General features: G+C 36.7%; 2 protein-coding genes and 2 long non-coding RNA genes across 4 annotated transcripts; all 4 read left to right on the plus strand.

The window, feature by feature from the left end:
* The first annotated feature begins 24052 nt into the window (after positions 1 to 24052).
* Positions 24053 to 25573, plus strand: LOC145090349 (uncharacterized). The gene is made up of 4 exons (XR_013701507.1): positions 24053 to 24518; positions 25119 to 25216; positions 25334 to 25369; positions 25514 to 25573. It is a non-coding gene; the product is annotated as an uncharacterized LOC145090349 (long non-coding RNA).
* Positions 25574 to 25672: 99 nt separating this feature from the next.
* LOC145090351 (uncharacterized) lies at positions 25673 to 28334 on the plus strand. Its single transcript, XR_013701508.1, has 3 exons — positions 25673 to 25768; positions 26569 to 26664; positions 27619 to 28334. It is a non-coding gene; the product is annotated as an uncharacterized LOC145090351 (long non-coding RNA).
* A 25246-nt stretch (positions 28335 to 53580) lies between these two features.
* On the plus strand, positions 53581 to 58383 carry LOC145086454 (F-box family protein). The gene is made up of 5 exons (XM_079024212.1): positions 53581 to 55283; positions 55399 to 55478; positions 55580 to 55758; positions 56724 to 56798; positions 58026 to 58383. Exons 1-5 carry the CDS (start codon positions 54585 to 54587, stop codon positions 58211 to 58213), a joined length of 1221 nt encoding a protein of 406 aa, XP_078880338.1. The 5' UTR covers positions 53581 to 54584; the 3' UTR covers positions 58214 to 58383.
* Positions 58384 to 64369: 5986 nt separating this feature from the next.
* On the plus strand, positions 64370 to 66203 carry LOC145086455 (Ribosomal L18p/L5e family protein). The gene has a single exon (XM_079024213.1). The coding sequence runs from the start codon at positions 64953 to 64955 to the stop codon at positions 66000 to 66002; it is 1050 nt and encodes a 349-aa protein (XP_078880339.1). The 5' UTR covers positions 64370 to 64952; the 3' UTR covers positions 66003 to 66203.
* The last annotated feature ends 5886 nt before the right edge of the window (positions 66204 to 72089 follow it).

Here is a 72089-nt window from a genome sequence, read left to right on the forward strand (position 1 = left end):
GCCTGGGAAAGATTCGTTTATGGTGTATGGGGACAAACGCAGAGTGAATTCTGGAATCAATTCATTGATGAAAGCCAGAAAATGTTTGACCAAGGGGTGTACATCATATCTAGCATTCGTGATTGATGCTAAGAAGGAAAAGAAGGTGATGCAGAATATTCCAGTTGTGTGTGATTATCCGGAAGTATTTCCCGAAGATCTTCCTGGATTACCGCCTGATCGACAAGTGGAATTCCGTATTGACTTGTTGCCAGGAACAACGCCAATTGCGAAAGCACCTTACCGATTAGCACCGACGGAGATGAAGGAGCTAATGATGCAACTTCAGGAGTTATTGGACAAAGGTTTCATTAGACCTAGTTCATCGCCCTGGGGAGCTCCAGTGTTATTTGTGAAGAAGAAAGATGGAAGTATGAGAATGTGCATTGATTACCGAGAGCTGAATAAGGAAACAATAAAGAATAGATATCCGTTGCCAAGGATTGATGACCTGTTTGATCAATTGCAAGGTTCGAGCTATTTCTCGAAGATCGACCTAAGGTCAGGATATCATCAGCTGAAAGTAAGAGAGCAGGATATAGAGAAGACTACATTCAGAACTAGATATGGACACTACGAGTTCTTGGTTATGTCGTTTGGACTAACCAATGCTCCGACAGCATTCATGGATTTAATGAATAGGGTTTGTAATCCTTTCCTTGATAAATCCGTGATAGTGTTCATAGACGACATTCTGATTTACTCGAAAAGCCAAGAGGAGCACGACAGACACTTGCGAGGAGTGTTAGAAGTCTTGAAGAAGGAGAAGTTGTATGCAAAGTTCTCCAAATGTGATTTTTGGATTCGTGAAGTCCAATTCTTGGGTCACGTGGTCAACCAAGAAGGGATAATGGTTGATCCAGCAAAGATTGAAGTTGTGACAAAGTGGGAGCAACCGAATAGTCCCACGGAGATTCGAAGCTTTTTGGGATTAGCTGGATATTACCGAAGGTTTATCCAAGGTTTTTCTTCGATCGCTACTCCATTGACAACTTTGACCCACAAAGGAGCTACTTATGCTTGGAATGATAAGCATAAAGAAGCATTCGAGAAGCTAAAGAAGAAGCTATGCGAGGCACCGATACTTTCTCTACCCAATGGAGTTGAAGACTTTGCTGTTTATAGCGATGCGTCTGGGGTTGGATTGGGTTGTGTTTTGACCCAAAGAGAAAAGGTGATAGCATATGCGTCTCGACAGCTGAAAGAGCATGAAAAGAATTACCCGACTCATGATTTGGAGTTGGCAGCGGTAGTTTTCGCTCTGAAAATATGGAGGCATTACCTCTATGGCACGAAGTTCAAACTTTTCACTGATCATAAGAGTCTCCAATATCTCTTTAATCAGAAGGAATTGAATATGAGGCAACGACGCTGGCTAGAATTACTTAAGGACTACGACTGCGAGATACTTTACCACCCCGGTAAAGCTAATGTTGTTGCTGATGCTCTCAGTCGGAAAGTCAATCTTGAAAGGAAAAGGCCAAGAGCGTTGAGAATTGAAGTTGTCTCGACCATTTTGGAAAGTATAAAGAAAGCTCAAAGCGAAGCTTCTGAGAAGAATGACTGAAAGGAGGAACGTTTGGGCAAAACGTTGGTGTTTGGTGTAAACAGTCACGGACTGAAGGTGTTCCAAGATCGGATTTGGATACCTAAGACAGGAGGAGTTAGAGATCTTCTGATGGAAGAAGCTCACAAAACCATTTACTCGATTCATCCTGGTAGCACTAAAATGTATAGGGACCTGAAACCCTACTACTGGTGGCCGACGATGAAGCTTGATGTTGCAAAGTATGTGGCTGAGTGTGTGACTTGCGCGAGAGTAAAGACACAACATCAGAAACCGTATGAGAGTTTAGAACCTTTGCATGTGCCAATGGGTAAGTGGGAAGACATTGCTATGGATTTTGTCACTAAACTGCCCAGAACAAAGAATGGTCACGACATGATTTGGGTGGTTGTTGATCGATTCACTAAGAGTGCGCATTTCATAGCGGCCAAGGAGAAATGGTCTATGGAGAAGCTTGCGAATTCTTACGTGAAGGAAATTGTGAGGCTTCACGGTGTTCCGTTAACGATTGTGTCGGATCGTAATAGCCGTTTCACCTCATGATTTTGGAAAAGTCTACAAGAGGAATTGGGTACCAAGTTATGTTTAAGTACAGCTTACCATCCGCAGACTAATGGTCAGAGCGAAAGAACGATACAAACACTTGAAGATATGCTGAGAGCTTGTACCTTGGAATTCCTAGGTAATTAGGATGAACATTTACCTTTGGTAGAATTTTCCTACAATAATAGTTTCCACTCGATCATTAAGATGGCACCTTATCAAGCTTTGTACGGGCAGAAGTGTCGTACGCCGTCTTGTTGGCTCGAGGCTGGGGAAAAGCAGTTTATGGGACCGGAGTTGGTTCATCAAACTGCTAAAAAGTTGAAAATAGTTAGGGAAAGAATGTTAACAGCTCAGGATCGTCAAAAGAGCTATGCTGACAAGAAGCGAAGACCGATGACTTTTGAGGGTGGGGATTCGGTTTTGCTTAAAGTCTTGCCATGGAAGGGACTTATAAGATTTGGTAAAAGGGGAAAGTTGAGTCCAAGGTTTATTGGACCGTTTAAAGTTCTTCAGAGAATTGGGAACCAAGCTTACAAGATCAAACTACCAGATGAACTGAATGGAATTCATAACACTTTTCATGTGTGTTATTTGAGGAAGTTCACGGGAGAAGTTCCCGACATGATTCCACTTTCGGAGTTGAGAATCGATGAGAACAAAAGGGTGATTAAGGAACCAGAGGCAATTGTTGACCGAAAGACTAAGAAATTGCGACGCAAGATGGTTGGGTTAGTGCTTGTCCGATGGAAACACACGAATGGGCCGAATCTCACCTGGGAAACGAAGAGTGACATGATGGGTCGCTATCCGCATTTGTTTGTTGATGTGTGATTCCGGGGACGGAATCAATCTAAGGTGGAGAGAATTGTAACGCCTGTGTTTCCGGGCTTGCCATTTTTAGCAATGTAATAGTCTAGGTTAACCTTTGTAACCCGTTGTGAAATAATAGAAGTGTATTATTTGATTATTATGTGTTTTGTGCTTAATTGCTTAATTATGTGGTTTGATTAATTAAGAATAAAAATAAGCGTCAAAGTTTAAGTGTAAAATAAACTTAATATCTTTGGTTAATGTTGTAGTAATTGAAACGAGGTTTCCGAATATATATAGAACGCCCAAATCTGACTTCGTATGAGGAAGTTATGATTTATCGAAGTTTCGACTTAGCTGTATGCAGCCTGAAATACTCGATTTGAGATCGAGAGGTTTTTAGCCGAAGCATTCTAAACGAGGATCGAAGGTCTCGTTGTTGGTATCGAAACGATAAAAAGTTAGGCGAGAACGGACGTCAAACGAAGAAGTTATGAATTTATAACGAAAGTTTTTCTGTCGCGGCCTATTAAAAATAAATAATAAAAATAAAATCAAAATTAGCCGACGGAGTCTAAACGAAAGTTGTAGAGCGTAGTCTCACCTTCGCGTGGATATAAAGAACGTCGAAAACGTAGTTCGTATGAAGAAGATATGAATTTCCGAAGTTTATTAAATATTTTGTATTTATTTTTAATTGAAAAATTCGGCATTATCCGAAGAGTAGTCAACAATCCGATCCGAAGTACGCCCCGCGTACACCGAGGATGTCGACATTCGCACTTGAGTCTTCGGATGACGCATGCAGTGACGATTTCGGAAGCAGTACGCCCCGCGTACTCCGAGGCTCCAGCCTCCTATAAATAGGATGCGAGGGCAGCCGGTTCTTTTGTTCATTTTCTCTCTTCTCTCTCCCGTTTTGCATCGTTTTGCGTGCCAGAAATACCCCGAAGCCCCGGTATTATTCTCGAGCCCCGAAGCAAGTCCCGAGATCCCGAGGATCCCGAGAAGTGCGGTTCCCGAGCCGAAGCTCTGCCCGCGAGAAGTTTGATTTTTGTAGAGATCTTCCAGATCTGTTGAGGATTACTACTTCTGCAAGTCGTAGTGCTGTCCGATCATCTTCTGATCAAGTGACTGTATACTACCTTTCATAAACACGATAATAATACAAGTATGGTTCGAGTGTATTAAGTATATTGTTGTTTATATGTGTGAGTGTGTAGTTACTTTCTTCTAACGCATGATTATGAAGTATTTTATACGAAATACGTGTTATGTGTAGAATTTGTTGTTATGTGTGTGAATGTATGTTCACCCTCTCCCATCTCATAGATCTGAATTGCTTTCTATGAAATACATGTTACGTGGGTATGCCTCATCTGTTATGTGGAATATATATTGAATGAAAATGTTGTACAGGTTTTAAACTATGTATGAAAATATATATTTTATCTACTAATATGTTGGGTAGAACATCGGTAGATAGTTGGTGTGTAATAAATAGATGAGAGGCCTCGATGTTGTTGTTGTTGTTGATCTAGTTATTCAGCAGAGTATGGATAACGACCACGGACTCTTTCTAGACAGTCCAGTGGAAGGCTAGCAGGTTCATAACCTGTAGGTGTTGTGAACGATGTGTTCACCGGTGTACTCTATCCCCTCATGGTTGCCTTTAGGATATCTATTGTTGAGGAAACCCCTTAGCAGTGATGTCCGTCCCGATGAAAATCCTAGATTAGGTCCCTTGAGATAGATGTTGTTTTAGGGACGTAAAGCGAGGATAACGGGAATGGGTAATCGGGATAGTGTTGGTTGGTGAAATTAAATATAACTTATTTATTGTGGGTTGAAAACCCTATATGCTCACCAGGCTCCCAAGCCTGACCCACTCAGTTTTATTTGTATTACAGGTAGTCGCGCGAGGGCATAAGATGGTTGAATCATCAAGTTATTTTGTTTACAAGTCTGTATATGTACATATTTGTTGAATGACTTGTAATGTTATCGTTTATGCTTTATGGTCTGTATCGGAATATGACATCCCGAATTTTGATTATATAATGAAAATGCATCTCTTGATGAAATGCTTTGATAAATATTATTTTATCATGTTTTTTTTGGGAACAAATTCCGCAACTCTTTCAAATCAAAAGGATTTACTCTGAAATCATTTAAAAGCATAAATGAAAATCGGTCTTTTCTGGCCGAGATTTTGGGGATGTCACAATTAATATATTAGAACTTATAATATATTAATAATCCCCAAGTGTTATTTCTCTCATTTAGTCTATCCAATTGCATGGTGCCATGCAACCCAAATGGACCATGCCGGGTCGGGTCAAGTACTGACCATAAATAGTTATGGACTTAGACACCTTATCCAACAGTCTCCCACTTGGATAAGTCTAATAACTATAACTCCAGTACTTCAGAAACCAACCGGAAATCGTAGCTCTTTCAAGGTCTCTAGGAACTGAGAAGATGTTGATACGCCATTTAAGATAAGTGATCATATAATCCTCTGTTCTAGATATCAGTCGGACAAATAAATGGAACAATGTCTTACTTATTGTCCAGCAGTTTGTTTCCCGATTTCCGATTTGTTTGACAAAGAACTTAATTGAACACGTCAACTTAGTTCTGACCGGGCCCGGTACATAGGTCAAAACAAAATCATCGAGGGGCCCAGATGTCAGCTTCTAATCCAAGAAGGAACATATAAACTTCGACTCATATGTTTGTTCTACCACTCATTGAATTATACACAAAATCACGTTTTATAACATCGAGTTACCAATGCGTTTTCGTACAATCAATGCATAACCAACTTGTAAGTAACAAATCATATCTCTAGGTTTGAAGACTTATATGATATTACCGTCTCACGATCACTCGAGATAAATTCCATGAAGTGATTCCAGTGAGCGTGGGTTGAGTCCAATGCTCAGAACTTATGAGCACTCATGATTGTTGTAGCCTTGTCCAACACCGTAGACCTCTGCAACCAATCATGACAGTCTTGATTCATACCTACTTCCGACATATGACCGACTGTGGAGGTTTGAATAATATGTTATACCAAACAAAATTATTCTGGAAGTCAAAACATGCAAAAGAAATATAGTAAACGATCGACAAGAGATAGCAACACTTTACTCATAAGTAAAACACCTTTTATTCATCATCTAATGTCAATTACACTTTACAAATTTCGAGGTTATCTAACTACTAAATCTAATATCATCCTTCAGCCCTATGCTCCAAGCATGCTGGAGATGCTTAACCCGAGTCAGTCCCTTCATGAGAGGATCTGCTGGGTTCTCATCCGATGATACCCTCTTTGCCACGAGGAGTCCTTCTTCTATCTGATGTCTGATAAAATGGTATTTTCTGTCGATGTGTCTGGATCTCACGTGATCCCTTGGTTCCTTGGCTAAGGCAACAGCGCTTTCACTATCACAGAAAATTTCCATTGGCTCTTTAATAGCTAGTACAACTCCAAGGTCTCCAATGAAGTTCTTCAGCCATATCGCCTCCTTTGCCGCCTCGCTAGCTGCAATATACTCTAATTCACAAGTTGAATCAGCCACTGTCTCTTGCTTGGAACTCTTCCAAGAAATTGCTCCTCCGTTTAGGGTAAAGACCCAGCCCGACTGAGAGCGGAAATTATCCCTATCAGTCTGGAAGCTAGCATCACTATACCCTACAACTCTCAAGTCATCACTCCCACTGAGGGTAAGGACCCATTCCTTAGTCCTCCGTAGGTACTTGAGGATATTCTTTACCGCAGTCCAGTGTGCCTTGCCAGGGTTCCCCTGGTACCTGCTAACCATGCTCAGTGCAAAGGCTACATCAAGTCGAGTACACGTCATTGCATACATGATCGATCCTACACCCAAAGCATAAGGTATTCGACTCATTTCTGCTATCTCAGCCTCAGTGCTAGGGCTTTGTGTCTTACTCAATCTGGCGTTACTTTGGATGGGTAACTCTCCTTTCTTGGAGTCCTGCATGCTGAATCTCTTCAGCACCTTATCCAAATAGGTACTCTGACTAAGTCCAATTAGTCTTTTACTCCGATCTCTCAAGATCCTTATCCCTAGAATATAGGCAGCTTCTCCTAGGTCCTTCATAGAGAAACACTTCCCAAGCCAGGACTTAAATTCCTACAGATTTGGGATGTCATTTCCTATGAGTAGTATGTCATCCACATACAATACCAAAAAGCTAACTATACTCCCACTAGCCTTGACATACACGCAAGACTCATCTTTACTCCTAGAAATTCCAAATTCCTTGACCTTTTCATCAAAGCAAAGATTCCATCTGCGAGGTGCTTGCTTTAATCCATAAATGGATTTCTCAAGCTTACACACTCTATTAGGGTACTCGTTGCTGACAAAACCCTCTAGCTGATTCATGTAAACATCTTCAGCCAACTTTCCATTAAGGAAAGCGGTTTTGACATCCATTTTCCATATTTCATAGTCATGAAATGCAGCTATGGCTAACAAAACCCTAATAGACTTAATCTTGGCTACTGGAGAAAAAGTCTCATCATACTCCACTCCAGGAATTCGAGAGAAGCCCTTTGCAACTAGTCGAGCCTTATAAGTGTGTACTTTACCATCTATGTCGGTCTTCTTCTTGAAGATCCATTTGCACCCTACTATCTTACGACCTGGTACATTCTCAACCAAGTTCCAAACTTGATTGTCATATATGGACTGTATTTCGCTGTCCATTGCCTCTTTCCACTTGGCTGACTCTGGGCCTGCCATGGCTTCCGCGTAACTGTTAGGTTCATCCAAACCTATCAGTGTCTCATCACTGATAAGTGTATCACCTTCTGCAATAATATGGAATCCATAGTAATGCTCAAGAGCATTCCTAACCCATGTGGACCGCCTCAGAGGTACAGACTTGTCAATTGGCTCAACAGGAGTTTCCTCCTCAAGTTGAGTGCTAGGGTTTGAAGTTCCTTCATCGCTTGACTCTTGAATTTCTTCAAGATCAACTTGCCTCCCACTGTTTTCCTTGGCTTATGAACTCTCTCTCTCTCTCTAAAGAAAGCCATCCTAGCTACAAAGACCACATTTTCACTAGGTCTGTAGAAGAGGTACCCAAAGGATTGTTGTGGGTAGCCGATGAAAATACATGTAACAGCCCGGATTCCCAGGTATTATTTATTCTTCTAAATTTTGGTGTTTTGTGAGGAGACTCGGCGAGTTGGAGCTCAAACTCGCCGAGTATGATCGCGGTTTGGGAATGGGTTCGCGTCCGGACTCGGCGAGTCCATGCTGTTTAATGAAACCCTAAATTTCAGGGTATGAGACCTATTTAAAAGGGCTTATGGCCGTCATTTGCGGCCACCAACCCCAGAGAGAACCCTAAAAGAGTCCTTGAGCGTTTTGTGAGAGAGAAGATGAAATCCTTGATTATTTGTGGGTGATTTTGCATATAGAAGAGGATCAAGGCAAGAGGAGACCAAAGGAGGTGCTAATCCAGTGATTCCTGAGTCCAGAGACTTCATTTGAGGTAACCATTCGTTCCTTTCTCAGCCCTTGGTGTAAATCTTAGAGTTAGGGCTTCTTTGTGGAATGATTCATGGAGTAATTGGCCTCTTTTTGTGTTGATGCTTTAGATCTAGACCCAAAGAGGTCCATAGACTCTTTTCCCTCAAGCTTTATGAGTGTTAATGGAGGCCATGAGCTTAGAATAGCATTCTAGAGACCATATCATCAAATAAGGCCTTTGGACCTTTGCATGAGCACCAAGGTTGTAACTTTACGTGATGAATGTGCTTGGAAGGACTGGATATATGAGTTACTGGAACGGATCTGACCTCAGGAGTGAGATTGAGTTCATGCATGGCTTAGACTCGCCGAGTCCGAAGAACAGACTCGGCGAGTAGCATGAAGATTGTCCATAACCACTCAGCGAGTGGTCTTGCCAAGTTAAGGGATTGACTCAGTGAGTCAGGGAGAGTCAGAGAGGGTTGACAAGTGGACTGAGTCAAGCTGGAACTCGCCGAGTTGTTCTTGAGACTCGGCGAGTTGAGTCGTGGTGGCCCCGCGATTCATGCTAGGTGGAACTCGTCGAGTCAGGGAAGTACTCGACGTGTCAAGAGAGGATCTTAGGGAGTCAGTGAACACGTATAGACTCGCCGAGTCGCCCTAGTGCACTCGCCGAGTCCGGTCAAAGTTGACCGTTGACCAGAGTTGACCAGTGTTGACTTGATAGGGGTAGTCAACCTTAGTTGTGAAAGTGTTAATTAGAGATACGTTGTGTTATAGGAGGATTATAGCTCGGAGGATCGAGCGCGAGTGATTTCTGGGATTTGCGAGTATCGAGATACGCGAGGTGAGTCTTCTCACTATACTTTACCTTGAGTAGGTAATCAGAGTTATGTGACAGAGTATTTGTATGCTATATGTATGTTATGTGTTGTACTGCATTATTTCTATGTGATTTATGTTGTGCATGTTTATAGAGTTGGAACCGGAAGGTTCCCAGAGTTAGAACCAGAGGGTTCATAGAGTAGGGTCTACGGACCCACAGAGTTATAGCCTCGAGTGGCTAATATGTGTTATGCGTGGTATTTTGGGGAACTCTCTAAGCTTTGTGCTTACAGTGTTGGTGTTATTTGTTTCAGGTACTAGTGATGACCGTGGGAAGGCGCCGGCTTGATCAGTACACACACATGGGATTTTTATGATATGTGATCTTGGGATTCTTTGTATGACATGGATTGGAGTTTCAAACATTGATGTTTTATGAAAATTAAATGAATATGTTTTTATATTATGCGAAAAATTATTTTGAAATTTACGGTGTTACAATACACCTCTCGCTTCGAGGTTCGAGCTTATCATGAGTCTCGCGTCTCACGAAAGCCTCGCAACCCCAAATCTTGATGTGGTCTAGTTTAGGTACTTTACCAGTCCACATCTCGTGAGGAGTTTTGGAAACTTTCTTTGTAGGGACTAGATTAAGGATATGGGCGGTAGTCTCTAAGGCATACCCCCATAATGAAATTGGTAGCGAAGCTCGACTCATCATGGAACGAACCATATCCACCAAGGTTCGATTATGCCTCGCAGCCACACCATTCAACTGTGGTGTCCTAGGAGGTGTCAATTGTGAGACTATCCCACATTCCCTTAGATAGTCAAGGAACTCTGAACTAAGATACTCACCACCACGATCGGATCGAACCATCTTAATGTTCCTGCCCAATTGATTCTCGACTTCCTGTTTAAATTCCTTAAACTTTTCGAAAGTCTCTGACTTATGCTTGATCAAGTAGACATATCCATATCTACTGTAATCATCAGTAAAAGTCAAATAATAACAATTAGCATCCCTTGTGGCATGTTTGAATGGTCCACACACATCCGTGTGTACAAGGTCCAACAAACCTTCACCCCTCTCACACGAGCCTGTGAAGGGTGACTTTGTCATTTTTCCAAGTAAGCATGATTCGCAACTATCATCTGACTTTAGGTCAAATGAATCTAAGACTCCATCCTTCTGGAGTTGGCCTATGCGTTTCTTGCTTATATGTCCAAGACGACAATGCCATAATGATGCTTTATCCAAGTTATTATTAACAGAATCAATACACAATACATTATTTCCTAAGTTATCAACCACAGATACTGTTTCATACATGCCATCACAAGGTAATGCTTTAAAATAAAGAACATTATTAAAGAAAGCATTAATCGAACCAACTTCATTATCAAATGAAAAGGTGAAACCTTGTTTATACAATGCATGAAAGGAAATAATATTTCTTGCCATTTCTGGCGAATAACAACACTTATTCAAATCTAAACTAAACCCACTACGTAGCGATAAAGTATAAACTCCAATCTTGGTGACAGGTAAAGCTTTCCTATTCCCCATGATTAGGTTTATTCTTCCTTGCTCCACATTCTCACTTCTTCTTAGTCCCTGCAAGTCACAACAAATATGAATACCACAACCGGTATCAAGGACCCAAGATTTAGAATGGGGTGAGTTATTAGAAATGATAGTGTAAATACCTGCATGGTTGGGTTTAACTTTCCCATCCTTCACATCTTGCTGGTATTTTGGGCAGTTCCGCTTCCAATGTGATTTTTCATGGCAATAGAAGCATTCAGCCTCTTTTGGGTCAGAAGAAGGAGTGATGAAACCTTTCTTGGTTCCACTTGAAGAAGAGCCATCAAGGGTCCGAGCCTTGGTACCCTTTGAAGAGCTCTTTCTCTTCTTCCCTCGACTTTTCCCGATTGCCAAAACCGGAGTAGAGTTTGGAGTAGGAGTGTTAACAACCGACTTCCCCTTAAGACCTGTTTTTGTGGTCTCCAGAAGTCCCTGAAGTTTGCTGAGTGTGACCTATTCCTTATTCATGTGATATGTCATGCGGAATTGATCATAGCACGATGGTAAAGAGTGCAAAATGATATATATTGCAAGCTCCTCAGGGAAGTTCACATTAAGCTTTAGCAATCGATCCACATACCTTTGCATTTTTTGCATGTGGCTCGTGATGGATTCCCCGTCCTTCATCATGGTTGTTATCATGGAGCAAATGATTTCATACCTCTCCTGTCGTGCACTTTGATGGTATCTTTCCATCAGATCTTGGTGCATTTCATAAGGTTAGAAATCCTCATAGGACTTTTGGAGTTCCGCTATCATTGTGGCCATCATGATACATGCTACTTTGGTAGCATCCCTTTCATGTGCCTGAAAGTCAGCGGTCTCCTGGGGAGTTGCAGTGGTCTCATCAATCTCCTTAAGCTCCTTGTCAAGGACATATTCTTTGTCCTCGTAGCGGGTAATCATCCTGATGTTTCTGATCCACTCATTGAAGTTGGATCCATCAAAAGTGACTTTCCCATACAAGTTCATAAGGGTAAAGGAGCCATTAGGATTAGAGCAAGAAGCAGCATTGTTTGAAGACATCTGAAGGAAGAGGACAAGATTAGTTTAGATATTAAGAGAGTCCTTAATAAAACACCCAAATGTAATATTAAGGCTAGAATCCAATCACAATATATTATAACTTAGAAGAGGTATGCCATAATCCAAGCTATAACATATTTGAAAGGTAGGTGAATGACGATTCACCAATTTCCACCACGAAAAACGAAATATTAAATATTAGGTTTTTGATTGGTTCTTAGAAATTCCTAGATTCTTTGAGATTCAATGTACTTTTCAAAGGCATGTTTCAATCTCGAGTGTGCCCTCCAAGTTTTTTGACTGGGATATCGAGGATCACAAAACGAGGTGTGAAGTAACCATGCAAATCACTTGGTACCCTTAAAGTTTATCACTCAATCGATGTGCCGGTAAACCACACACACTCCACCGATACTAAAATAAACTTTAAGTCACCCTTTACCTACCTTGTTAAGTCCAAGTTAGTGTGCCGGTTAACCACACACGCTCCACCAACGACTTAAACAAAGTGTAAAGTGTAATTTCATGGATTAGCACCTTATTCACATTTTTCCTAAAGTAACTAAGATTGAGAATTTAATAAAACATTTAGTTACTTTATAATATTCATCATACTTTTAATGAGAATTTATAAGTCCTTGTCCTACCCGTTCGGCTAACGACCCTCCACCAGTCAAGCAAGCGGTGGGTGGGTGAGAGTGGACACCCATTAAGTTGCCATTTTATAGGCAACAACCTTATACCCACCTTATAGACCGGCTTCGTGAATGAGGCGTACTAGCGGTAAGACGACTTTAATCTTATACATATATATATTATTAACCTATAATATTATAAGTATTAGGGTAGAATTTTAACTTTTAAAATTCTAAGGGTTGGAACTAAAGTTTTAATCAAGACTTTACTTGTTCCAAAACTTGAGGGCAAGTTTTGTAAACTTTCAAAACTTTTCATTTCTTGTAACTTATGAGTTTATTAGAGTAATAAAAATGAAGACTCTTCATTTTTCTAACTCTTGTGTTCTTTTAATGGTTTTAATTCAAGTGACTTTTGGTTTTTCCATAACTTGAGGACAAGTTATGGACTCCATTAAAACACAATATGATTAAGAATTAAACTACCACATAGGTTACAAATAATTCCTATGATCATCTAAACATCATAAGATCAAGAACATGAACATGAACACTTTCATGAATCAAAATTACACTTAAAACTTTGTAATTTTGATAACTAGTTGTTGTAAATGGATTAGCAAAGACATTACACCATCTAAAACAAGTTTTCAAGTACCAAAACAGTTTAGGGTTATGTTTCTAGTCCATTTCCAGCAACTAAAGTCAAAAATCTGCACTCTGTGGCTCCTACTCGCCGAGTGCATGAACCTACTCGGCGAGTAGGTTGAAGATACAAGTGAACTCGGCGAGTCTCCCCATGGACTCGGCGAGTTCATCAGGCAGACAGCAAGTTTTTCGACTTTTTTCAACTTTTAAGCACAAATAACAAACAAACAAACCTGGCTCTGATACCACTGATGGGTTTTGAGCATTCTAAGACTTCCTAAGTGTACATGCAACCCTAATAACCTTGGATCTATGTTTGTCTAATTATCATGCAAAGTTGAATTCCAAGGTTATATTCCTATCTAGCATACATGGGGAACAATTTTTAACTTGAATGAAAGATAGAATAACTTACCTTGTTGTTGCTCATGTTCCTTGAAACCTTGTGAGCCTAGCATCCCAAGTGTGATGCCTCAAATGCTTCACACAACACCAAATGCTCTTGGAAAGACTTTTGAGAGAATACTCACTTCTTGAAATCGGCCTAGCCCTCTTGTTTCATATGTGTAGCCGATTTTGGTGGAGAATGGAATTCTTATATAGTGTTGACACATCTAGGGTTACACCATGTAAACCCTAATGTGCATGACTCTTCATTTCCATGACCTATGGGTTTGTAACTCCCATGGAGCATCCTATGGGTGAAACTCAACTTGATAATCCATGGAGCCTCTTAGCCCACTATACAAGATATGAATGATTTATATAATCAACCCATATATTTAATTAGTTATCTTTTGATCACTTAATTAATTCTAAATTAATTCTTTGATCAAACTAATCAAATAATATTATTAATATATTAGAACTTATAATATATTAATAATCCCCAAGTGTTATTTCTCTCATTTAGTCTATCCAATTGCATGGTGCCATGCAACCCAAATGGACCATGTCGAGTCGAGTCAAGTACTGACCAGAAATAGTTATGGACTTAGACACCTTATCCAACAGATGTTAGGGCAAGCCTGATGCAGATTATGTTATCATGTTATGTGTTTATGGTTTATCTTATGTTGTGTATGTGTCGGGGTAAGCTCGATGCCAGGGCAAGCCTGATGCCGGAGTGAGCCTGATTCCCAATGCGGTCGGATGTCAGGGTGAGCCCGATGTAGGACAAGAGTCCGATGTCGGGTAAGTCGATGTTAGGATTCGTCCCGATGCAGTTGGTAGTAGTCCCAGAGTTATGATATTTGTGATCTGCTATGTGTATGGTATGTGGTAGTGTGGGGAGACTCACTAAGCTTCGTGCTTACAGTTTCAGTTTTGGTTTCAGGTACTTCTGGTAGCATGGGGAAGAGCTCGAGTTGAATGCATGGCACACGCCACAGTTTATCACCCTGGGAGCTTACTCTGATATTTTTATATAAGACTGTTTTATGTTGACATATTTTATGAGATTTTGAGATGCATGTTTGATAATTTTATCTTATGGTGATAACATTATGTTTGTCAAATGATTTTAAGAACGAAATTTTCTGATTGCATTTTTGGGATGTTTCAGTACACACCTTGGTTTTCTGACTGATTGGATCTTGGGAGACTTTGATTTAAATAATGTTTTGGAAACAATGCTTTTGTAAACACTTCTTTTAGTAAATGGTTCGTTTTGAAAAGTTTAAATTTATTGAAATTTTTAGGACGTTTCAAGTTGGTATCAGAGCCGTGGATTGAGTGAATTTGAGGAACACCCGTGTGAATTCAGTCTCAAACTAAGGAAATGAAAAGGTTTTAAAAAATGATTTTCAAATTTTTTTTCAAAATAATCAAGAGAAGATGTGATGTGTATGATCAACCGGATCCAATAAGTAGACCCGAAATTACCACACTGTTATTTGATATTATGATATGATAGAACTACGTGGTAGTGATAGGCTAGGGATCTTCATGAAATGTTTGATAGAATTGTCTAACGTTTGATGCCTGATAGCCTAGGAGCACTTCTTATATGCTAGATGAAATTGACATCATTACTGTGGCCACTTTGTGTGTGCATCATAGTTATACATAACAAAGATTCTATAGCCTGAGAATATTTGATTTAGCTTTACTTCCTGTTCTTTTCTGATTACGGGCTTAGAGTTGAGTCAAGTATTCGACTATCTATGGGATCCAACATTATGTATGATTAGCATGCATGAGTGGTTGCGGGGTTGGTGGAAGTTTCATGAGCGGGTGTAGTTCATAGCATGTCAGCGTGAGGAATTATTAGCCACTCTTGAGAGAGTGAGGACAGGATGAACATGTATCCAAGATGCTTGGGCCTAGATGAGGGGGATTTTGTATGAGGATCTGCCTGATTTTAGTGTGTCTTTGTGCCAGTCGACTACTTCCTGAATGCTGCTTGCTTTGTGCTTTGTGGGACTCATGTTGATGTGAGTTATCTATCAAATGAATACATTAAATTACATACTTTGAAGGTTAAATAATCTTAAAGCGAAGGATTTGGTTCTATTGCATAACTTTTGTCTGAGTCCAACCGTTGTAGGGTTGAGTCCTTTAGTCGAAAGATTATTTAAGCTTTGTTGCATGTAATTGTATTCATGGAATGGTTAACTGACATTAGTAGGGGTTTTTCATCAGCTGATGGCAGGGGAAGTGGGGGGGGGAATCCTAGGGGATCCTAGGAAGTCTTTTAGTGTGGTTCCTATGCAATTTAGCGGGTGTTGGACGTACCATTATGAGTAGGTAACTTAGAGGACTCGAGATGAATCTTGAGGAAAGTATGGATATGTGTGGAAGGTAGTATTGGGTCTGTACTACTAAAAGCATAGGATCCATACTCAAATCAAGAAAAGTCACAATGATTTTAAGGAGCTGGTTGAGGGTAGATGACATCGTTAATACCATGATTCATTGCAATGTTGTTGTTGTTGTATCTATAAATCATTTGGTTATGGTTATTTAGGATGAGGATGAGTCTGGTGATTATTTGGGCTTTACTGACCATGTCAGTTTGGGTTTGAATGGTGCAGACCTAGGTGAGTTAGTTGATTTTGAGGTACCGAGGGCCTTGCTGAAAGTAATGCCAACTGAGTCGTAGGGCTGAAGAAAGAATAAATTGCTGTGATCGGCTCGAGGATTTCAATACGAGCTGAGTGACTGGAAGGTGGATTGGAATGTCCTATCTATGGCAGTGGCTATGTTCTTTTAGCTTTCTGTGATTCAGAGGAAAGAGAGCGCGAGCATGTGATCTTCAGAGCTGGAATTGAGACACTACAAGGGGCTAGGTGGCTGCGGTTTTTGGTAACAGTACGGTAGTGCCAGAATGCACAAGAGGATCCTTGTCATATGGTTGCTTAAGATGAGATCAAGGGTCCGCTTCCTTTGGAGATAAGCAGGTCAGGTGTTAGCTGATGGTTTCAGGCGAGGACTATAGTAATCCAGTTGTTTCTAGATAGGAAGTTGGTGTTTTTCTTGTGCATTTGTAGGTAATTCTTGATGTTAGAGGAATCCATGATCGGGGAGTTCCTGAGGTCCCCATTTGAGATTCATAATCTTTTTGAGTTTGCTTGGTCTCTATCTAGATGAGTATATTGTGTTAAGATATGTACCAAGGATTAGGGATGCTATGTATTTGGGTGAGTCGATTAGGATTTTTGGTTGTTTGTAAGGGCATTTGCTGGTAGTTAGAACCCAAGTGGGGGAGAGTTGGATGTTCTGTTTAGAGGAGCAGTGACTTGTTCAAGTATAGGTTTCAGAAGAATGACTCATAAGGAATTGTGGTTCAGATATGCGAAACTTTGGTTCAGGATTTAGACAAGACAATAGTGCAGAGAAAGTTGCCATCATATGTATGTAGACAAGAATCTAAGAGTCGTCTTCGTGGAAAGAAGTTATTGGACAAGGGACTCGTTGTAGCCAGTGGCTCCTTGCAGAGGCATTGAGGAATTGATCAAGAGTCATTTGGGTTGCTCGGGTTGAGTATTTTTTATTGAGAGATTTGTTAGCTTGTTGTATAGCTTGACATCTACAGTGTAGGATGGGCAATTTCTGATCGGTCGACTAGTTTCAGAGTTTCATATATTAGTTCCACATGGGTTTATTCAGTAGTATATCGTGTCTTGGGATTCATCTCCTATGCATCTTCAATCATTGGTCATGTCATTCATCATCTATAAGGACGAGGTTCTTTGAAAGTTAGAGTTGTGTCAGTTAAAGTTCAATGGATGCATCAAGCTATCATCAAGTTTCGTATGTTTTATATTTTCTTTGGTCTCTAGGTATGTTTACCCTCAATTGTGGTATGGAATTTTGGTTCATAGCAGGATCAAGTTTGGCAGTTGTCCTTAGCTATTGGAAGTTCAGATGTTGGTGTAGCATTGTTCAATTTGTCAGGTGTGACTTTGATGTACGAAGAATCTAATTTTGGCATGTTGTGTCAACAGGATTTGTAGTGGGATTGATTCGACTAGAGTTTTGGCAGCATTTCTAGATCACCTTGGGAGTCTTCTCGAGCTAGTTACGTATTGGTGGAATCTATTCAGTTTTAATCAAGGTTTGGGATCTAGTTTCAGTCGTTCATAAGGATGTTTCTGATAATGGTTAAGGATCGTCATTTCTTTAGATCTACTAACAATTCACCCTTTGGGTAAGGTTGTGAACAAGGCATGCAGTAGATCTAGGAATGGTTATGTGCTTCCCTGTGACAACCCGAAATTTCCATTCTGAACAAACCATATCAAGACAATAGAGCTTAGAACAGTTTCAGTGAAATTCCAGACTTCGGGTATAAGTTTGGCAGTTTTTCAGGATTTACACTTAAGGAGATATCAGGAGAGTGGTTGCACTAGGGTTTTGTGCAACATTGTTATTCCAACACTCGGTTATATTAGAAATCATTTCGGGAATAAAAATATTTTCTGCCAAAAATATCTCAGGACTATAAATAGATTTCTGAACCAAATAATTCATTAGTTACATTTCCAATTAGAGAAAAGCCAAATTCTCTCTCACGGATCTTCGGGTTTTTATCCCAAAACGTGAGTACTTCAATCTAGTTGTATTATATAGCTTAGATTGTGCTTAATAACATCAAAATCACGACAGAACAACAAGATCTGTGAGTTTACTCCCCAAGAACATCTTGGAGAGTAAACTCCTTTTCGAAAGCCAAATGAGGCCTAGTCCTCCCTTAAGCCATGAAACTAGTTTGGACTAGTACACTAACTAGTTTAGGGACAGAAAACAAACTCAAACAACAAGATTTGAGAGTTTACTCCCCAAGAACATCTTGGAGAGTAAACTCCATGTTAAGGGCCAATAGTGTCCCAATGTCCCTCAAAGCCTTGGAAATGAACCTTGAGACTACCCATGACATGTTTAGACATCCAAAACAAATAAAATCAAGGGTTGAAAGTGAGTTCACGGCCAAGGAAGTTCTTGGGCCGTGAACTCCATTTTAGGGTGTCAAAATGCCCTAAATGCCACCCTTAAGCCAAGAGACTATCATAGCTTTTTACCTTGATGTGTCTAAGACTCAAAAACCAAAATACCAACACCCACAAGTGTTTACGGCCGCAAACACATGACCAAATGGTCCATGGGCCGTAAACTCAAGTTAGGGGTGTTTTGATGCCACAAACACTTCCAAGGGCTTAGGCATGAATTTAGAATGCTTCCTTTTGACCTTTAGGACCCCCATAAGTATATTTGGCCATGAGTTTATGGTAGTAAACCCATTTGGGCCGTGAACACCTCAAAAACTCCAAAGAAGGTGGTCTTTCTCATCCTATGCTAGAGCTAATGTCCCTAAATCATTCCCTAGCTTTCATACTTACACAAACCCATGAGTGACCATGAGTTTATGGCCGTAAACTCCCTTGGGCCGTGAACTCATGGTAGTAAACTCATAAGTGTGCCCTTATACCTTCCTATGTTGAATCACATGTGATTCCAACACTTGGTCAAGGTGTTTCCTAGTCCTGGAAGGTGTTATCTTTCATATAGTTGTTATAAACACTACATTCATGTCATTATGTGTCCTTAAATATCATTTAGGACTTATTGTGTCTCGGGACTTCATCCGTGGAACTTCTCATCCCTACACGCGTACCCGCTAGAACCACTCACAACAGGTGAGTTCATACCCCTTAATCAATGTTTTAAATGATTTTAAATGCTTTAATGGGGGGAATACAAGTAGAAAACAATATGTTATTAAATCAATCTTATGTATTTTATAACTGTGTTTTCACTCAGTAGATTTCACATATTTCAAAAGGTGTCACATGAAATGGTTTTCTATCTTAAAATACTTTGATAACAAAAGTATTAGTTTTGAAATGTTTATTAAAACGACATCAAGTCACTCTTAATTATTGTTCAAAACTCCTAGATATCTTGCAAAACCATTATTTTACCTTCTTGAATCAAACTATACTTATGCGCATATGTTCATTTATATGTTAGAGATTATAGTTTTCACCCTTTATTTAGTTTCCAATACTCTTGGGTAGCAAGGGTGCATAAATCTACTTGAACAACCAATTACTTTCCGGTTAATTATCATAGGGATAGTTAGAAGAAGCAAACATTTATTTCTATTACAAAGAATCACACAAGAGTCAGTTCATTCATGAGTCTATACCAATACCTTACATGATACATGAGTACACTTACTTAGGATTACATGATACATGAGTACACTTACTTAGGATTACATGATACATGAATATGTTTACATATACTTACCTGTTACATGAACACACTTACATGAATACCATACAGGAAGACTATTACTTAGGTGCATTATCCTGTATTTACTTACCTGGATACTTGTACTTAGAACTACGAGGATGATTTATTAGTATTTACTGTGTAAATTATCTTTCCTATCCCAGTTCAATGGGATAATTCGGCGGGAATTACCATTCCGAATCCCACTGATTAGCACCAGTGGTCGATGAACGTCTACGGATGTCTAAGGTTGTCACTTATTTAGTAGTCAGTGACGGGACTAACCATCCCTCTGTCCACTGTTGCAACAGTGGATGAGATGTGAATCTTCGGTGGATCATTAGGTTAGCGATATGTATTAAGAGATCGATATCGGGACTAACCCTCCCTCCACCCTGCTGCCGCTACAGAGGATGAGGGGACACTCTTCGGATGTGCATAGGGTCTATCTTTCGCTTCGGCGATGTCGTGTCAATCCTGGTCATCCAGGGATAACACTTACATGATTATATTTTTCCTACTTTACTTTATCTTGTGATATATATTCACATAAACAATGAGTTAGACTACGCACTTTTAGTACTAGTCAATAGAAAGGAAAAACTATCATTTTACTTACAAAACATTCGGGTCTTGGTAAAAGACTACATAGGCATAACAAAACATTCGGGTCTTGGTAGAAGACTACATAGGCATAACAAAACATTCGGGTCTTGGTAGAAGACTACATAGCCATAACAAAACATCCGGGTCTTGGTAGAAGACTACATAGTCATAACAGAACATTCGGGTCTTGGTAGAAGACTACCTAGTCATAACAGAACATTCGGGTCTTGGTAGAAGACTACCTAGTCATAACAGAACATTCGGGTCTTAGTAGAAGACTACCTAGTCATAACAGAACATTCGGGTCTTGGTAGAAGACTACATAGTCATAACAGAACATTAGGGTCTTGGTAGAAGACTATCTTATCATTTTCCTATTTTACTTTATTTTGTGATATATTCACATAAACGAGGAGTTAGACTAAGTACTATTAGTACTAGTCAATAGAAAGGAAAAACTATCATTTTACTTACAGAACATTAGGGTCTTGGTAGAAGACTATCATATCATTTTCCCATTTTACTTTATTTTGTGATGTATTCACATAAACGGTGAGTTAGACTAAGTACTCTCAGTACTAGCCAATAGAAAGGAAAACCTATCATTTTACTTTGTCATAACAAAACATTCGGGTCTTGGTAGAAGACCACAGTTCATACTTATATCAACTGTTCTATGTAGGGATTTATACGACATTCTTAACAGCATTCCAAAACAGGACAATAACACCTAAATACTTATGAATTCACCAGCTTTATAGCTGATACTCGCTTTCAAAATAACTTGTATTCTCAGGTCATCAGTTAGACAGGTACGATGTCCAGGCCTTGAGAAGACGGAGCACAGTCAAGACTCGCCATATTTTGATTATTCATTTTTATTGTTGTACATTATGAAACAACTCACATGTATTAAAACTTTACCTTTTAATGCAATGGATGATGTTGTTGCTTGTTTATTATATTACACTGTTGTGATACTGTACATGACGTCCTCCACCCCTGAACGTTTCCGTCGTTCGTGGTTTTGGGGTGTGACATTCCCTTTGTGGATGAATATTGTGGTAACTCCTCAAATACGGTCATGAAGAGGTGTATATGAACTGATTAAGATAGCATGAGAACACATAGTCTGAATTTATTGGTACGGTTCATAATTGGTTTGTAGCTCTTGAGTTGGAGCAAGAATACAACCACCTATCCTATTTGTTAGTTGGGTCGTGTTTGGTTAGCGTCGAAAGGAATGTTGAATGGGTTTTCTGTAAGATAATGGATTGATGTTTGAGTATCCTTAGACTCAATAATCATTTGGTTGAGAATCTTAGGTCTCGAATTGTTAGTCTTATTGACATGGTTAGATGCAGTACGTTGTTCTTGGGAGTCGGGAGACTCGGTGACCCGCTGGTTTGGATCATGTGGTCAGGAAAAGTTATCTAGAATGATATATTATTTGTGCACCGGGGGTCGCTTAATGAATGGTTGCTATGCTGGAGTCAATCTTCTTGTGAGTTGTCTATTAGGAGTTGGTTTCCAGTATGAGGAGTTGGTTCTAAAATCTCGAGTGATTTGTCATGTGGAGGTACACCTAAGCTGATGAGGGATTTCGATGCAATGCGTGAATTCTTGGATTGGCCATTCTTATGCCTATGGGTGCAACAGGTTGGTGATGATTTTTCAGGAAGTCAAGAGTATATTTAAAGTTTTTGGGCGGAATTCGCGATCATAATGTTTTGAGTATCTTTTCAGCAAGTTTTGGTGGTGTCCCCAGTCAAGGACTAGGGGTAGGCTCGACGAATGGATGATCATCAGTCATAGGGTAAGGCTTCTGAGAACGGACCGATGGGTTCCTGGTTTCGGGAAGTATAGTGACAAGGAAGTTTTGTGATTATAGTACTGAGAGTCACCGGTTTGTGTGGTTTTCTCTGACAGTTGGGTCATGCAGTTAGGGAGAGAAAGAAAATTGTTGCGTCTGAGCATTTTTCAAGTTATTATGTTGCTTGCTGGCAGTGGGGATTTCCAAGTGATCTCTCGAGTTTTACTTCTAAGTTTCTTTGATATCGATATGGTTAAAGGGAGTTTATAGAATATGTTGGTGTTATTTTTTAGAAATCTTAACCGAGACAGATTTCAAGGACGAAATCTAGTTGAAATGGGGGAGAACTGTAACATCCTATTTCCTGCCATTTCTGGTCTGTGGGCCGAAAGTTAATTGTGTAAAGCTTTGGGCCTTAAGGAGTCAAATTTTAGTCCTTGTGGAAGGAGATAATGTTAGTTAAGAGATTTTACCCTTAAATTGTGTTTTAGGCTGAAGGGTAGAAAGGGAGAAGTTATAGGCCAGGTTCTTGCAAGAAATATGGATTTTTATTTGAGAAGTTTTTAGTCTAAGATCTTTAGATAATATTCAATACCTTCCCATGGATATAAAGAACGTCGAAAACGGAGTTGGCACGAAAAAGTTACGACCGTTTGAAGTTAGGAAATTTTTGGGTCAGCCGCGTACGCAGGGCGTACCAGGGCATCCCTAGTACGCTGGGCATACTCAACATGTACATTGGGCGTACTAGGATACCCCTAGTACGTTGGGCGTATATTAAGTACACAGGGCGTACGCGATCAGTGCCCAAACCCTATTTTCATGGTTTGAGCCCTATTTAGGATCCTTAACTTCCCCAAACCCACTCCATTCTCAACCTCCACCTATCCAACGCCCTCTCTTGAAACCCTAACCCTAGATTGAGCCTTGTGGGGAAAAGGAAGGTGTTTTTAAGTGTGTTGGAGTGTTCTTGGTGCATCTTGGAGAAGAAGGAACTAATGGATGAAGTGTTGGTTGCATTGGAGCTTGTAGATCCAAACTTTATTCACCTTGATCTTTATTCTAGAGGTATAAATTTTTAATCTTGATGATGATATTGTTAGATCTAGCTAGTTGTGGGTGTTATGAGCTTTTGGTAACTTTAAGTGCATATAGTTTAGATCTTTGAAGTTTGTGACCTTGTTATGGATAAAGTTGGAAATTCTATCCATCTAAACATCATTTTGATTTAGATATGAAGATTATAGACTTGGACTTAATGGATAGGTTGAAAAGATGCACTTTTTGGGTCCCTTTGAGACTTAAAGACTAGATCTTATATGTTGTGACCATTCTAATGGATAAAGTTGGAAACTTTATTCATTATTGAGCTATTATGAACCATAAAAATATGATCTTGAGTGTTCTATCACTACTAGAAAAAGATCCTTTTACAACGCAAAAACCACGACACTCTTTGATTTATGTTACGCAAAAGAGAGTGACATTAAAAAAGTGTCATCTCTTCAAAAAAAAAAGTTAAGGATTAAGGTCACGCATTATTGCGTGCCATTAAATTAGTGTTATAAGAAAAAAAAATTAAAAACACGGAGAACGTTGTATCTTAAATGCGCGTCCTCTATAAGTGTCGCTTTATAATTTTAATGAACACGCGTTTTGTAGATACGGGGGAAATGAAATCCCAAAATTTTGAAAACCCGCCTTGTTCTTTTCTACCTTCTTTCTATCTTTCTTCTTCGCAATCGATTCTCCCATCTCCCTCCTCTCCGATCCGCTTCTCCGCTACTCATTCTCTTAAATGCCTCTTTCTTTTCTACCTTTTTTCTATTCCTCATTCTCCTCTCCACGAGCCGATGACCTTCATTTTCTACCTCCTTCTCTCTACAAACCCTGCAAAACCTAGTAGTCGCAGCCACCATCAATCCCTACCAACGAACCGTGGCAGTTGCAGCCGAAGACCTTCCTTTTTTCACAATCACGAATCTTAGTTTCTGATTCTCATAAACCCTAAATTTTTATTCATCGATTCCTATTCACTTAGGCAGTAAAATCACCTCTGTTTCTCGGATACCGACTGTAATTTTGCTCGTTGTCGCCTCCCCTGTGAAGCCAACGGCCGGAGATAGTCGACAGTTGCATCTCCATCGCAACCAACCCCCAGGTTCCATTTTTTCATCCTTCTTTTCTGCTTTTTTTTCTTCCTTTTTTTCCATCGCACTTTAAAATCGGGTTTCTGCTATTGGAGAAGCAACAAATGGGCATGTTGAGATGGGGGATGTTCGTGAAGCCCTAAAATTTGAACCTAGTTTATGATACACCTCCTTTGCAACCTTTCGTTTTCATATATTTCAGTCAAAATTTTGAATAACATGTATCATTTTTCCAATTTTGTGTTCTAAATAGTATTGTATGTATTTGGTTGTTCTATATCTGTTTCTTGAATTAACGTCAAAAAAAAGTTGTGTTTTCATTTTTTAACAAAACTAAAGGGGATAATTAGGAGTTAGAATCGAAACATATATTGTAATTTATTGGGTTTCAAAGTTAAACCTCATCAAAAGTTATAGACAATTATGGTTCTGAAAGCATTTAGCATTATGAAATATTGGTGTATTTTTCACTTCTTTTGTAAACGAATAAACAGAAAGCAAAAGCTTTTGTCAAACCAGGTTTAAATTAAACTAAAGCAATGTCAATTCCTAAAACTTGTGTTTGTGGATTTGTTATTTGTTAATATTCATAATCTATGATTTTATTGTAGGCTCTACGTGTTTGGGACTCAAGAAGGGGCTCAAAGATGATGAAGCTTCGAGGGCATACAAATAACATTAGGGCTTTGCTTCTTGACTCCACTGGGAGGTTTTTGTTCTTTCAAAATTTCTTAAGTTTTTTAAAATTAAAATTTATGTTTTCTTTGTGTAATTAAATTATTAGGTGATTGGGTTTCTAATTCTTTATAATTTTTCAATAATGCAGGTTCTGTTTATCAGGATCTTCGGATTCTATGATTAGGTAGCTTCCGTGTGTGTGTGTGTGTATATATATATATATATATATATATACACTGTACTCATTATTTTTTTTAAATATCAACTTTTTTTTATTTTTATAAATTATGGGATCTAGGACACCAAAGATGTGTGCATTCATATGCAGTTCACACAGATTTTGTTTGGGCACTTGCTAGCACTCCTACATTCAGTCATGTGTATAGTGGTGGTAGAGATCTTTCTGTAAGTTCACTTTTTTATATTTCAATGAAAGAAAATAAATATTTACTGTTTTTTGTTTTTTTGTGTTTTTTTATAGTTGTACTTAACGGATCTTTCAACAAGGGAGAGTATACTTCTTTGCACAAAAGAACATCCGATTCAACAACTAGCAATGCATGATTTATAAGGATCTACTCTTGTGAGTTTTTTTTATAATTTTTCATCTTATTTTTTTTAGACGAAATTACATTTTTGTCCTTATTTTGATGTTTCATAACGATTTTTGTCCATGAATCGTTAAATATAGCTATTCGATTGTTATGTTTTGTGAAATGACCATTTTGCCCTTGGACCACCAGGACCAAACCTGAAAAACAAGTATACCATAGGGACCACGTTCGTAAGTTTTGCTTATTTTTTAGTTAAGGTTTATAACATTTTATGGGCATATGACTATTTAGAATTATAATATTATTATTTTATAGTTTATATTGTTGATTGAATTATTTTGTTAATATATTAATATAACTTGTTATTTGAAAATATAGTATTTTGTTAGAAAATGTTATAAATCATTTAAAATGGACAAGTTTACAACATATTATCTATATAATGTTAAAAACCTTATTAAAAACACAATGAAAAGCTTTAAAGTTGGTCTATGTGGTTTACTGATTTTTTTTTTTTATGTTTGGTCCTTGTGGTCAATGTTAAAATGGTCATTAAAAAAATGAACAACTTAGTAGTTATATATAAGGGCCAAAAATTTTATGGATCACCAATATAAAGACCAAAATTGCAAACCAAATTCCTTATGGACAAAAACTGAAAAAACATTTACACTTAGGGATAAAAAATATAACTTACTATAATTTTAATCTTTCTTCTACATTAATTGAAAGTTGTGTAGAATCTTTACTGTTTATATATGCGTATATCTTGAAGTTTTTCTGTTTAATACTTCAAAAAACCAACTGATGTAATTTGACATGTATGTAGGTTCCTGATTATAAAGAACCAATATTCAGTATTAATGGAATTCCAGGAACCGTGTAATTTGAAATTATGAACAATAGACGACACGTTTTAACCAAGGTACACATTAAGTTTTTCATTTTATTTTATTTTGATAAAAAAAAGTTCAGTTTTGTAAAGAGAGTAAGAAATACGTCTTCTATAGGATAATGTTGGTTGTGTAAAGCTATGCGAGATCACTAAAAAGAAGGAAGAAGTTTTTGAGATGGTACATTTGACCATTTCATACATAATTTCTTTGAATTTTGAATTTTGGACTTTTGACCATGCTGTCCACATCCAAGTCAGCATTCATGTGTGGTTCACTATAGATAGTAGACTCGGAAACTTAACTGTCCCTTTGGACACCTCATAATGTTTTTCAACAAAAATGTATTATGTTGATCTTAACATCACCGAAAAAGCTAAGGACGATAAGGTAAATTATAATTTCATTATTTTATCAATATATTATTACATTGCAAAGAAATGCACCTCAAGGATATGTTCCCGTTTCTGCTAACGGATCTTTAGAGTATGTTTTTGCATTAGCAATGAATGATACGGAACTCTTCTGTTTCATTATTTAATTGTTGGATTCATAACAAAGATATTGTATGTTGAATGATATTTATGTTATCCTAAAAACATTTCAATTCATTTTGAAATTTATGTCTGGAGATTCCAATTCCAATTCCATTGGAATCTATTAAAATCCTCATTTATATTAAAAGCTAGATTTTTTATTTTACTTTTGGCGGATTAAGGATTTAAGAAGTAAGGAGAAGGAATTAAAAGCTAAAGAGACTGAATTGAAAATGAGAGAACGAGTGCTTGTTTAATTGAAATCCATTTTGGAATGGATATCTATTATTATATTGAACTTTTGAAAATGTCAAATCATTTAGCTAAAAATAGTTTTAAAATCCTTTCAGGTATGAAGTTTGTTATACCCTTTAAGCAACCTGTGGTTTCCGAATTGTATTTTATTTCATTATTTGTATTTCGATTTTGAAAGATTTCAAATCTTTTCAGGTATGAAGTTGTTAAACCAGGAAGTGAAGTAGTCCATAGTGTTGTACTAAATGAAGTCGGTTAGTTGGCTTATCTTTCTCTTTTGTCTAGAACAAACATGGGCATGATAGTACAGGTAAACAGGGGCAAAACGGTAATTAGCTAGGTCTATCTAAATTATAAGTTATAAACAATAAATAGTGATACAATGGAGCCTGATAATTGGTGGTGATTGTGAAGATGGGAAGCCTGATAATAGCCTAAAGAAGAAAAGAAACAAGACAAAAAAGAAGAATAAGAGAAAGAGAAAGAAGAAAAGGAGAAAAAAGAAGAGGTTCAAACTGATGTAAGTTGTTTGAGAAATATTCTCTCTCCATTTCGTCATATATGTGACATAATCATTCAAACATGTTGTCAACCTTTAGAATAGACGCATTAATAAATCAATCATAAATTTTTAATGTGTTTGTTACACTTACTAGACAATATAACAACACAGGTCATTGAAGGCCATAAGACATGGTTGGCTGATGCTGGTGATGTTGCCCACTTTAATTCCCTTAACATGGAAGCTAATGATAATGTTTGTCATTACTGCTTATTTGTTATAGGCTTAAATACAAGATTTCTTTACATTATGCTTCCACTTCCTCCTTTACATCAAGCATTATACTTTACTTTGAAAATCTACCTAGTAATAGAAATCAACATTCACTGCTATGGTTGGGTAGTTTTACAAAATTTAATGTCCTAATAAGAATTTTTTTTTGAATTGGTTAGATATTTCAATGTAGAACCGCTTACTAATAAAATTAGAATGTTGTAATAGAAGTTGGATGGATGCTATAAATATAATATAATACAGGAAATAAATGAAAGTAGGTTGCACAAATTGATTTTTGTCAATAAAACCAAAACCGCATAAACTTAAAATGGTCAGTTTTTTTTATATTTATTTGAAATCATATCTTGGTGCTGACACTCTTAAAAAGCTAAAGAAAGAACTCTCTGAGTTGGAGAGAGAGGTATTTTTACATGTTTACCCCTCGCAATCATTTGTATAATATTTATATTTCAACTCCAAATAGTATCTAGTATCTAACTTTCAGTTTTTTTATATTTATTTGAAATCATATCTTCATCCTTTCGTTACTCCTTAGCAGGGGTTGTGGTTGACACCAAGATTTGCCACCCAATTGAGTTTGATTTCTACCTGATGTTAATGTTGGTATTCAGGTGAACCAACTGAACTACTTGTGCTTAATAAATCTTTCAATTTAAAAGGTGATGATATATCTGATTTGCAGGGAACAAGCAGGCCAACACATTACCATGTGTTGTATGATGAGAATAAGTTCACTCTTGATAGTCTCTAAATTTTAACAAACTGTCTAGGATACACTTATCAAAGGTGTACAAGATCTATGTCCATAGCTATAAATAATATCTGATTGCTCTTGTTCTTTGAGTATAATATTATGCTAAAACTATATATGATATATTTCAAATAAAAAATGCAGTTCCTCCTGCTTACTATGCGCACTTGGCTGCATTTCGTGCCCATTATTACATGGAGGGGGTGAATTGTCTGACAGTGGTTCTTCACATGGAGTCGGGGGCGTGCAACAAGAAGGTTCCCCTTAATAGCAATGTAGTATTAGGTTATATAGTTAGGGAAAACCTCTTAATAACAATGTACAATCAGATCCCCTTAATATATAGTTAGGGAAAACCTCTTAATAACAATTACAATTTTTTGACATAATGTTATTAAATGAAATTGATTGTTTTGGTATATATTTGTTTCTGTATTCTTGTATTATGCGTAAATGAGTATCGTAAATGCACTTCATATATGCATATCGTAAATGGTTGTTGAAGTTTAAGACACGCAAATGCGTGTCATCTTCTTTTATGACAGGGGCTTTAATGATACGCAATGTGTGTCCTAAACGCGTGTCGTAAGGTTCTAACACGCAAATGCGTGTCATATTTCTTTATGATACACGTAATGCGTGTCGTAAACGCGCGTCGTAAATGCGCATCGTAAATAGACGACGCACAAAAGCGTGTCGTCTCTCTTTATGACAGGGCCTTCCTTGACATGCATTTGCGCGTCGTCTGAGCGTTTTACGACATGCATTGCGCGTCGTAAAAGGCTATTTTTCTAGCAAAGTATGTAACCCATGCACGTGTTAGATAGTCTTAATGTGTTTAGAACATTGTGTTTTGGACATTAAGCACTTAACAGACATGCAAGACCATAAATTTGGAAACTTTATGGTCAAGGACATCATTTTGGGCTTGGATTTGGAAAATGGGCTTAAAAGTTTAAGGATTAAGGTCTTAATAAGTTGCGTTGGCAGCCATCCGTGTACATTGGGTGTACAACTGAGTACACTGGGCGTACTTAGCTAGGTTGACTTGGTTGAGTTTTTGGAATTTTGACTTTTACCTGATTTTGACCAAGTTTGACCTAGGGGTATTTTGTTTTTTTATGGTTGTGTTTGAGAATTGGTCATTTGGATGGATAGGTGATGGTTAGAGCTAAGATTCGGAGTTGGGACCTCATCAACTATTGCTCAGAATGAGATGTGAGTTTTCCTCACTATATTTATGGGTCGAAGGCACCAAAGCCAGCCCATTGGATTGGATATCCTGCTCTGTGATACTATGTCGTCATGTTGTAGTGATATGTTAGATTTGTCTGATAGTTTGTTGGCTGGTTATATGTTTATCTATTATATGCGCACATATTTTGAGTTGTGGTTGAGGATTTACTGCTTTGTGCAAGAGCCAACAGACTGAGGGTATTTAATCCCGAGGATGACTAGACCAGTTGTATATTGTCATTCCAACCTAGGGTATTCCATCCCGAGGATGACTGGTGTGACAACCCAAAGTTATTCCGTTACATTACCCCGTTACAGTTAACGGAATATTCCATTTTATAGAAGTCCCGTTAATCAGAGGTCGCCAAATAAATAAATGTTTTATTTATTTATATCCTTATGTCGTTATAGTCGTAATAAAGTAGATAAAAACACTTAAATTACATTTCCATATTATTTTGGAAAAAGTTAAATTTTATTACGACCACTAAATTGGGCGCGACCAAAAGCCCCGTCTAACGACAGTATCGGGTAGATTTCCACTGAGCTTCAACTCAAGCCCCTATATAAGGGGGAGTAAACTCCATTTCAACCTTTTTCACCCTCTCTCTATACTCTCTCTCATACAAGCCCGTTTTCGACTCAAATCCACAACCAAACGCCTCCAAATCGTAAGTCTCCTTACCCTAGCTTATTCTAAACATCATGGATTGTTGTTATAGCCCAAAAATCGACCATTTAAGCTGTGGAAAATGAGTTTACGGCTTAAGATCCTCCTTAGGCCGTAAACCCCTTAATTAAGGCCAAAATGACCCAAGTTTGTCCCGTTGAGCCTAGGAACCAATTAAGGAACTTATCTAGGAGTGTTTAAACATGAAAACACATAGTTTTAGGGCCTAAAAGAGAGTTTACGGCCCAAGCACATGCTTAGGCCGTAAACACCTCTTATGCTTGTATAAATGCCCCAAAAACACTCCCAAACCACCCTTAGACTTAATAAATAAATTAGGGGCTTGCTATTTCGGGTTTAGAACATTCAAACACAAGGAAATATGGGGTAAATTGGAGTTTATGGCCCAAGCAAGTGCCTAGGCTGTAAACACCCCCAAACTATGTCAAAAGATGGTTTTTGTCCCCTAAATGGCCTTAGACCTTTATTACAAATTACTAGAAGTGAATTAGGGACTTTAAAATTCCATAGAATCAAAGGATAGGAGTTCACGGCCGTGAAATCCCATAGGGGTGGTTCATGGGCCGTAAACTCCAATTTTGTCCCTTTAAAAGCCTTAAATCCCTTCATACAATTTAGTTTTGGACCTAGCAGAATTCCATGAAGAAGTTAAAGCCTTAGAACATCCTAGAAACCCCTCACCATGAGTTTACGGCCGTAAACTCATGGGGAGTAGTCCCAGGGCCGTAAACACCCTATGGTGAGTTTACTCTTGGAGGGTAAACCCCATTCCTAAGTCATTCAAGCCCTTAAATGTTACCCGGCACACCCCAAACACTTAACCAAAGTGTTTTCCGCTCCTTAGAGTGTGTATACTTGTTTAATTAGTATATAATATACTAATTGTATGTGAACATATGTTATCATATGTTAAATAGGTCTCTAAGTGTGTCCAAGTCCTTACTTGACACCGAGCACCCAACTGGCGCCTTCGTCGGATCCACTTACACCAGGTGAGTTCATACCCCTGAATGAACCTTTTAAATGTTTTTACATGTTTTATAGGGGGGAATACAAGTTAACATGCCAGTTATCATATCAATCACATGTGATTGATAACCCGCATGCACAAGGATTTACCACACTGTAAACTGTTTTACCAAGTAGGACACTATAAATGGTTTTCTAAAATGTTTTCACTTGTTCAAAACTCTTACTTACACTGTTTTATCAAAGTTCATTTGAAACTGTTTTATGAAAGGTTTCCAAAGAATTTCTAAAGGTTTTCAAACTCATTTTACCAAAGAATAACAAGTTGTGATTTTCTTAATATATAAAGGTTTTCCAAAGTTTTCGTCTATGTTTTTATACTTCTACTTGGTTAAGATACCACTGCGTTATTTCTGTTTAGTTAATACCCCCACTTCGTGATACACTTATAATTGAGAACGCCTCCACTTCGTGATACACTTATACTTGAGAACGCCTCCACTTCGTGATACACTTATACTTGAGAATGCCTCCACTTCGTGATACACTTATACTTGAGAATGTCTCCACTTCATTATACGCTTATACCTGATAACACTTCCACATAGTTAGATGAATGCCTGTGCTTGTATGGATGCATATAAATAATGTTTGAAGGACTTAGGAAGGCTTGTTCGCTCTATTTCCTTTTCTTCGTTGAGATGTGGTCTGGTGGGATCGGATGTCCGTCCGAAGGTCGCTTGATCATTAATTATATATTATGTATGCAAGCATAGTCATATTGGTTTACATTAGTCAGTTCAGTCATGAGTCTCTACCTCTAGTTCAACACTGTATTGGAAACACACTACCCACTATTTGGGATGCATCTTCGGGACACGGCCTTCTCCGTCGTCTAGTTGGTAACCAGATTCTCCTGTAGGGAGAGCGGACATTGTGTGTATAGATCTATAAGGTATTGACACCCCCGCACCCTGACTGCTAGCTACAGTCCACGGCCTACCAAGCCAAGGGGTGACAAATGTCATATTTTACAGATGCTTGTAGGGCGTCAGGTACTCTAGTGTCAGTTAGTATGGTTTCGAGTATCCTAGGTTACCTTATAATTCATGGCCTTAAGGTAACGGTATTTCACCTGCAATTTACACTGTATGTTGGAAACCCACTCTCAGAGTCACTGTTATTAGACCTTGCTAGCTGTATCTTTCATTTGATACTGCCTGCGGTCTGTATTCCCTGTTTTAGACCTTACTAGCCGTACCTTTCATTTGGTACCGTCTGGGGTCTGTGTCTCCCTTTGTTAGACTGAGCCAGGCGTGTCGTTTGTTCGATACTCTCCTGGAGTCTATGATTCCTTTTGCCTTAGTCAGCAGTCTTCACTGCTGAGGCATATGTTATTTCCCTGATTTCTCTTGCTTTCTTTAAATAATCAAATTCTGTATTTTGATAATGATAGCGATTAAGGGAAAACTACTTTTTACCACATAACTCCGTCCAGTCTTGGTAGAAGACTGCTTTTATTAAAGAAAATATAGGATTTTCTGGAAAAGACACTAATTTAATGGATACTCTAAAACTACCACTTTTATTAAAGTTATTTGGATAAAATGACACGTAATACTTATGAACTCACCAGCATTTGTAAAAATGCTGATACTCGCTTTTCAAATAACTTGTATTCTCAGGTTAGCATTAGTCAGGTACATCCCCGAAGCTATTGATGAAGATAGCTTAGTACCATGCTGTACTTACTTATATTTACTTGTATTACCTTGATGTACTGTTATGTAAACCATGTAAAACTATTACTATTAATGCAATGTTTTTTTGTACTTTGATTACTATAATGCATGTGTTGTGATACTTGACATGACGTCATCCACCCCAGAACGTTTCTGCCGTTCCAGTTTTGGGGTGTGACAGATTGGTATCAGAGCATTGTTTATAGTGAGCTAAGTATATCAATTCATAAAAGATATACAACCTATAAATACAAAGGGATAAAACACTCTGACCAAGAATTATACTTTAAAATATAACCATATTTTACCAAAGTATAAGAACATCCAGAACCTAAACACTCGAACACAAGTATCACAAGAAGAACAATAATAAAAGTCTTCGGATGTTGAGCATTACCGTCAAACGTGGGCAGTTATGTAATCATAAGCTGGAGTAAATGTAACCTGATCAACTACATTTATTCGAGATGCGATGAACATGTGCTTGGGAGTGATAGTGGTGTGCAACAGGTCTGAAACTTACCAATTAGGATTGATAGAGCCAAACATAAAGTTTAAAATACTATAGGAGTATTTTGGAATACTAAAAGACTAACAATAATCCCAGAACCATAATCAGAAGATAAGAACCAAACAAGAAATTAAAATACCATAGGGGTATTTTAGAATCCGTAACCAACCTTGTGTGAAGAACTAAAAAGATCCTTATTGATATACCTACAACTACAGAGGGTATACTCCCAAGGTTATATATAATAAGGACCCCATAGGCTAAGAATGTGTGGTTTTGCTCTACTTCCTTTTCCTCATTGGGATGTGGATATAGAGTAGTATCACATATTTGAAGGCCTATCGGATCTAAGCTATATATGATTTGTATACCCTGTGTAATCAAAGCAGGACTCGATATGGATCATCCAGTGAAATGTTAATAATCTTTTAGGATTCTTTATACATTTCCATTCTCGCACGAACCCTGTAGACAACCCTATCCAATTCAATGCTTGACAGAAGAGTTGATGCAAACCCAGAAGAGGTTCATCGAGAAGATTTCCTGTTTGGAAATAAATGAACTGGGTTGAGACTATTGAATTCACCAAGTGCCTATATCTTTTTAGGGACATCGGTGAGTAATTCGCCTAAACTTCCGAGATTCCAGTCATCCGTCATGAAGTGATGACACTCAGAGTCGGAATCAGAAGGAAGGCGGAATAGAAATTCAATATGTCCATACGAGGAGAGAACCCTAGGTAACTACCCGAAGGAAACCAACACCGATTCCAGCCAAAGATACGAGGCAGACAGAGGGAGCCAGTACATAGAACCCGAGAATTGTCTTTTCCTCGTACTCATCACACTAATAAACCCGTAAAATAATATAATATAGTGAGTTAGTGATTACACTACTCACGCTATGTGTTAGGTAAATCGTCGTTTCCCGTTGCCAGTTACACGATTAGAGCGGAACCTGTTGGATTAATGTCTAAGTCCATAACTATAATTGGTAAGACTTGACCCGACCCGGCATGGTCCATTTGGGTTGCATGGCATCATGCACTTGGATAGACTATAATAAGAGAAATAAGACACTTATGGTTATTAATATATTATAAGTTCTAGTATATTAATAATAAGAATAATAAGATTATTTAATTAGTATTAATCAAGAATTAATCTAGGATTAATTAAGTGATCAAAAGAAGACTAATTAAATATATGGGTTGATTGTGTAAATCATCCATATTTGTTTAGTGGGCTAATGCTCCATGGATAATCAAGTTGGGCTAAAACCCATAGGATGGTCCATGGATGCTCCATGGTGTATTTGAACCCATGGATCCAAGGAAATGGAAAGTCATGACAATTAGGGTTTACCCTAATTGTAACACTATATAAAGATCTTATTCTTGACAAAATCGGCAACTAGTATCATTCTAGAAAGGGCTAGCCGATTTTCATGAAGTGTAGAATTCTCTCAAGTTATTCCAAGTGTATTTGGTGTTGTGTGAACCATTTGAGGTGTCACACTTGGGGCACATGGCACTCAATCTTCATGAAGACTTTCTACATGAAAGAGGTATGTATTCTATCTTGTTATATTCATTATTTTTATATGCTAGATTAGGATAATACCTTGGATGTTCATATTTGTATGTATAATAGAGAAAACATAGATCCAAGGTATTTAGGGTTGCATGTACACTTAGGAGTGTTAGAATGCTCATAATCCAACATTGGTATCAGAGCCTAGGCTTGTTTTCTTGTTATACTTGCAAAAGAAGCTGGAAAATCGAGTTTTGATGTTGTCTGCCCAGCAGACTCGCGGAGTCCATGAATGGACTCGCCGAGTCCAAGGCAAAAAGCATCCAACTCGCCGAGTTGGTTCGTGCACTCGATGAGTTGGACCCCCAGACAACATAAATTCGACTTTTTTGCTGGAATTGGACTAGGAACATTACCCTAAGATGTTTTTGGACTTATAAACTTGTTTTTGATGTGGTAATGTTCATGCTAATCCAATTTCAAATATAATTGTCAATAGATTCATGTTCTGTATTAGTTTAAGGTTTAGTCTAATTACATGAAAAAGTTTGATTTGAATTATCTTGTTCTTATGAGTTGCTTAGATTAATAGAAAAGTTGAGTGAAATAGTTGTTTTCAATCCAAATTAATCTAAGAGTTGATTCTAAAATGTGTTTTTGTAACTTGTCCTCAAGTTATATGAAAAGTCACATTTAAGTTTCATAAAACTCATAATTGTTGGCAAAGGTTACAAAAATGAAGAGTCTAATTCTAATTAAATGGGTTTATGACTTCATAACTTGTCCTCAAGTTATGGAAGACCAAGAGTCTCTTCATTAAATAATAATAAAAAAATAAAAACAAAAAGTGTAACCTTAATTAATTCCATAAGTTATAAAATAAAGAAAAGTTAATTCTTTTATTAGTTTAAAGTCTTCCATAACTTGTCCTCAAGTTATGGAACTTGAAGAGTTTTGGATTAAAACTACTTTAAACACATAAGTTATGGAATTAAATAGTTTTGAATAGTTTCAAAACTTGCCCTCAAGTTTTGGAATTTGAAAAAGTTTTCACTTATGAATACTTTAATTCCAAGTTAGCCCTTAGAATTTTAAAGAGTTAAAATTCAACCCTTATACTTTATAATATTATAAGTTAATAATATATATATATATATATATGTATATATATATATATATATGTATAAGAGTAAAGTCAGTCTTACCGCTAGTACGCCTCATTCACGAAGCCGGTCTATAAGGGGGTATAAGGTTACTGCCTATAAAATGGCAATTTAATGGGTGTCCACTCTCACCCACCGCTTGCTTGACTGGTGGAGGGTCGTTAGCCGAACGGGTTTGACAGGACTATAATTCTCCCTTCATTAAAAGTATTAATGATAAATACTAAGTAACTAAACTCTTAATAATACCCAATCTTAGTTACTTAGGAAAATGTGAATAAGGTGCTAATCCATGAAATTACACTTTGCACTTTGTTTAAGTCGGTTAGTGGAGCGTGTGTGGTTAACCGGCACACTAACTCGTATTTAACAAGGTAGGTAAAGGGTAACTTAATGTTTATCATAGTATCGATGGAGCGTGTGTGGTTAACCGGCACATCGATTGAGGGGTAAACACTTAAGGGTACCAAGTAATTTGCATGGTTACTTCACACCTTGTTTTGTGATCCTCGGCATCCCAGTCACAAAACCTGAAGGGCACACTCGAGATTGAAACATGCCATTAAACATTTCAATGAATCTCAAAGATCTAGGAGTTTCAAAACCAATTAAAAACCTAATTATTATTTCGTTTTTCATGGTGGAAATTGGTGAATCGTCATTCACCTACCTTCAAATATTTTATAGCTTGGATTACGGCATCCCTCTTCTAAGTTATAAAATAGTTTGTTGGGTCCTAGCCTTAATATTCATATTGGGTGTCATATTAAGGACTTTAAATCAACTATCTTGAATATCTCCCAAAAACATGTCTGGTTTAGACATTTATGATCTTCCCAAATCTCTTGAAACAAGCTTTCCTAAATGAAGATGATGTCCCTTGGAAATCATACTTCTTTCACCTCCTCCAATTATTATCCCTAACCCACAAGTTCTTGAAAACTTTAAGGTCACTCAAGCCCTATTGGCAAGGCAAGGTCTAGGTGTGGTCACATCTTGGAGGTGTAGTCACATATTGACAAGCCGGGAGAGTTGGGTGTCAAAGTCTTGAGAAAGTTGGTGGTTCAATCACTTTCTAAGTCATATAGTGAGTTCCTTTGGGACACCTATGAAACAGACTATGACAAGACCCTTAATGATCTTATCTATTTGTTAAGATCAACTTCCTTAAAACTTGATGGACATTGACAATAGTGACACAGGAAATCCAGAAAAGCATTCTCTTCCCAATGGAAAGGGATCGGCCATAGTCAACTCGGTTGATCAAATGGTAAAGAGAAAAGCTAAGTCTGTGATAGTCCCATGTACCATTATCAAAGGGTCCATATGTTTATATTGCCAAACGAAGGGACATTGGTTACGAATCTGCCAAATTTACCTAAGGATGTTGAAGTTAATAAGTTTGACTCTACTTCAGGTAAAGTCCACTGTCTAACTCTGCTAAGTTTCTAATATGAGATTCTTGATACATGATGTAACTGGGTCACATGTTGATGTTTTAAGAATCAAAGAAAAGTAAAGAAACTTAAAGAAAGAATATGTTGAATCTGATCGTGTAGATGGATTTCTATCGCGTAGCTTGAAGATCGGATTCTTGAGCTACTTCTTAGGAGTTATGTGATATTGCTTAGAAATAGATAACAACAAGGTTTTCATATGGATTGTAAGGATAAGTTTTCCGCAAAGTTTTAAAATAAAAGAAAAAGGTTTTGATTTTATTTATTTTAAGTATCCTTACAATGGCATTTGTGAAAAGTTGTTGCTTATAAGATTCCACTGATAGCAATATTGGAAAGTGAATTTGATTCTTTCATTTGTGGTAGTGACTAAATTTACCAAATAAGGAAAGATTATCATCACCCAAGTTTCAATTGGACCGGAACTTGGAATCATGCAAGTTGTATAGCATGATGAATGAGAACTTTCAAGTATTGGAAAATTAAGACTAATTACTTGTTCACATGGATGTGTGAGTCAAGTAAAGGACTAAGGGATCGAGTACACAGTCTTGTCACTGATTAAGTCCACCACAAAAGATCGATAAGATTATTCGTCATAATTTACTATAGCTCAGGAAATACGGTTATACTTACAAGCTTAAGTGTAATTCTGAGATTTTGGAAAAGGTTCCAATGTATGGCAGAGCGAATAAGAAGAATCAAATTAGGCAGAAGGATAAAAGTCTCTCAAATCTGAAAAGATGGGAGAGAGTACTTTCGTATCAGTTTTGTGATCATCTTAATGATTTAGAGACCTTATCACAATTCATCCTCTAAGAGCCTTCTTATAGCTAAGAAGAGGAACTTGAATTGTTGAAGTGGTTAAATCAAGAAGATGATTCATACTTCGTTCCAAAAACAATTCTTAGAGGTATACTCTAAGATTGTAACTTGAGTGACATGTCTTAAAGAAGGTTTAAAACACTTGTTAAATGTAAGAGTAAAAGTTTTCTACTCTTGTACATTTGAAATTGGTAAGTTGTGATGTTTTGGATAAAACAAAGACCAACTAAGGCCAATTATGTGAAGTGTTTTTCTTAATTAGAATCCGCACTATCTCTTGGATGTTTGACAAGGGAATCTTATATGTCAAGAGGACAGTGGGAGTCTTAAAGGTCTTGAAAGTCTCAAGAACTAATCAAGAATAAAACCTGAAGTTCTTCACTAGCACACGACTTGAGGTTTATAACCTATCGTGTTGACATATTCTATGCCCATTCCAGTTAAAGTTGGCTTTGCATATGAGTTCTTAGAGTTCTCAATTTGTTGCACAACAACTTGGAAGCAATGGCAGGCCCTTGAGCTGCCAGGCGGCAAGAAATTAAGATTGAGTTCAGTCCATATGAGTTTGGATTTGTCATTATCCTTGCCTTGTGACTATGGTTTTGACAATTCACATGGATAAGAACACATACACCATTAAATCTAAGTGTCATAAGGTTTCTCTCCGATTCATGAAAATGACGGTGAGGAAACACTTTCACTAAGTAGATTTTAGCTAGATAGCAATTGTGATATTTGCATTCTCAAAGTCGTTAATGGAGCGTGTGTGGTTAACCGGCACACTAACCTGGACTTGTGAGAAGTGGCAAAAAGTTCTAACCATTATGATTACAACATCCCTCTTAATAATTGTTTAGACACACAAGTGTGCTATCTAAGGGAAGGTGTATGATTTTGATAAAGTCTTATCAAAACAATCTAGTATCAGAAATCTGAACTTTGGTAAGAAAGTCAATGAAGTATTGATTTCTAGAAGTCCAGCTGATTTCTGAGTACATGTCAAAGCTAGTGGGAGCATAAGTGTTATGCTAATAATCATCATGTTAGTGGGAGCATGATAATTATTACAAGCTAGCAATGTTAATTATAGAAAACAAAAGGTTTCAATTGGGAAAAAGGTTGTTTTTGCTATAATTAAAGGAGAGGAAATTATACTTCATCTCAAATCTATAAGCTTAGATCGTGAGGTTTTAATCATTTAGTCAAGGATATATATATGAATTTCATGTTGGAATGGCTCAACATAAGGAAATTCTGTATATGGGTTCATCTCAAATCTATAAGCTTAGATCGTGAGGTTTTAATCATTTAGTCAAGGATATATATATGAATTTCATGTTGGAATGGCTCAACATAAGGAAATTCTGTATATGGGTCCATTATTTGCGTTCTAAAATTCGATTATGATTACAGCATCCCTTTTCATAATCTAAATTATGAGAACTTGGAAAATTGAAATGGTAATAGTATAGCAAAAGACTGGTTTAGTCTTTATGTGAGACATCATGAATCGTGTCCCATATGCTTCGGATATAGGATCGATTACATGTGCTATATTCATCCTTTCTAAAATTTTCCAAATGCCTGGGGCATTAAAAAGGGAAAAGGTTTAGAACTGGATATGACTAAAAGGATTAAACAATTGTTGAGGACAATCTAAGGTTTACCAAAGATTGGTTGCTCAAGGATAGTTGGAAGTATAGTGATAATTCTGAAAGGACCATATTGACATAATCTGTAAGGAGGCAACTCTTGTTCAGAAGTGATAGTCAAAATGGAATCTGGAAATGTTTCAAAGTTAGAATTTTCAATCTGTTTAAGATTAGGAAACTTAATGCAAGAAGGATGTTCCCAAGGAGCTGATCTCCTTTGGAATGGTCTGTAATGGTTGTTGTCAAGTCCTTCTGACTTTGTGCGTAATCATTACAAGAGGTTCAATGCATATAAGTTTAGAATCTGACAGATTTTAGTAAATGACATGAATTTGGAATTCTTGCATTTGCAGTAAGGATTTGGGAGTGTGAAAAGAGAATCATTGAAGTTATGTTCAATTGATCTAGTTCACAAAGTAAAGATCATAGACAAACATAGTATGCATACTTGGTGTGTGGCATGACTAGTGTTTAGAAAACATAGTGTACATGCTTGGAGCATGGGACAACTATTGTTTTAAATTCAAGAATAAAGTTGATAGCTGAAACAGTATACAATGAATAATGTGTAATCATATGGTGATAAATAAAAGGTGTTTTATTTATGTTCATAGGTTTTGATACCATATTGGATTCAATTATTCTTGTGTTTCATTTTTCATGTTTTGACTTCCCGAATAAACTAGGTTATTCTTCCGGAATGACTAAGTTATTCAAACCATCCACAGTCGGTCATATGTTGGAAGTAGATATGAATTAAGACTGTCATGGGTTGGCTTGTAGAGGTCTAAGGTGTTGGACAAAGGGCTACAACACTCATGAGTGCTCATAAGTTCTGAGTATTGGATTCAACCCGCGCTCATTGGAATCACTTCATGGATTTTATCACGAGTGATCATGAGACGATAATATCTTATATTCTTCAAACCTAGAGATATGAGTTGTTACTATGAGTTGGTTGTACATTGATTGCACGAAAACGCATTTGGTAACTCGGTGCTATAAAACGTGCCTTTGTGTATGATTCAACAAGTAGTAGAACAAGCCATATGAGTCGAAGTTTATCCATTCCTTTTACCTTCGGGATAAAAGCGATATCTGTGGGCCCCCCGATGATTTGATGATGACAAATGGAAGTGCTCGGCCGGGCCAGGACTGATTTGATTTGTTCAATTAGTCAGTCGTCATAAATCGGAAATCGGGAAACAACAAATGGACAGAGAGAATGATTATAATCCATGTCTCAGTCCATATGATATCTAGAATGGAGGAATATATGATCCCTTATCTAATGGACAAGTCACTGACAAAGGTCAGAGTTCATCTACAAGGTCAGAGTTCGACAGAAGCTTTTGAGAGCTACGATTGCCAGTTGGTTCCTGAAGTCATACGCAATAATAGTTTTAGACTTATCCAAGTGGGAATGTCTAAGTCCATAACTATAATTGGTAAGACTTGACCCGACCCGGCATGGTCCATTTGGGTTGCATGGCATCATGCACTTGGATAGACTATAATAAGAGAAATAAGACACTTATGGTTATTAATATATGATAAGTTCTAGTATATTAATAATAAGAATAATAAGATTATTTAATTAGTATTGATCAAGAATTAATCTAGGATTAATTAAGTGATCAAAAGAAGACTAATTAAATATATGGGTTGATTGTGTAAATCATCCATACTTGTTTAGTGGGCTAATGCTCCATGGATAATCAAGTTGGGCTAAAACCCATAGGATGGTCCATGGATGCTCCATGGTGTATTTGAACCCATGGATCCAAGGAAATGGAAAGTCATGACAATTAGGTTTTACCCTAATTGTAACACTATATAAAGATCTTATTCTTGACAAAATCGGCGACTAGTATCATTCTAGAAAGGGCTAGCCGATTTTCATGAAGTGTAGAATTCTCTCAAGTTATTCCAAATGTATTTGGTATTGTGTGAACCATTTGAGGTGTCACACTTGGGGCACTTGGCACTCAAGCTTCATGAAGACTTTCTACATGAAAGAGGTATGTATTCTATCTTGTTATTTTCATTATTTTTATATGCTAGATTAGGATAATACCTTGGATGTTCATATTTGTATGTATAATAGAGAAAACATAGATCCAAGGTATTTAGGGTTGCATGTACACTTAGGAGTGTTAGAATGCTCATAACCCAACAGAACCCTGCACCTCTATTGAGAATATTTAGCCATGAGCCTTCATAAGCCTCTCTTTCCGTGGTTTCGTTCCGAACTGTTCTCAAATCTCTCCAGGTCGGAGAGTGAAACCTTTCCCAGTATAAAAGGTAACTTAGTAGGAACGACTCGCATCTTATGGCCTTTTCCCGATACTCATAATCCTACCTTGATTACCAGGACTACATCATAGGGATGTAGGTCGACACTCAGACAACCAGTACCCGAGGCACGGGAAAAATTTATGCCTAATACAGTCAGTACAGATATGTCCAGGGTTAGCCATCGTCTCTCATTATCGTGCATTCCTTTCCATGTAGGAAAACCATGCCACCGAAGAAGCGCAACCAGTCCGCAAGCAAGAAACCTGCTCTCCTATTCGACGAAGCTACGTTCCAAGCTGCAGTCTCGGCAGCCGTAGCAGCTGTCATGGCTCACCGGAATGCTAACAACGCCAATGTTATCAAGGGCCCTATCAGGATTTCTGACCCTAGCAATGGACAGCAGCAACCAACCCCTGCATACCCAGCCACCCAAGAACCTCAACCGAATCCACTAAAGAGAAAACTCAAGATCGAGGAAGGAGGTAACTCGGCTCAAGGACCTTCCGAAGGGAAACGAGCTGAGGCAGCCAATACCCCTGTGAATCCTTCCTTCCTGACTTCAAGAAGACCATATCTAGGAAACCTTCCCCACTGTGGCAAGTGCAACTACCATCCTCATGGTATATGTCGGGAACTCTACTGTACTAGATGCAACAGGAAGGGGCACACCTCCCGTACCTGCAGAGCCCCGGTTGAATTTATTACATCAACCACTAATGCGGCGACCAATATAGTTTGTCACCTATGTGGTGAAAAGGGACACCTCAAAAGGAACTGCCCAACCAAAGGAAAAGACAAGGACACAGGAGGAGTCTGACCCTACTGCTTAGGGAGAAGCATCAAGAAACTCGGTAGATTTTTGGTACGTCTTTCGATCTCAGATAACTAAACTGAAAACATTTAAAAGACTAATTCAAAATGTAAATATTTCCTCAATAAGGGGAAAGGCGTAGCACCGTTATAAAATTTAAAATTCATCAGGTAAAACTATAATGTCTAAACATATATGTTACGGCCATGTATAGTTAAGATGGATAGACCTAGAGTGAGTGAATGTTGCCTCATTTCCTGTTCCTCGTTTGGTTGTGGATTTAGGGCGGAGTCGCTCAGTCAACAGTCCTCCCCACCTTAATTATACATGACTAGTATATGTTAGGAGATTATAGAAATGCCTTGTGAGAATCCATTCATGAAAAGGTACTCTACTCGGAAATACTTAGGACTCTCTATAGTTCCGCGTCGATTCTATCGGTCCAAGTATCTGTGACAGTGATACACAGGACGAAACCCGAGACGCCTAGAACTTGTGTGCATGTTCGGCGCATGACTCTATCGATCTTCAACCTATATCATGTTGAGGTATGCCAACTTCAATGACTCTATCGATCATGGTTTGACTTCGTTCAGCCATGTGTAAATCCTTAGTGCTGTGTAAAAAGAACTTTCTCCATAGCCCTTTCGGCAAATAAAGGTTCTTCCGAACCTAAACAAAATAAAAATAATAAAGACTAATGTGATCCTTCAGTCGTCACTTTTATTTCAAACCTTCCGAAGTACCCAGGAGAGGGGTACCGCGCGCTGTTAACCAACCCTCCTTAGACAGATAAGAACCGAAGTGAAAGGCACTACATGCATTTCAGAAGACAATAACCATCCGAAGCATACTTCATAGATTCCCCAGAAAGACCCTTCACACCTCGCACATCAGGTTCGTGAACCCAGAGGATAGAACTCATGGTACTAACCACTATAACCAGGTATATGCATAAAGGTGGTATATAGTTGAGATCAAAAAGATTTAAGATGTGTGCTTCCTCCCTACTCCCTGTTCCACATTGGGTTGTGGGTCTAGGGTGGAGTCGCACGACTAAACATCCTGCCGACCTCAATTATATACGGCTTGCATACACCAAGTATTAGAGGTTGAGCCAAGTATGAGCTCTACCACGAACCTCATAGTAAAGCCCTTCATCCTATTCCATAAAATAGGAGCTGGGGTCAAGAGAACCACTGCGGATTGAGCTACTATAATGACCACAAATCCGAAATTTGTTGTCATGCTGGTCAAGCCACATAGTAACTAACATCCTCCGTTGATAAAAGAGATTAAAGTTCTGAGTGATGGGAACCTATACCCACTGGATTTGACCTAGACCGAGAAAACATAGAACCTTTGGAAGAGTAGTTGCTGAAGATGTTCGCACTACTCAGGCACTTTGTCCACCCTGTTAAAAGACTAGTAGTGCCTAAGATCCTCCGCCCTCTCGCATGGAGGAAGTCACCGTCGCCTTGTAGACGATAGACCACATTCTCAGAGGTGAACACTAGAATACCGAGACCCACAGGATAACCTCCGCAGCCAAGAATCCTTGATCAAAGTGCGAAAGTAGTTACATTAAGCCTCATGACCCAGATCCCGAAGAGATTATAGACTTGACATCAGCCTTGGTGTTAGTCGAGGGGTTATGCAAGAGCAACCGATTTCCGCACTGAAATAAACCAACGTCTTAGAAATTTAATGGACTACTAGGTGTTCCATGAATACTATCTCGCGCAGAAATAGTAGAACCACCTCCCGGGGTAGTCCAACACTTGTCTAGTGAAACCCTATCTCCCTGACCCTGAGGGTTTCTGTTAGAAATATCTCAAGCATCAGAAGTGCAAGTTCATTTTGCACGAGTTTGAGATAGACACTCTATAACAAAAAGATACCGTAGACACGCAACCCATCCAATGACATAGAAAGTATCTAAAAGCCAATTGACAGGAAACGCAAAAACCAAGGACAACCTGAGCTTCCTAAGAACCAACCTGAAAGACTACGCTACCAGTATGAGAGAGAACGTTAGGAACTTCGGAATGGCGATCACGCCAATGATGATCTTGCCATAGAAGTACACTATGTTCTAGGTACTGAAAAGCTCTACCCTTCCGAGAGCTTAGGACCACCCTTCGTATCCCACTCATCTTGATAGAAACCATTGAGAACCCTAACCTCGTAGATACACCAGTCGGAACCTACTAACTACACGAGACGGAGTCCACATCCCGTAGGTGAAGGTTTGTCGGAATGACAAACACAGACCAGAGTTCACTTGGGAATGCGAGGACAAACCGAATAGGAAGTACCCTCCTGCCTCTACTTGGTCATTCATACCTACTTCCTTGCCTAGACCTGAATTTCAGGACGAAACTCCCTCTAACGGGGGGATGATGTGACAACCTAAAGTTATTCCGTTACATTACCCCGTTACAGTTAATGGAATATTCCATTTTATAAAAGTCCCGTTAATTAGAGGTCGCCAAATAAAAAAATGTTTTATTTATTTATATCCTTATGTCGTTATAGTCGTAATAAAGTAGATAAAAACACTTAAATTACATTTCCATATTATTTTGGAAAAAGTTAAATTTTATTACGACCACTAAATCGGGCGCGACCAAAAGCCCCGTCTAACAGCAGTATCGGGTAGATTTCCACTGAGCTTCAACTCAAGCCCCTATATAAGGGGGAGTAAACTCCATTTCAACCTTTTTCACCCTCTCTCTATACTCTCTCTCATACAAGCCCGTTTTCGACTCAAATCCGCAACCAAACGCCTCCAAATCGTAAGTCTCCTTACCCTAGCTTATTCTAAACATCATGGATTGTTGTTATAGCCCAAAAATCGACCATTTAAGCTGTGGAAAAGGAGTTTACGGCCTAAGATCCTCCTTAGGCCGTAAACCCCTTAATTAAGGCCAAAATGACCCAAGTTTGTCCCGTTGAGCCTAGGAACCAATTAAGGAATTTATCTAGGAGTGTTTAAACATGAAAACACATAGTTTTAGGGCCTAAAAGAGAGTTTACGGCCCAAGCACATGCTTAGGCCGTAAACACCTCTTATGCTTGTATAAATGCCCCAAAAACACTCCCAAACCACCCTTAGGCTTAATACATAAATTAAGGGCTTGCTATTTTGGGTTTAGAACATTCAAACACAAGGAAATATGGGGTAAATTGGAGTTTACGGCCCAAGCAAGTGCCTAGGCTGTAAACACCCCCAAACTATGTCAAAAGATGGTTTTTGTCCCCCAAATGGCCTTAGACCTTTATTACAAATTACTAGAAGTTAATTAGGGACTTTAAACTTCCATAGAATCAAAGGATAGGAGTTCACGGTCGTGAACTCCCATAAGGGTGGTTCATGGGCCGTAAACTCCAATTTTGTCCCTTTAAAAGCCTTAAATCCCTTCATACAATTTAGTTTTGGACCTAGCAAAATTCCATGAAGAAGTTAAAGCCTTAGAACATCCTAGAAACCCCTCACCATGAGTTTACGGCCGTAAAATCATGGGGAGTAGTCCCAGGGCCGTAAACACCCTATGGTGAGTTTACTCTTGGAGGGTAAACCCCATTCCTAAGTCATTCAAGCCCTTAAATGTTACCCGGGACACCCCAAACACTTAACCAAAGTTTTTTCCGCTCCTTAGAGTGCGTATACTTGTTTAATTAGTATATAATATACTAATTGTATGTGAACATATGTTATCATATGTTAAATAGGTCTCTAAGTGTGTCCAAGTCCTTACTTGACACCGAGCACCCAACCGGCACCTTCGTCGGATCCACTTACACCAGGTGAGTTCATACCCCTGAATGAACCTTTTAAATGTTTTTACATGTTTTATAAGGGTGGGGGGAATACAAGTTAACATGCCAGTTATCATATCAATCACATGTGATTGATAACCCGCATGCACAAGGATTTACCACACTGTAAACTGTTTTACCAAGTAGGACACTATAAATGGTTTTCTAAAATGTTTTCACTTGTTCAAAACTCTTACTTACACTGTTTTATCAAAGTTCATTTGAAACTGTTTTATGAAAGGTTTCCAAAGAATTTCTAAAGATTTTCAAACTCATTTTACCAAAGAATACCAAGTTGTGATTTTCTTAATATATAAAGGTTTTCCAAAGTTTTCGTCTATGTTTTTATACTTCTACTTGGTTAAGATACCACTGCGTTATTTCTGTTTAGTTAATAACCCCACTTCGTGATACACTTATACTTGAGAACGCCTCCACTTCGTTATACACTTATACTTGAGAACGCCTCCACTTCGTGATACACTTATACTTGAGAACGCCTCTACTTCGTGATACACTTATACTTGAGAATGTCTCCACTTCATTATACGCTTATACCTGATAACACTTCCACATAGTTAGATGTATGTCTGTGCTTGTATGGATGCATATAAATAATGTTTGAAGGACTTAGGAAGGCTTGTTCGCTCTATTTCCTTTTCTTCGTTGAGATGTGGTCTGGTGGGATCGGATGTCCGTCCGAAGGTCGCTTGATCATTAATTATATATTATGTATGCAAGCATAGTCATATTGGTTTACATTAGTCAGTTCAGTCATGAGTCTCTACCTCTAGTTCAACACTGTATTGGAAACACACTACCCACTATTTGGGATGCATCTTCGGGACACGGCCTTCTCCGTCGTCTAGTTGGTAACCAGATTCTCCTGTAGGGAGAGCGGACATTGTGTGTATAGATCTATAAGGTATTGACACCCCCGCACCCTGACTGCTAGCTACAGTCCACGGCCTACCAAGCCAAGGGGTGACAAATGTCATATTTTACAGACGCTTGTAGGGCGTCAAGTACTCTAGTGTCAGTTAGTATGGTTACGAGTATCCTAGGTTACCTTATAATTCATGGCCTTAAGGTAACGGTATTTCACCAGCAATTTACACTGTATGTTGGAAACCCACTCTCAGAGTCACTGTTTTTTGACCTTGCTAGCTGTATCTTTCATTTGATACTGTCTGCGGTCGGTATTCCCTGTTTTAGACCTTACTAGTCGTACCTTTCATTTGGTACCGTCTGGGGTCTGTGTCTCCCTTTGTTAAACTGAGCCAGGCGTGTCGTTTGTTTGATACTCTCCTGGAGTCTATGATTCCTTTTGCCTTAGTCAGCCGTCTTCACTGCTGAGGCATATGTTATTTCCCTGATTTCTCTTGCTTTCTTTAAATAATCAAATTCTGTATTTTGATAATGATAGCGATTAAGGGAAAACTACTTTTTACCACATAACTCCGTCCAGTCTTGGTAGAAGACTGCTTTTATTAAAGAAAATATAGGATTTTTTGGAAAAGACACTAATTTAATGGAGACTCTAAAACTACCACTTTTATTAAAGTTATTTGGATAAAATGACACGTAATACTTATGAACTCACCAGCATTTGTAAAAATGCTGATACTCGCTTTTCAAATAACTTGTATTCTCAGGTTAGCATTAGTCAGGTACATCCCCGAAGCTATTGATGAAGATAACTTAGTACCATGCTGTACTTACTTATATTTACTTGTATTACCTTGATGTACTGTTATGTAAACCATGTAAAACTATTACTATTAATGCAATGTTTTGTTGTACTTTGATTACTATAATGCATGTGTTGTGATACTTGACATGACGTCATCCACCCCAGAACGTTTCCGCCGTTCCGGTTTTGGGGTGTGACAACTGGACCTTATGGTTGACTGGGCATGGGGTACTCCTACCCGATGGTTGACTAAACTCGTTGTATATATTGGCATTCCAACTTAGGGTATTCCATCCCGAGGATGACTAAACCATATGGTTGACTGGGTCTAGGGTATTCCAACCCGATTGTTGATTGGACATGATATGTTTGTTGTATATATTATTTGTTTGTTTGTTGGTACTTTGGGAGAACTCACTAAGCTTCATGCTTACAGTTTCGGTTTATTGTTTTAGGTACTTCAAATGATTGTGGCAAGGCAAAGGCGTGACCGTACACATCCATGGTTTCCTGACTGATTAGATCTTGGGAGACTCTGATTTTAAATAATGTTTTGGAAACAATGGTTTTGTAAACACTTCTTTTAGTAAATTGGTTGTTTTGAAAAGTTTAAATTTGTTTAAATTTTTGGGACATTTGATGAAAATTTTAAAGACCAAGATGATTACAAGAAACTGAAGATTCGTTTTCATGCAGTTTTTGGTAAAAGCAAAGAAGAGGTGTGGTAACTTGTTAAAATCGTAAACGTTTTATCAATAGTCCCTAATGTTCCATTTGAAGGATGGATACAAATTTTTTGATATTCTGTTGTTCGAGCTAACAATGTGGAATTCGAGTTTACAATAACATGTTTTCTATTGATGAATCTCAACAATCTCATCACAATGACAAAAATTTTGAGTCAAGTACACAGATCACAAATCCCTAAAGAAAATTGTGACGCATTAATCATTGGATATGGACATATCAAGGCTTTTATTGATTGCTACTATTCGTACTTGGCAGAAAAAGATATTGATCTGGCCATGACAATCAATAAATCATCAAAGGTTCCAAAATTATTTCTGAGAGGAAACATCAACATTGATGAAATTGAAGATGGAGAAATAATTCATCAACTATTTTGGGTTGTCTTTCAAAGGAAAAATAACAAAAAGAGAAAAGAAGAAATTATTGTTTCGTACTGATGATCTGGAGAGATACACCAACTCTCATTTTTCAAGCATCTTGCTTCGTATCAACAATTGCCAAAAGAAAGATAATGAAGACAAGGTAGAGGTTCAAAAATTCCTACTTTGGTACTTGGAGATAAGAAATGTTTTGCTACAGGCTATGAAGACACTTCCTTGAAGATTCGACTATTCTCACAAAGGAGGAGCATGTTAGATCGAAAGTTGTTATGAGAGTCGAAATGTAGTGTCTTTGTCATTAGGTCTATAAATAGCGAAAATTTAAGGACTTTCTTTATGCTAATATATTTACAAGGCATAAGAATGTTTCTTAATGTCATGTTTAGTCATTGTATTTTTTTGGTCTGAGAGTACCTTATAAATAGGGTAAGTACTTAGAGTGTAGAATAAGAACTTTTTGCATAACACTTTTGTACTCGTATTCTCTTTGTATCTTTTTGGGCGTATATCGAGCTGAAAACAAATCTTAGTTAGATCTCAGTGTTCTTACATGCTTTCTTCAATTGATTAACTCAAACATATTTCGTTTAACTCTTCACACGGAGCATTTGCGTCGAATCCAAATCCTGGTTTGGCGTTCAATGTGTTCGTTGGTTTAGGGGATGTCAAGTTTTGTTGATCTCCCTTTATATATATATATATATATATATATATATATATATATATATATATATATATATATATATATATATATATATAATGAAAAAGGAAACTGAAAAAGGTAGAATAGACATTTTACCGGTGTGGAGGATCAACCATACACCAACTTGAAACCATAAGGACTAGCGACGTGTTTCTATAATTGTCTTTAAAATGTTACTTTTTGTAAACAACATGGACTAGTTTTGAAATTTAATATATCTTTTTTAATCAAGAATATCATCCTCTTTAATAAATGAAGGTTTTTTTTGCCACTTGTCACACTCTCATGCATTATGCCACATGTCATTTTGTCATAATTTTGAGATATTTATTTTCCACTTGTCAATTACTTCATTTATCATTATTGAACCATTAATTTAGTTTCTATATATTAAACATACCATAATAACTATATTAATTTCAAATTTTAAATTTCAAATTTCAAATTTTAGTTTCAATTTTAAATAAATTTACAATTGAAGCCTTCGTATTTAAAATTTTGTTATAATTAACACATTTAATACACGGGTCTAACAACTAAACACATAATTTTAATTTAATTTTTTTATTTTTTTTAATTTATACTTATTTCAAATTTCAAATTCAAATAAAACTTATTGTTTAATCATTTGTATTTAACATTTTGTTTTAATCAACCCGTATATTATACGGGTATCGCAACTAGTATAATATATATTTTGTTTACTTTTTTATTGTATAATTGAAGTGGGAAAATTTTAATACAAAACAAATTTAGTAATTTTTCAATATAAAAGTAGAGATGACATGAAAGAGATTTTCGAAATTCCACAAATTAAATATTGCTAATCGATAGAAATGGGAAATAAAAATATTTTAATAAAGATATTCTACAGTAATATCATCATGACTATCGAAGTCATGTGCAATAGCAATATAAAACCAAAATACAACGAGTAGAGGGGGTTTCTAAATCGACCTAAGATTTAATAAATTTTAGGGTTAGATTAATTTAATCATTATTTTGTACATGATTTATTAAATAAATTTATATTTATTGTTTAGGAAATAATATTTTTTGACGAACTCTTAGAGGTTAGGAAATTATTTGTTCAACAACAACCATTAAACTAACATTCCCATCCTCCCATCACTATATTAGCTACTTTGCGAAAACCAACTAAACCTACACTTCTCTCTCGCCCCTTTCTTCTTAAGTTGTGCATCACTAGTAACCACCTCCATTCTACGATGCAATTTGTTTGTTTAATTGATCGTATGTTTGAATCAATTATGTTGTAGGGGATAGTTGATTTTTTTAAAACAGAAAACAAAACTTCAATTCAAAACAAGCATGAAACTAAGAGGTAAATTAAACTAACATTCCCATGCTTCTATCACTATATTAGCTACGGTGGGGATTAGTAGTTGTGTCAAATGGTGGTGAAGGCTAGCTTGTTGTAGGTGGATGGTGTCAATCAACAATAAAGATGAAAGTGGATGACGTTGACTAGAAAATATGGTAGAAAATAGTTTAATAGTAAACTATATAAAAAAAATAAGTAAATCATGTAAAATAATCTTTAATGTGAGACTAGCTGAGTTGATAGAGGTGAAAACCTTTTAGACAGAAGGTCTCAAGTTCTCGGGTTCAAATCCAGACATGGACGAATTGACTAACCTGACGAATTTAACATCTAACCACTAACCAACGGCTCAGAAAAAAAAATCATATATGCATTTTTTAAACATCAAGGTATCAATGATAATATCTAAAATATTATCTATCTACAACATGATAATAATTAACAACAACAAAAACTAAACAATCAAAATATACATTTTATAGAGAGAGTTTAAGATGAATCTTTTTGTTTGTCAAGATGACGACATTCTAACAATTTAGAAATTTACATTCCATTATCATAGACGTAAGGATAATATGTTTAGATTTTTTAATTATTAATATAATTCTAAGGTATAAAAAATGATTATAAAATATTAAAAACATTATTAAAAGGGATTTGGGCAAATATGATATTTTGAAGATTTACGAAGGGTAAATACGATATTAAGAAATTAAACTGGACAAATATGATATTTTGAAGTTTAATAATGGCATGTATCAAATTCTCAAAAAAAAAAATGTAAAAGAATAAATATATGCAAAATACATAATCAATTACCCTTTAAAATCATTATGTCTAAGATAACTGAAATTAAAAAGGAAAATTTGACAAAACATTATCTTTTCTTCGTATGGGCGGTTTATAAAATAATATTTAAATTGTAAGAAGGATTCATACTACTATATTAAAATCAAATAACAAAATCACCGTCAACTATATCAGCCAATAAAATAAGTATATCAACTTTACGCCCATTGCCCCATTGTATCGGTAGGCTTTTCCACTTGCTTATTGCTATAAAATGGCGAAACGAGAGAGAGAAAAAGAGAGAGGGAGAGAGGGATTAGCTCCCAAAATCATATCCACACAATCCCATACTCTAAAAGGTTAATCTTTCAAAGCAGCCGCACACACACGTAAAGGTAGACAATCCTTTCTTATCAGTTATCATCCTTCTTCGCTACATCAACTATCGCCCATAACCCGTTTGACAAAATTCCCCAAAGAAAGCAAAAAGATAAACACGGAAAGGGGAAAGACAAAAGCCAACGCATTTTCTTTTCTTGAAGTATGTTTTTGTGGGTGTGCGTAAGGACATTGGGTAAATGAGTTGTTGACGAGAAGAATCCAGTGAACTACCAATCAAAAAACTCCATCATAATACATCTTTTCTTCTTCTTCTTCTTCTTCTTCTTTACCACGACTCTTCCATCATCATCTCAAGCTATCTTTTTGGAATATACCATTAAATTGTTTATTGTGTATTGGAAATAAACCATTGTTTACATTTATCCTTTCATTTTTAGTTGTTGGGTTCACCTAACTCTTGGTACAATCTCAACTACCCTGATCTGTTTCTCCTAATTTACAACTTTTGTACTTGATTTCTATCCAAAACTTTGTGTTTTCTTTCTCAAAGATTTATTGGATGCGTTCATCCTCTTTCAGAATCTAATCTGATACACATGCCCACTGATATTTCTGTCAGAAAACCCGTCTTAGATCTGACGTTCTCTCTCTTGATTGGCGAAAGAGGTAAGTCTTGACCTTTTCATTCTCTCTCATCTCCCTCTGTAAATCCTCAATCTTGAAACTTTCTTCTGGTTTAAGTTTTTATAGAGAAGACGAAGCCCACAAGCTGGGTTTTGGGTGGGCTTCGTTTGAACAGAAACGAAAGAAAACCCCATTAATTTGGAAGGTGAGGGATTTTGAAATTCTTGAAGAATAGAAACTGGTGCTTTGTTCTCCATATCTTCCGCCTTTTTTAAAATGCTTTTTATCTTCGTTACTTGCTTCTCTTTCATCCTCTTTTTTAAATACTCTCTTCCCATCAAACCACTTCCTTCGAGGGCCTATGATATGAGGTTACTCTCCTTCCATCACTGGAAAGATTTGTACACCCTTTTCCCATCTATTAGGCTCTTGAAGAAGACCCTCTTGTTTATGTTTTCAGCAAAGGGTATTATCAAAAAGAATAATATCACAAGAAACTCCGAAAATATGACAACATCAGAGGCGGATGAGAATGAGAATGAGATGTCTGTGTTGGATTTGCCTAATTTGGCATTGGAATGCATACTTGAAAAGCTTGAACCCGATGGGCTTTGTAAAATGGCTTGTGTTTGTAGCTATTTAAGAGATATGTGTTTGAGTGATCACCTTTGGGAAGATCATATGAAGAAAAGATGGGGTAGAGTGATTGGTGACGTGGCTTACAAAGAATGGCAATCGCATATTGCTTCTAAAAAGCAATCGAATTACTTTCTTGATGGTGAAAATCGAAGAGGGTTATTGGGTTATTTGTGTAAACTTTGGCCTGTTATTTTACTTAAATCTAGCTCTATTACTTATGGTGATAGCAAGAAAATAAAGCTTTCTTCTCAACCTCCCATTGATTCCATAGTTTCATGCTATCGTGCGCTTCAGACTGGAAAGTTTTGGTTCCCTGCTCAGGTCTTCAATCGTGAGGTATGATTTCATTCTTTTGGCAGTGTTCGGTACTATGGAATCATGGATTCCATGGAATTGTTCATTCCATGGAATATGATTCCCATTACCATGTTTGATAATTATTGTTTTACAGAATGGGCATGTTGGGTTCATGCTATCTTGCTATGATGCTGACCTTAGTTATGATTCTCATACAGATACATTCCAGGCTAGGTAGAGCTCAATTACTACTTCCAATTTTATTTCTCATTAAGACATTGTACTTCAAAAATCAAATACTGAAAGTACATTGCTATTTATTGGAAATATTGCAGATACCCACCTCATGGGAGGAGGGCAGCAGCAATAGAGACAGGTGTCACATGGGATAGGCTGCGGGCCCCACCTGTTGATAATTCACCTCATGATCTTCATATTTCAGATTGTTTGATTGATTTACGCCCAAAAGATCACATTGAGATTCAATGGAGAAGGAACAAACAGTTTCCTTATGGTTTGTACTTTCTTCTCCCTCATTATTTAAAGCATTGTATATAAATGAAATTGCTATGATTATATAAATTTTTCAATGTACAATATGGTAATAGGAAAAAAATGAAAATAAGATTTTTGAGTAAATTACACAAATGGTCCCTATGGTTTGGAGTAATTTACGCGCTTGGTCCCTAACTTATTTTTTTAACTCGGAAGGTCCCTATTATTTGTTTTATTACACGTTTGGTCCATACAGTTTGTTATTGTTACGCATTTGGTCCCCTATCTTACCTGAAAAGAATATTGTTTAAAAAGGGAAAAATAATGGGGTAGGTAAAGTAAGTTGAGGGGAGTGAGGTTTGGGGTGTGTTTATTTAAATAAATTAAAAATCAAGGGAAAATAGTCTTTTTAGGTAAGTAAGGGATCAAACGTGTAACAAAAACAAACAGTAGGGACCTTCTGAGTTAAAAAAATAAGTTAGGGACCGGACGCGCAAATTACCCTAAACCATAGGGACCATTCGTGTAATTTACTCAAGATTTTATAATAAACAAATAAATCAAAGTACATTGCTATTTCTTGATATAATAAAAAATGTCTCGGTAATTGATTCCATGTAAAGAATGATATGATCCTCCAATGCCTTGTGAAATCTTTTATATTATAAAGAAAGAAAAGTAGATGCTCTTTACAACATGACACATTCATTTGTGTAGTTGGCTGCGATTAATTTGGAATCCTTTTTTTTTTCTTGTCTTGCCCTAAAGTTCTTTTATTGGAATATAACCAATAATTCACCTCCACTTTGCTTTTCTTATTTTTTTAATGAAAGATAATTTTCCTTCATTTTGGGAAAAGCCAGCTATTCAAAGTTGTTTCAAAATTGATCACTTGTTTTCTTGAGATATCAATTTTCTTTAAAAATGTAAACAACAAACATATGATCTCAAAAGATGTTCAATTTTTTTTTTTTACTCTTGTAGGTTGGTGGTATGGTGTTGTAGGCCACTTAGAAGCATGTGATGGTAATCACACTTATTGCCATTGCCATGAAAATGGTAAGTTTTTATTTATTTACATAAAAATACCAGGGTGGATTATGTGTTGATTCTGTGTTGGCCAGTTCAGGGGTTGCTAAAAGAATAATTTATTTATTTTTACATAAAGAAAATAAACAACCACATAACTAATTTGCCGTTCATAATGAATATCATATGGGATCCATGGTGTGGCTTAATGTTGTTCATATGACAACAACTAAACGTGTCCAACTATTAAATAGACCCCATAAAAGTGATAGTTGACAATTATTTCCCTTTTGAATATTGACATCTTTGATTATATGCCTATCACCCGACAACCTCTCTATTCTATAAGGTCCATACCGATATTAAAATCTATGATTAGGAATATGTCACATTTCATTGCACACCCTCTTAAAAAAGTGGTCCTGAAAGATGTTGTACCCTTATCAATTTGTCATGATCTATTAAAACATTGCGCTTGTTTTGTCAAGTGGTATGGACCATGGTGTATGCCATTCATTAAAATCATTAATGTTCTTCTCGAGTTTTTGATTGAGTTATAATGATTCAACTTGTGGTTTTAATTATGTTGTCGGTTTTGTTTTCTTTGGTTTAATTTTGTGGGGTCGAGCCTTGGGGCATTTGCGTAATTTTGACTTTTACGTTTTAAGTACGAAAACGTCCTCTTTAGTGCAATTAAAAAGTTTCTACAAAATGGTTACACGTGACCCCTTTTAGTATATAGGTGCAAAAAAAAAAAATTAGTATCTTTTGAGACACAAATGTAAAAGCCCAAAACCTCGTATACTCAAATCTCATCAGGAAACCCAAAAAAAAAAAAAAAACACAAATTTAAATAAATTTAAAAAATGAAATTTTAGGCCAAAATAAATAAAAGACGCTATTTTAGCCAATAAAAACCATCAAAATTTGACAGTTTTTATACTTGGACCACTCTGGCTAGTCAAATTTTAGTGGCTTTAGTGGAACACTAGTATCAAAATTTTCAGTAAAGCCACTACATATAACAATTTTCTATTGCAACTGTTTTAATATGCTATATCGTGTCATAACAAGTCAAAGTCGTCAATATGGAGAAAAAAGTATCAAACTTGGGTGACTTTTGTTGACAAAACTGTAATATAGCAGTAAAACCATAAAAATGGGGGAAATAAAATGGCTTTTATGTATTTTGTCAATTTTTTAAACCAATATGTTATTGTTTTAGATTAGATGATGAAAAAAGTTATATGTGTTTAGATACTGTGGTGTTGGAGTTCAATCAATATGCTCCTGGATCACGATGGAGACATACGATGATAAACAGGAAAGAGCATCGTGAGGAAGGAAACGAGGCAGATGGGTTTTATGGAGGAATCAGAAAACTAAATCGTAAAGATGAGATTTCAATGTGGGAACAATTTTGGCCTGCTGAAATCTTGGAATAATAATAGAAAATCTCATTTATAAATGTATAACTCTCAAGTAGGAAGTTACTTGTAGGTTACTTTTTAATATACCCCTCCGTTTTAGAATTAGAGATTAAATTACAGTTTTAGTCCCCTGTGTTATATCATTTTTACATTGCTTCCAAAAAGAATAATTTTTTTTGTAATAATTGTTCTTATATGTTTACAGTGAAAAATTACTTTCTCCCACAGTTTCTTAAAGAATCATACTAATCAAACGTGACGACGAAAAACGTTATGAAATTGTAAAATAAGGAGGAAACATGCAAAAAGATTCTCTTTTGAATATAAAAAAGAGGACCAAAACTATAATTAACTAAAATAAAGGTGTTATTCAAATGTGAAAAATACTTCCATGTATAATTCCCTTTTGTATTTGATATTGAATTAAACAGTGAATGACCACCGAGATACTTTTTTAAGTAAACAATGAAATCTCGAGTTTTTATAGAATTAATGACGGATTCCAATTCTGTCGCTAATCGTTTGAAGTAACTTATATTTGATACCCATTTTGGATTCCATCGCTTCTTTCTTCCTCCAGTTCTTGAAGTAACTTACTTTCCATAACGTAACGATTTCTCTTTTTCTGTTGATTTCCTTCTTTCGAGAAGCATACCTGAGCAAAATTGATTTCATTTTCCCCATCTTTGATTCCGTACAGGTGGTCGATTCACTTGTGTTCTTCAATGGATTCACAGGTTCGATGATTCGATCCATTTGGCTTTGATTCTTGATCATGCTTATGGTTAATTCCTTTTGGTCCGATTCTATGGTGCGTGAAATGTTACGAGCCCTAAACGGTGAATATGAACGAGATCGCCGATGAACGCTCGTCCTTCTACCTGGTTCTTCGCTAACTTTTTCTAACGCAATCATGAAAGGATCAAAATCGTCGTTCCATTTGCACCGGTGAGGAAATGGGCTTCTTGTGCGTGACCTAGCGGCCGTCGGCGACGTGGGAACTGAGCGCTGGAGGCGGGGAGGGAGTTTTAAGGGCAAAACTTTACCGTTGCAGAAAAGTTCATCGGCAAACGCGGTGGTGGAAATCGATGGTGACCATCCATCATCTAATCTCCGACTACAACCGAAATCAAACTCGTCGTCGATGGTTTTCCGATCACCGACTTGGTGGAGTGGGCTTGATCTTGTGCTGTAGAATCGGAGATTTTGTGGGCTGCAACCACCGGGAGTTGTGGGTGCGCTAAGGTAGAAGGGAGGAAGGGAAAGCGAGTCCATTGTTGACTGAGTTGTGGAGAATGTGGTGGCGAGTGATGAGGCTATAACGCCATTAATGGGAGAAACGATGGCCTGAAAAAGGGGATTTGAGGAGGTAGTGGGTGTCAACGAGAATCCTGAGTTTAAGGTTGAAGAAATTCAAATGTGTTTGACCACTTTATGGGCAATTAGGACAAAACTAGCATGTAACTTTCTTTTCAAACATTTTTTAAATGTTTAAAAAAAATTGAATACCATTTTTATACATATTACATGAGTTTATTTTAAAAAAATTAAATATAAAATTTTAACAATTTGAAAACTTTAAATTTATAAGAAAAATAAGAATTTTTTTGAATTATTAAAATTAATGAGACTTTAATGCATTAGATACATTACATATATAAACCATTTTCTAATAAATACCTTACATATATATTACTTTACATATTAAATGTGGATTTTAATTTAATAAAATCAAAAATACAATAAAATGACAAGTGGAAAATAGAAAAATTTAAAATTTCTAGAAAATGCCATGTGTCCAAATGAATGAGAAGAGGACATGTGGCAAAGTCATTTTCATTTATTAGGGTAGATTCAAAACGACAACCATGTCTTACTCATTATATCGACTTTCTAAGTTACTATGTCGACATAATTAAGAAAATTTAGAGATAAAAGCTCATAAAGAATAGATATTGCAATTTCTAAGAACAAAAAAAGTAAAAACTTAATAAAATAAAATATTGTATTTATTTTATTTTTATGATGTTAAATAAAAATTTGTGATAGAAATAAGAGGATGGATTGTACGTCGAATCATTTGAAGGAGGATTTTGTTTGGTCATGTATCCAAAAGTTTGTCCTTGAGAAATCACATCTTAATGAATAATGACAACGACCACAGTTATGTATTATATGTTGCGTTAAGATCATTTAAGCGCAAACAATAATTGTAAAGTGCGGAATTAGTAAAATAAACAATATTATAACAATAATATCTAAACAAATGAAAAATAATATGAAGAACTAAGTTGTGTAATAGAACTTCCAAGTATATTTGGTGTATGCAAGAAATGATAAAGACTTACAATACATACTTTTATTATTTAGAAAGTGTGACAACAGTTGAAAATAGTATGTTTTATGAGTTATATGGTATGAATTTGATTAGGACATGTTACAATATTTATATAAAATTTTACAAATGGTCATTTTGGTTTTAAACTTATCTTTCAAGTAGTTCTTATAAATTTTTTTTTTTGCATTAATGATATTTTGGAGAAAACTTCACACACAAATAGTCCTTACGACTAATATCCGTTAAAGAGAGGCGTTAAGTCTTCATAAGAACCATTTGTGAAATTTTCTAAAACTTCACATAAATACTATTTATGAAATTTTTTAAAACATCACATAAAGACCATTTGTGATTTTTTTTAAAAAAAATCTATTAAACCGTGTATTAGTCATCACAAAATAAAAAAAAAGAAAAAAAACATAAAAAGTGTAATGTTTATATAAATTAAAAAAAATAAAATTACCAATTTTAATCACCATATAAATATTTTTTATCTAAAATATTTAAACCGCAATACATAATTAACTATTTTTTTTTTTATCTAAAGGTGTTTGTAGTATAAAAACATCATTTATCTTCAAGTATTTAGATAAAAAAAAATTGAAAATGTTTAGTCATGTATTGTCTTTTAAATATTTTTTTATAAATTTTAGACAGCAAAAAATATTTATATATTGCATAAAATATATTTGTATACTTATTAAAATTAATAAGTTCTATTTTATATATATATATATATATATATATATATATATATATATATATATAATTATTATATTTCTATGTTTTAGTTTTTTGCTTTTTTATTTGATTTATGATAATTAATACAAGGTTTAATAATTTTTTTTTCAAAATGAAAACAAAATTTTCACAAATAGTCTTTATGCGAAGTTTCGGAAAATTTATAAATCGTCCTTATGTGAAGTTTCAGAAAATTTCACAAATGGTCCTTATGTGGACTTAACATCTATTTCTAACATACGTTTAGTCATAAAGACAATTTGTTTGTGAAGTTTTCTGCAAAATTACCATTCATGCTAAAAAAAGTTTCATAAAGACTGTTTTGGGGATAAATTTAAAAGCAGAAGGACCATTTGTGAAACAAGTTCACGCACCTACACATCACATTCCACTGATTCCACGAAAATCAAACCACCTCAAAGATAATGGATTTCTTCTTTGTGCTAACACATATTCTGTCGGAACTATGACATCTGGATTATCTTCGAAAAACATGAAAGGATCCCACATATCTGCAATTCGCTGGAAAGAATCACAACCCAATGCTGTCAAGGTTAATACAGGGCGATCCAAGTCAATTTGAGGCCAAGGCAAAATAAAAAAATAAGGCCCTTTAAATATAAAAAAGTATGCAAAACAAGTTTTATATATATATATATATATATATATATATATATATATATATATATATATATATATATATATATATATATATATATATAATACAAAAACAAAAAATTGAAAAGATTTGTATGTAAAGATGTCGGACTTGGATAAATGATTATAGTAAACCCGTCAAAAAGAAAATTTCAAAAAAAACAAAAAAGATAGGTAAGTTAATTACAACAAATTTTAGCTTCGTTTTTTTTACCTATGTAGATGAAAGACATAACATGTCTAAAGTTCAGAAAACCATTGAGTCAAGTGCACCCATTCTTACAACACCAAGAAGAATTATAAAAGAAAACTACCCCTAAGGGCAAAATGGTAAAGATACCAACCAAAAAGAATTAGAGCAACAACATGAACACTATGAAATGAATTTTATGCAGGTAACTTAACATTTCAGCACATCAACAACATTGTATTAGGCCCAGAACGCGTTTAAACAACATCAGGGGTAAAATGGTCAATGGTAGGTAAAATACATAAGACTCCATGAATTAACATTGCAAATGCAATTAGAGATCCATAATTTCTTTAACTATATACACAACAACTCCAAGTAACACACAACATGGCTGAATGATCCAGACCCGAACCAAAAATAAAAAACCACCAAAGTCGGCTTTATTGCTTTATAGGAAGCTTTGTATGAGGCATTAAAATGCTGCAACAACACCAATAAGTTTGAGTAAGAAGCCAAAAATTCACGAGGACTTTCATAAACCATCAACCGCCGATAAGGATCATTTTTATAGCATCTTGACCTGAACAGAACAAGATTTGTAAGAAGAACCGAAGACTATCTATATTGGTAAGTAGGAATCAAAAACTAATCTAAATCAGAATTAAGTACTTGTAGATTTATTTATCAATTAAAACCTCAAACTCGGATCAAACAATAATGGATATGTATGTATTAAAAAACACCACACAAAGAGGAACAAGTGAACAATAATAGATATGTATGTATTAAAAAACACCACACAAAGAGGAACAAGTGAATAGAGAAACAAGATGGCATATTTTTGGTTTTTTTCTTACATATTTACGAAATAAGCAAGATTTCATGATGAATTATTCACTTCTTGAAACTATTGTGAAGTAATGTATAACGAGGGGACTTCATCAAACATTCGTGATTGCTTCTTGAAAAATGAAGTGCCATTTATCGGAAAGGCACATAAAAAAGAAAAATAAATAAATAAATAACTGAAGTGTAATGTATTAAAAAAAGATGACAAATGCAAGAATCGAACACGAGGCCTCCACCATGCAAATTTATATGCATTACCATCTCAACTCCAAATAACTTTGTTTCATTTCTTCATATTATATTATATATTATGCCAAACTATATATACGTATACCAATTGTAACTTGTAGGGGGGCCCGATTTTGCTGAGGCCCGAGGCGGTCGCCCCGCTTGCCTGTGCTCTAGGGCCAGCCCTGGATTAATGATTTAACCTCCTACCACACCATCCATTCCTCCACCACAAAAATTATTGCTTATTCGGTTGCCTTCTTTAACAAAACCTTTTAAACTGATATTCTTTTGAAACGTAGAACATGCCTCCGAGTTTCGAAATTCATTCAGAACCCATAAGCCACAAATATTCCTGATCTTAAGCTCCACATATCCCTCATTCAAACAAATTTGATAGAGATTAAGTAAAGTTGAAGTCTCCCTATCCCTAACCTTAGCAACCAAAATCTTGTTAGAATCATGTAATCTTAACACGTCTTTTTTCCTTTAAGATAACTTTTTCTTGGCTCCCATCACATTCGATGTTGCATTATTATCAGTATTGCCCGTAACAACATTCACATAAGATGTTTTAAGACCACCAACAACCCTTCCATGTCCTTGACCACCAAGTTTCGATCCTCCAACAACTATATAATCAATTGAAGGTGAAGCCCTATGTTGTTGTTCATATTTAACTGAATCTATTAATATTACAAACATTATGATCGACTACCTTAATAAAAATGCAAATTGATTTATCAGGGTAATTACCTTTTCGTTTTGTTCATATTTTGGTAAAAAAAAATTTATATACATCTAGAAAAGGAATTTGTTGAAAGTGTTCTCGTATGACTATTATGATCGGATGTAACCTGTTACAGCCGGTTATAATTGTCATATGTGAATACTTCCAATAAATTTGTTATTTAGATCCATACAAACAAAAAATTATTACCTAAATATGAACAAAATAAAAAATTAACAATTTTCTGTTTTTCCAAAATGTTGTCCTTAAAATAATTTAAACAAAAAATTATTACCTAAATATAAACAAAATAAAAAATTAATTACATTAATAAATCAATTTTCTGTTTTTCCAAAATGTTGTCCTTCAAAAAAATTTAGGTATACTACCCCATACTTTGGTGTGGATCGACCACGGTTCTTTTAAACCTCCCTTCCCCATATTTGCGTTATTGTTGTCGCCTGCATTTGCTGTCTAGCCCACAAAAGAAAGTGCTACCCCAGTAAGCCACTCAAGAGTCGAGAGCGAATCAGGCTTTGAGTGTGTGCGAGCGGACCCAGCAAGAAACTCGAACCCTCCTTGCTTCTCAAAATCTATTAATACCCATCAAAATTCAAAAAATCGCAGCTTCTCCTTCTCTCAAGATCGATCGTAGGTTCTTTATCCCACTTCTTCTCCCTCCAATCGATCACCAGATGCGTCTCCTTCTTCCCTATTCCCCCTATTCAACTTATGTTTCGACCCATGATGTGACTACGATTTCTCCAATTTTTCTGCTGGTTTCTTTTGTTTTCTAGATACCGGTGTTTGATGATTTCTTTTGGCGTGTTTGGTAGTTCCTTTCATTTGGGAAATTTAGGCTCATTTTGAATCGTTTTTCAAGTCTCTCTTTGTGCCTCTTGCCACCCACTGAAACGAAGGTTTGCTCATTTTGGTTTTGCACACCAGGTGTTTGATGTTTCGTTTGTTTGAACATTAGAAGATTCTCCGCCAACTGCTACTGGTTCAACACCACAAGATGAACTGGATGTCCCTTAGGAGGGCAATCATCTTTCGAGAAATAGTGAATTACCATTTTCATCCAAAAAACCGCAGCCTTTCCTCAAGTATCTTACGTTCTGTCCATAATAGAACTGAAGCAACTCGTGATTCGAAAAATGAATCCAGTTCTTCAAATTACAATCACAACCTTCACCATTTACCATTGTTTTCAAAAGTTTGTGATCAACCCCACGATTACAAACTTGACATCGTAGATGATGAGACTTGGGAAATTTCAACAGGTTTCGCAGATGCCATGAAAGATGCTACTTCCCCATCACAGGTAACTAATTCCTCTCATGCTCAAATGGTTAATCATGCACCTCAAAACCAAAACGACCCTGATTTTGATGAAATCGATGATTTGAGAATATGTGGAAATCTGTTTTATAAGCTTGACAAATCTTCCAAAGAATACGAAGAATACAATTTTGATTTCCACAGGAGGAAATCTTCTAAAAGGAAGGGTGATTCAATTTCAAAAGAAACCCCTTCTTCAAGACTTGAAAATGTTTCAAACAGACAAGATGAGATCACAGAAAGCAAAAAGAAAGGAAACCAACTTTCCAAATTTCATAAATTGGATAAACTGGAAGGATCTTTAATGGGAAATAAGCATAAACAAAAGGAAAGGGTTCCAACTTTCAATCAGTTAACAGCAGCTTATCATGAGCCATTTTGTTTGGACATTTACATCTCAAAAGCATCTGTACGTGCATGCATTGTTCATCGAGCAACAAGTAATGTTGTTGTTGTGGCTCATTCCATTTCTAAAGACATGAAGTTTGATCTGGATTCGACTAGGAATGTTGCTGCTTGTGCTGCTGTTGGGAAAGTATTAGCAAAAAGAGCTTTAGCTGATGATATTCACAATGTGATTTATACACCAAGAAAAGGTGAGAAATTGGAAGGGAAACTTCAAAGTGTACTTCAGTCTTTAATAAGTAATGGTGTATGGGTGAAGGTGAAGGTTAAGAAGACGACAGCTCGAAAACCTGGATTTCAATCTGCAGATTATAAGTTTTAGATATATGGAGTCGTTGATTTTCTCTTTTATAGAATCCTTAAGGAGAGAGGTGATATAGAGGCAGATATGAAATGACTATCTTGTCCCTTGTCCATGTCAGTAAAGTGTCAATTATTTGTACTTAATGGATTTAACGAGGAAAATCATGCCATTTCAACCATGTAAGAAATTTTCTTTTAACTCATTTTTACTATTTTGTTTTTTTGTTTTTTCACGAGTTTATCTCGTAAAACTCCATTTTGTGTGTATGGTTATTTAATTGATTTCATATGTATTCATCCAACAATTTTCATATTTTGGATTTCATACGCTCTTCTAGTATTTTGGCATTTTTCTCCTTGCATATAATGTTCGTATGGAGCAACCACATCAGTCAGAACTACAACACCATTCGTTGAAACACATTCTTTTATTTTTAACTAAAAAAACATGTTTATATTTTTTAACCAAAACAACATGCTGATGTGCATTTGGATGGCGGTCCTCTAAATGTCTATTTTCGATCCGAACTCAATCAGGTCATAACGTCAATCACGATGAGAAGTAAAGTTTTCAGCCCTAAAATAAGCTTAAATTGCGAACGGGTGCGATTGGGTGTGAACCGTCACAATGAGTCGCAATGCCATGTTTTGGAATGTGAATGCGAGGAGGGCTTTGAATGCGAATGGGTATTGGATAGATGCGAACAATTGCGATTGGTGGTTAGAAACGATCAAATGCGATTGATTGCGAACGGTTGCAACCTATCTTATGTATTTGGTGATCATTGCGATCTGGGTGATAGCGGTGAGGTTCGGTTTGAATTTGCTAGTCACTTGATGCGAGTTAGAGTCTGATTGCAATGGGATGAATGGATACGAAGGCTGTCACGATACGAATGGGACATATGGATGTGCATGATGACTTGGTTGCGATTGACCTTGATGCGAATGAGGTTTGGTGGATGTGAAGCCTTAGGATGCGAGGTTACTTTACACGTGACGTTTTTCAGGAAGCCTTGGGAGTTGAAGCGCTACCTTTTCCATTTCCTAAGACAACTTCTCCCAAGACACCATTTACCAATACAACTACTTCGAAGACGTTACTTTTCAAGACCAACATTTAATAGCATTTTATTAAGTCTTTTATTAGTATCTTAATGAACCATTAACCGACATAGTTAAATAGTGTCTTTTAAGTTATTTTACCATTATCTTTGTAAGGCTATAAAAGGCCATGTTGTTCATTTGTAAGAGGGGATCAAATTATCGAATATATAAAAACTTTGAACTTGTTGTCATCTTTTCTGAGTTGTGGCTACAATTCAAAAGCTGGTCTTTACGCGTCTCCTAACTGTGATCTTGAACCCAAACCAATATGTCTTGGTTTGTTTTCACCGTATCTCAAGTTATAGGTCTAACTTGATTTTCACATTTATCCTTTGTTCTTATCTTTTATTCTTTGTTCTTGTATGTATTGTTATTTCGCTTCAAATTCGATCCCAAGCTCCAAATTTCTTATCAATTGTTGTGTTGGGAATTCGAGTCATGTTGTGGACCCTTGGAGCGGTCCAAATATCCATAAATTGTAGTATCAAAGCTCAAAAGCTCCTACCGGACTTTTGTTGATTACGGTTGTTGTTATTGAAGTTCTTGTTCTTTTTAAAACAAATCTTGTTGCATGTATCAAAGTAAAGTTCGACCGGGAGCCGAAAAGTTTGTGTCGAGGTGTTGTTAATTTGCTATTGTTGAGTTCTTGCAAAAATTTGATGCCATTGTTGTTCTAGCTAAAAGTTACTGCCAAGTGTTATTCCAGATGGATTAGGAATTTAGGATGATCTGAAGTTTCTTCGTGAAGCCATGAAGGATATAGTTGAAGAAGCAAGTTGAAGGTAGCCAAGGCGTGAGCAGCCAGGTTTGTTGAGAAGTTAAAGATGAACGAATTGCCTAAATTCATTGGAGGATTCAATACAGAAAAATACTTGGATTGGGAGAAAGAGATGGAAAGAATTTTTCAGTTCAAAGGAGTGGACGATGAATGGAGTTGCAAATATGCAATTCTAAGGTTGCGTGGTGAAGCTGAATTGTGGTATAAGGGGTTGAAGGCAAAGAGAGTTCGTGAAGGAAAGGGGAAACTCTCTTCTTGGGAATCTCTGAAACGAAAACTCTGAGGGAAGTATATGCCAATGACCTTGAAGACTATTAATGTGAACAGAAGAGCGGAGACGTTGACAAAGACTTTTGGGATCGAAAAAGAAGTGGAAGAGTATGAAGCCTCGTCTGTTGACACGGTTTTGGTACGTCAAACTTCACAAACCCTAGATGACCAAGTTGATGTTGTCGACGTCAAGGTGGAAGAAGAAGTCAAGGATGAAGCAATTAATTTTGTTGTTGAAGACGAAATTGCTGAAGTAAATATTGAAGAAACCAATTTCGTGATTAGAGATGAGAAAGATGAAGTAATGAAGGAATTCATTGAAGAAATTAAAGAACGAGATAACTCCAGAGTTGAAATTGTAACACTTGAATCCTGTAAGTTTCTCTTTTGCCCTTGTGTTATTTAATTTGTCCATTTTAGTCCTTGAGTTGTACGCGGGGTGTACCACAAGGTATGCTTAGTGTACAAACTTTAAAGTGAGTACGCGGGGCGTACCAAGTGGTGCGCTTAGCATACTCATGTGAAGACTTGGTCGGGGTTCCAGAGGAGTAAGCGGGGCGTACGTAATGATTCTTGAAACCCTAATTTCCTGGGTTGGCCACTATATACTCATCCTTATGGCTTTTGAAACCCTTATTTCTCAGCCTCCTTAGACCTTTTAGTCCCATATCGAAACCCTAAGTCCCTCCTTTGTGTTTTTAGCTTATTGTGTTCACTTTTGGTGGTTTTGGTTCATATTCAAGAAGAACAAGCTTGTTTCAAGGCGGTGGATCAAGGAAGAGCTTGTGGATCTCGACCTTTTGCTTCATTTCCAACTTATTGGAGGTAAAAGGCTATGAACTTGATCAATGGTGGCTTAGATCTATTATGTTTGTGTTTTTGTCCCTTTTTGGTCTATAAATAAGATCTAGTGGTGTGTTACCGCTCTAGGAGCTTTGAGTTGCCACTCTTGGTGTTTCTGAGGTTCTAGATGCATAAAGTTGTCACCTTTGAAGTTAGATCCATCCATGCATGAGTTATGGACATTTTTATGAAAGTAGAATGATATAATTTGAAGTTGGGTTTCGCATCTTTTGGGCCTCGGATGGGCTACTTCTTTGGACCTTGCTGCTTTGGGCCTTAATGGGCCATTTGAAATCAAGCTTTTGAACTAAGGAAATTTATTGGTCTTTAGGGTAAGGCTCATATAGGGGGTTTGGGCCCAATTAGGAAAATTGGGCCATAAGTGGGCCATGAAGGACTATTTGGTATTGGGCCTTTTAGATTGTGGATTTGGGCCTTAGTCTTGGATCAAGCTAGGTCAGGGGTAAAATGGTCATTTTAACCTAAGTATGGATTATTGGATATAGAATGGAACCCAACTGTTAATTGGGTGTTATTTTTTATTGATAGCTCGAGGAGTCGTCAAGACAGCAGCTAGGGATCTTTAGTGAGATTCAATATTCGAGGTGAGTTTCCTCACTGGGTTTAGCGGGTCTAAGGCACCAATACCATCCCTTATTGATTATGCTAGGATGTAGGGAGTCTGCGTGATCCTTGCATGTGTTATGTGCTGCAATGTATACCAGGCGGGGCTCGATGTCGGGCGAGGCCTGATGACTGGAACATATTCTATTGTTTATGATCATTATATGTGTTAGCATGATTATGTTATATATATATATATATATATATATATATATATATATATATATATATATATATATATATAGTATGTGTATAGAGGGCAAGGACCAATGACAGGCGAGGCCTGAGAGTAACAAATATGTAAACCGAGCGGGACTCGTTGTTGGGCGGGGCCTAATGCCGCGCGAGGCCCGATGTAGGGCAGGGTCCCAGTATGTGATTTGTTATTTATGGTACGGGGTAGTTTGGGCAACTCACTAAGCTTTGTGATTATGGTTCTCAGTTTATGTTTCAGGTATTTCCGGTTCCAAGGGGAAGAGCTCGGGATGACTGTATCGCACACCACAGGGATTCCGCACTTGATATTTCACTCTGATTTTTTTTGATATTTGATACACTTTTTTTACTTGGGATGTATGGATGATGTTGGAATACTGTTTTACTTAAATTAAAAATGAAAATTTTGGATCATATTTTTGGGATGTTACAAAAATTGTTGAAACTGTGTAGGCAATCATGGAAGAAAACAATTTTGTTGATGCGAACAAAGTTGTTGAGAAGGAGGTGAATCTGGTTGAATCACGAAAAGAATTCCAGGAGTCGACATCTACAGCAGTGTGTTCAATAGTTGACGAACAAGCTTACGAAACCGAGGAGGTATAGTAGGTTGACTGCGAAGATGTGATTGTGATTCAAGGGAATGTGAAAATGATGGTGGTTTTTCAAGAGGAAGACCCAAATGCTCATTCAACAAATGATGTCGATACTATTGTTGAATTAAAAATCATTAATGAGCCTACATCAATTGCAATTTCTTATGCAGGAGGTAGCACCATTAAGGTGAAGGTTGTTGCTGGTGACACTCATTTGGGAGTTGAGGATTTTGATTTACCCATGGTGTGTTAGGAACCACCCCAGGAGACAAAGGGTGATGGAAAAATGTTATACCCTCTAGAAGGCGACATAAGGGAGGTTTCACAAAGAGATATTCTTGAAGGTTGCGATAAGACACAAAAAGAAACATGGCATAGTGAAACTAAATTTTTGTGTTGGCCACAAACAACCAATGTTCTGGATGGTACTTCGTTTATTATTCAAGAACATCCGGAAAGATCGAGTGAATTTGGTGATGAAAGAAAGAAGAAGGGTGATGTCGATTTTGTTAGAAACCATCTTTCTAAGAGCAAAGAAGGAGGAGTGAATCATCATGAAGGTCAAGTCCTAAGTATCCATATGGGTAGGAATTCATAATGATTAGATTCTTATTCTTTTGGTTTGCCATAAGTTGGGAAGAAATGAAATTAGGATGTACTGTTCATCACATTGATAATATGAACCATGCCCCGGTCCTTCAAAAGAATATAGTTAACAATTTCAATTTTTACAAGATTAATTTGCAGGGTCCTAATTGTGTTCATGAGAAGATGCGAAAGTGGTTGTTGTTCCACAAATAGAAGATATGGTTGGGGAGAAATAGGTGTGTGAATGGAAGAGAAGCGAATTGGCAAAGAAGAGAAGCCAACATTGTTCTGGTTCATTACAAGGAGGAACATTGCTGCAATTGAAATGCAATTGACATCGTTGTGAATGGTTACATAGTTACAGTAACATCGTTACAAATGGAATCGTGATGTTGTTGCAATCGGAGGGAAAGAAATATCATTGCGATCGTGTCAGTTGTATTAATGTGACTGGATCAATTGTATCATTGCGAACAAAAGGGAGGCAATGTCGTTGCGAATGAAACAATAACAACATTGCGATTGGAACATATTTGTCGCTGCAAACAGAAGGAATTCGTTCTCGTTATGAATGGTCTGTTACAATGTTGTTGGGAATAAAGAAGAAAGGTCTGGTTGTTGTTCCTACGTTTATATGGCCAAATCTCTTCTATCTTTTCAAGTTCATGGATGTATACCTTGATAGTGTTTTAGTATGTTACAAAAACAGAGAAGAATATTTGGTAAATTTTGAACAGATGTTTGAAGTCCCTAGATCTAAAATATTCTATGGGAAACAGGAGAAGCGTTCATTCCTTGTTGTTTCAAAGGGTTAATGGAATTCGAGAAGCAAGATTCACAAGAAAAGGAAGTCAAGTCCAAATGGGTCATCTGATGATTGTTCAAGGTCTGATAACGTTGATGATTGGTTAAGCCCAAATACAATTTTGAAGAATGTTTCCAACCAGACTAAATTCGTTAAAACTATGCTTACTATTAGTAATAATGGATCTTTTGTTGAAACTAATTTGGGTTTGATGAAGGAGCTGTGGAAGTGTCAAGAAGTTCGTATCTTCTTGATGAAAACCTTTAAGAATTGAGGACA

The sequence above is a fragment of the Lactuca serriola genome, chromosome 2, assembly GCF_051521515.1.
Source record: "Lactuca serriola cultivar US96UC23 chromosome 2, Lser_US96UC23_V15, whole genome shotgun sequence".
NCBI lineage: Eukaryota > Viridiplantae > Streptophyta > Magnoliopsida > Asterales > Asteraceae > Lactuca > Lactuca serriola.

Excerpts from the sequence above, each read along its gene's own strand:
- LOC145086454 (XM_079024212.1), top strand. The coding sequence starts at position 54,585 with ATGCTTTTTATCTTCGTTACTTGCTTCTCTTTCATCCTCTTTTTTAAA. Across the intron at positions 55,759-56,723 it reads GAACAAACAGTTTCCTTATG|GTTGGTGGTATGGTGTTGTA; the intron begins GTTTGTACTTTC and ends TTACTCTTGTAG. Across the intron at positions 56,799-58,025 it reads TTGCCATTGCCATGAAAATG|ATACTGTGGTGTTGGAGTTC; the intron begins GTAAGTTTTTAT and ends ATATGTGTTTAG.
- LOC145086455 (XM_079024213.1), top strand. The coding sequence starts at position 64,953 with ATGAACTGGATGTCCCTTAGGAGGGCAATCATCTTTCGAGAAATAGTG.